This window comes from Nicotiana sylvestris, chromosome 1 (assembly GCF_000393655.2).
Source record: "Nicotiana sylvestris chromosome 1, ASM39365v2, whole genome shotgun sequence".
NCBI classification, from domain to species: domain Eukaryota; kingdom Viridiplantae; phylum Streptophyta; class Magnoliopsida; order Solanales; family Solanaceae; genus Nicotiana; species Nicotiana sylvestris.
In genome coordinates, this window is record NC_091057.1 from 184,756,119 (window position 1) to 184,828,207 (window position 72,089).

Sequence of the window (72,089 nt, forward strand, 5' to 3'; positions counted from 1 at the left end):
AAATGTTATGCCAGTTATTCTATAGTTCACGTATTACTAACTCTATTTTTACTAAGAATCAAGTGTTACATATATTTCACTTATTAGCTAATTCAACACAAGAATCTAATGAATTTAGTGATCGACAAATCGATAAGTATTAGTTGAAAGTGAAGCCTTTCACATGATTTCCACTTATGAACTACTTATCGAATACTGAATAATAAAATAAAAAATTTTAAAACTCTGCACTTGGGATGTGAAATCCAATCCCACACAATGGGTGGTAGCCTTATATTTGCCCGAAGGAGATCAAACTACACATGAGCTCGTGCTTCTGGTGTCACAATGCGGAGGTTAAAACTTAAAAATGACACCAAACAGAAAGCCGTCGTTATCTATGCCTAACCACAAATTGACGGGCGGATTCTCCGTGATAATTCATTAACTTTTTTTTCCTCATGGATATTTTTTCCATGGTTCGGATAATACCAAACTTACTCAATTATTGCCACGTGTTCGTGTCTCTATGGTTGCAACCTAGCAAAGAAAAGACCTCTTATCTATCCTTTCTCTGGTTCGTTTAGCAACTCATACGCAGCCAACTTTCATTAGCAATTTATAGGTGAATTCAAAATAACTAGAATTGAAACCAGCTTAAATATCACTAGTTTTACCATCCAATTAGCCATTGAACAATGTCAAAGGTGTTAACAAGGCACATTATTGACGATACAGCACGAGTAAACTAATTGTGTGTTCATCTCCAAGACTCTAACAGAAGAACCAGATGCTTTGACAATTTTTCACTCCGCTGGATAAAAACTTGCATAAAATGATAAAAGAAGTATATGTTTTTCCACGTCAGCAAAAGCTGCCGGCAATAGTGAAAGATCCCATACAATCCAATGGCAGTTCAGATAAACTCAATGATGAATCCTTCCCATACAATCTGTCGTACTGATCATGACGGAAAACATATTTTATAGTTCTATCGTGCATTGTAACCTTGAAGTATGCGGTTAACTGAAAATTCCAGAGAACTTGGCAAGTCTTCACGAGAGGTCTTAATTCAAAGACATACCTCAGTCAAATAAACCTGCTTATTTCACCAAAATTCAGAATTTAATCACATTCACGCTCGGAAAGGATACAAGATCTTAGAGGTGTAAAGATTAGGTATGCGAGGCGATGAATGATGGTGAGTTTTCTGGCATTATGTAACACTAGTACTTTCATGGACAGGATATCTACATTTCCCTTGCATTCAATATTATTTTCCAGAAACAACAGCTCTAGCCTCCATGGTATGACCCCCTTAGAACTGTTAGGGAAATACAATGAGAAATATCCAAATTCAGAACCCATTGCACCAGCAACAGCTTCCTGACTCGGTATTGTAAACCTTTTGATAACACAGATGGACCAGACGAAAAAAGAAGCAATAAAAATGGTAATAACCTGGTTCCTACTCTGTCCCAAATGTCAATCATCTGTCTTTGTTCCCCTAACTACACTATTTGAAGAAATGGCCTGTACGCTATGGGATGACGAACATCTACTTGACGAACTTCCATCTGTGAGGCTGTTATCATTCTTTGACATCTTTTTGGATTTCCTTTGTCCAGATGAATGGTCCTGCAAAATTTGCAAGTGTGTCATGATGGTATATTTAATTTGCCAAAGTGCCTTTAGGTCATAGAAGATTCCCTTTTTCCTATTTTATTGAATTCTATTTCACCAGCAATAGATTAAGAAAAGAAAGCTTGAAGGATGACAGTTATCATCATAGTGGAGAAAGTAAAATCTATGCTTAATGGGCTAGTTGAAGTATATAAAAGTGAAGTAGTTTTGTAGAAATGAAATTGAGGCAACTCAAGAGTAAAATAAGAGTAGTTGAATAGCTTGATAGATTTCCTTAGTTCATTGTATGCGCAAGAAAGGAACTGAGTTCTTGCATTTTGTAATTTACATATCACAGCAGCTACTTGGTGCCAGTTACCACAAGTAATAAAATATTTGGCCATCTAAGAAACAGGTCAAATAAATTGGGATTCCTTAAAGGGAAAGTAGGCCAAGTAAATCAGCAGTCCTAACTAACCTGATCAGATGCAGATCCAGGTGTCTTGAGCTCTAAATCTGTTGCCACTTCATTGGAATCTTCACTTTTCTCAATCCTGCTCTCTCCTTGATCTGATGACTTGTTTCTAGAGTCTTGTCTGGTCATACTACTAGGTTGGATTATTGGAGACATATACTGAGCCGATTGCTGTTCAATTAACGTATTGGGAGTCATATATTGAACAAAAGACGAACAGGGGTTTGGAACAACTGCAGGATTTTGATTGCTGAAGAAAGGATAGGGCTGCAGAGATGGATGCATTGGAACTGGTCCAGCTGGAACTGGAACAGGCATCGGATACGAATATGAAGGTGGATGCATGACCATGGAATGATCCATCCCAGCCCATGGATACATAGTCCTTACTCTTTGTTGATATTGGGCATTAAGGCTCTCAATATCAGATTTAAGAGATGCCTTCTCTTCTCTAAGATCATTCTTCTCCTGGGTCAACTGCTTGAGGAAAAAGAAAAAATAAGAACTTCTATGGCTATGAAATGAGAGAGAAGAACATTACTTTCAGAAAGTGTCAAGAGATCACCTCACGGCTTTCATCAGTAAGTGCAGCGTACTCAGATTTTAGTCTGCTGACCTGAGCAGTCAAATCCTTCAGCATTTGAACAGTATCATTAAGGATGGATGCTTTGTCATTTTTAGGCCTATCAGGATCTGTGTATCAAATCTTCGAATGAATAAGACATGGTTAAACCTATATTTCCGTAAAGCCTATCTGTTTTATCCTAAAAAAATGTATATATAGATTGTGCACAAAAACTAACTCTAAGGGATCGTTTGATTACTGAGATAAGAATATTAATCCCGGTACAAAATTTGGGGCTTATAGTATCCCAAATTTGGTTGTGGGTATTAGCTAATACTCATATAGATTTTATACCAAAATGGTGGTATTCACTATCCCGTATAAGAGGTGGAATAGATAATCTCATGAGATATCCCAAAATTGTAATCCCATGGGATATCCCGCAACTGAACCAAACGACACCTAAGGGGTCATTTCTTTTTCTTTCTTCCATCAGACTCTTAAGTGGTCATTTGGTACTCAATTTAAAGATTGTGTTGGGCATTGTATTAGATATTCCGGTGTTTGATACGCCCTTCGGCACTCTGTATTAACAATTGGCGTACTAAACAACAGCATACTCTGTATTATCCAATACCAATGAACAGGTGGTGCTGTAAATATGCAGTATAAGGACTTCAAATGACTTTAACCCCCTTACAACGTGAAAGATAGAAATTTAAGGCTAAATTTGAGACAAGAATAAGGTAATCAAATTGCAAAAACATAGTATTGGAACCACATTTTTGCATAATCAACCAAAAACTTGACTATAACCCTAGTGTTTCTCATTTCATGATTCATGTATTATTAATCCTTGTATTACAATTTAGCACCATATTATCTTATCAGCATACAAAATGAAGCCTACAGTACATTTAATAAAAACATTGCCTCTTCAAATTTCAGGATATGATTAACCTATTCGCAGAATCAAATACCATGGACTCCCAAAATCAAATGCTATCCCTACTCAAAAGAGACAAGCGCCTATACTGAGTTGATCTTGCAAGATGTGTAATTTATGGTAATTCAATTGCACTATCCAATTGTAAACGTAATTATATATTTAAAACTAAAACATTACAAAATACAAAAACAAGAAGAACATTAAAGGTCAATGTGTAGCTGCAACAAGAAAGTATAACATGCCTCAATGAGGTAAAATAACATGCAGCAGTCAAATTAGCCGATGAGCTCAGAGAAAACAAAATGTAGCAAGAACTTAGTAGTTTAACCAAAGATTTGCTAATTTACCAAGAGTCTTTCCTAATTCCATGAACTGCTCATTTAAGCGGTCCCTCCTTAATTTTTCTCGATCTGCCTTCTGCACTTTTCTTGCAGCCAGAGAATCTTTGAGTTCTGCTTCTGGCTGTTGTTTAGTGCTGCACATAAAGAAGAATTAGTAAAACAAGTTAGTTCACGAGAATTACAATGAAGTCATATTCAAAAGACATATTTATTTCTCTGTAATATGACCAAGGTATAAGAAAATCTCCAGTTCCACATATAGCCAAAGATGCTTGTCAAATTTCAATTAGCTTTTTTTTAGTTAAATTAGCCAACTAGATGCTACTATGCTAGTCTGATTACAGCATCCTTTTGTGCACATCTGTTCTGTCAATACTCGTATGCTAAGAATGGCCCAACATAGTTGCACGTGAATACCTGATACCTCCCACCAACACAAGTACCGAGTAACTCCGCCCACCAATATTAAGGCGGATGCGAAGAAATTACCTAATGATTTTGTCTCTGCTGAGATTTGAACCTGAGACCTTATGGTTATTCTTCCACTTCATTGACCACTAGGCCACACCCGAGTCATAACTCTTGTTTAAGTACACACTTCCTAGGATTTATTTTTTTTCCTTAGAGGAAGAATTACGGACTCTTATACTGCCTTAGCACCTGGTGCTAAGGTGCTAAGTTGTTGCATTTTCAATACATAATCTACTTACCTTCTAAAAAAACCTTTCTAGGCCACATACACACACGTTTTGTTTGATTTTTCTATGTTCTTAAATAACCCCCAAAACAAACTCAAAAGCAAGTATTTTAACTCAAAGTCCTACCATAATTTGCACTGGAGAATACCACTACCCACTGAACGAAGCACAACCACACCTTTTGATACTATGCAAGCTTAAGGATTTCGCCCTTCACCCGTTTAAGCGTGGCATAACTATCGTATCAGCTTTCTCTACCAAAAAAAATGTGAAAATAATTTAAAATGAGATACAGATCCCAGTCGATTAGAATCGTGATTAATTATATTTGGCTCTCTATTCAAATTTCTCGAATTTTGTCAATTTATAAGATTTTGAACTTCTAACAGATGATAATTGAAGCGGCATAGTTAAATGCAATCGCATAACTATGTTTTTACTGTTTAATCTCCAATACAGCATTAGACAAACTATAACACGAAAAGTGAGCTGGAATTACGAAGAATTTTTTTTGTAAACCTGGATTCAGAATGGAAGCCATTAGAAGGCATGGCAATATCAGAAGGCAGCTGATTTAACTCTGCTAAACAATGATTTGAAAGGTGATTCGATTGATACATCGCGCCGTTGTTTAATTGATCCATTTTCTGAGTTCACCACCGCGAATTGAATGATGAATCTAGGGTTTTGAAGTCGATGAACAACAATTTATGCACTGAATTATTTTCGCAGTGCTTTCCGATGCGAGATTCCACCTTCACTTTATCCGTTATCTTTTCCTTCAACTTCCTCTTTTTTTTAATATTTTCTTTTCCCTTTCGTTTTCAACTTCTTTCTTGAAAATATAAAATCCGCCACTCAACTTTCTCCAAGTTGCATCCTTGTGTACAAAACTCTTTGGAATATTCGCATTTGACTTGGTTTTCTTTGTTTTTTTAACCTTCTTGATTCTCTCTTTACGTTTGATGTCCAAATTGAGGTCTAGACAAATCTTAAAAAAGATTTAAATTGTAGACTTATTTAGTACTTGTACGAGAGAATATGGGGCTATAAGTAATTTTCTTTGTATTCAACTATACAATTGTGACAAAAGTTTGCAAAACATGTAGAAAATAATATTCATATAATAATAATTTTTTGGCATAACAAGATAAAAATGAACATTTACCTCCAACCTTATAAAGTATTGTATTCAAAATGTCGAAACAATTCTAAATTTTTAACATTATATTTGACAAGAAGGGATAGAAATCTAAGTTGAAAGTCGAGACGATTGACGAGAACTTTAACTTTGTAGAGAGGTGAATCATTTAAATCTAATAAGAATAATTTCTTTTATTTTTTTTAGTAATAAAAATTTAAAATATATTTTGGGATTAAAAGGAAAACATAGTTTTGTGTGTCCATATCTATATCTATATCTATCTATACTATATTAAAAGCACGAAGGCCCTTAGCGAAATGTCGTTCGCCTTTTTTACCCTTTTTAAAATAAAGTTCACACTAGACAAAATAGTCATTTGATTATTTTCCTAATATTAAAAAGTCATTTAATTAATTCCCTACAATTTAGGAATAATTATTTAATTACTATTCCTATAATACTTATAATTGACACACATACTAGGAAACATTTTCGTTCTCTACACAATAGGAAGTTTTCGTCCAACTCTATATTTAGGAGTGTGAGCACGTGATTTTTGCCTTACGAAAAACTACTCCAAAATAAATCAAAAGATAAAATAAATTTCTTTTACTGTGTAATTTTTTTTGAATTTGCGTGGTGTTAAATACTTGTGTTATGTCCGTAAGTGTTTACATTGTCATAATAAAATGAAAAATAAAATAAAATACATATTGCATGCATATAGGATTTAATTATGCATTTAAAAGATAATTTAAATAAAATCACAAAAAATATGCAATCGTTCTATTTTAAATATTCCACTGTGTGATTGATGTTTTGTTTATGTGTTAAATAATTGTTATAGAGTAATTAATATATTTTTTGTGAAGTTAAAATTATTTTATAGTTAATATTAAAATTTAAATTAGAAAAAAATGAAAAAATAATACATATACACAAAATCGGACCTGGATTAAAATCCAGGCCCAAACCATTTTAACCCACCCCCACAGCCCAATCCAAAACAGCCCAGGTACCGGTCCAATTCAGCTACGCCAAACGACGTCGTTTGGTGATCATTCATCAAGGGCCGTTAGATTAGATCAATTCAACGGCTGAGATACACTACCCTTTACCCGTAACCCGTAACCCGATCCAGTGGCCCGACTCAGCCGACCCTGACTTCTTCAATTCTTATCCTCATTATCCAGGTGGACGCCTGACTTCTTCAATTCTCATCCTCATTCTCCAGGTGGACGCCTAACTTCTTTAATTCTTCATCCTCATTCTCCAGGTGGACGCCTGACTTCTTTAATTCTCATCCTCATTCTTCAGGTGGATGCCTGACTTCTTCAATTCTCATCCTCATTCTCCAGGTGGACGCCTGACTTCTTTAATTCTCATCCTCATTCTCCAGGTGGACGCCTGACTTCTTCAACTTTTCCATCCTCATGTGCGGGATATAAGCCTGGCTTGTGCGGGATATATCCCCAGGTGGCGAATCTTCTACCATTTTTCGAAGTATCTTCTTTTTGTTTTTCAGTCTGTTTTGTTCTAAGTCTCAGAATCAGAAATATCATTCTTTTCATTAAATCTGTCCGGATTTGTTCAATATCGTTGTTCAGTTAAAAATCTGAAACTTCCTAAAAGTTCTGTCACTGTGCATTTGGGTTCTTCGGGTCTTATTATTGCTCAAACCTGTGGAAAGACTGCTATTCCATTGATTTTGTTATTGTTGCTACTGCTGAAACTTACTTCTTCTACCTCCATTTCCAGGTACATATCCTTTTAAATTCTATGTTGGAAAGAGATTCAGTATGACAGATAAATGAAGCTTGAATTGTAATAATATCTTTATTCATTTAAGCTCTTTAATTAAAAATTCAGTTTTGTTTCTGGATCAAATAAGTAGTATATGTTGATAGGATGACTGTAAGTTAAATATCCTTTATTGAAGACTGTATAAGTGTTGTAACAAGGTTAATTTTCTAAATTTTCATTAAAGTATAATTGTGATTAAGATTGTCAAGGTAGGAAACATGGCATAAAGTGGGCCATTATTTAAATTTTATGGTGTTGTTAGATAAGTAAAGAGTAATGTAGAAATATCAAGAAAACTACATTACTAACTCTTGTTGTTAAATAAGGTTAAGATGGTATTGATGGTATATTTTTATAAAGATAATAGATGTGTGTATAAACGTTGGTGAAAGGTGATATGATATAGCTTATTACGATGTTGAAACGTTATGAATGTTTACGACATACAGTTAGGTTGCATGTAAGGTAATTTTATTGAATTAACTTGTGTAATAACTCCTTTCCTATAAACTCGATGCCTATCTACCTTCATAAAACAAATTGACCAAATAATTAGGCCTATTAGATTAAAAGCGAGTATATAAGAATGAAACGAGATGTATAAGCACCAATTGCAACACTTTATATCAATAGTAATTAGAAATAGAATTTGTTAGTTTCATATACAATTCATTCTTTGGCATACATATATATGTTGTATTTGCTAAAAAATCAAAATTTTATCCTTTCACTGTGAATTTGAATAGTCTTGGGATGAACATAATTAATACTCGGAAATTATAGTCAACGGGTAATATTTAAAAATTGTGAATTTCTTTTAAAAGAATTTAAAGACTTCCCTTGAATATGAATTTCTCAGTATTTTCATATAAAATGTGTAGATACAACAAACAATTTGTGGAAAAATCCCTAATATCATTACAAATATTTTGCGCAATTAGGGATACGTTCGCGTACCCTGATTATATTTTTAAAAGCAAAAATTCGGATTATGCGTACGCGCAATTTCGAGCGAATATTTAATAAAAGGATTTTTTCAAAGGCGTTAAATTAATTTCATAAAAACCCGCGATGTGCGGTTCAATATTTAAGAAAAACAAATATTCTTGATTCAACACAATTTCGAAAAAATGATTGCTTAATAAATATATTATCAAAAGTTATTGTGTACACGTACGCGTGACACAATTCCGCATTTTTAAATTTATAACACGAATATACGTACGCGTAATTCGATTCAAAGAAGGGTCCTTAATCACAATAAGTAAAAGCGGTAGAAAAATCACGTAACAAAAAGTATTTAATAAAAATCAAGATAATTAAGCCAATAATAAAAACAGTTAAGCGACCGTGCTAGAACCACGGAATTCGGAAATGCCTAACACCTTCTTCCGGATTAACAGAATTCCTTACTCAGGATTTCTGGTTCGCAGAATAATAAACAGAGTCATATTCTCCTCGATTCAGGGATTAAAATTGGTGACTTGGGACGCCTTAAAATTCCCAGGTGGCGACTCTGAAACAAATAAACAAATCCCGTTTCGACTGTCCTTCAATTGGAGAAAACTCCCCACGCGCCCCGCGGGCGCGGAAAAAGGAGGTGCGACAGCTCTGGCGACTCTGCTGGGGACAATAGTGGTTTCTATCTTCCACTGTAACCCAGAACCACTGGTTCAGGGTTTAAAGAATTCGAGCTTAAAGTAACTGCATTAATTGGCTTTGTTTACAATATGATTTTCAATTGTTTATATGCTTAACATGCTAAATTTTTTTTTACTGCTTTAATATTATTTGAATTGTGAATATATACAACTGCTACGAAACCCCTTTCTTTCTGAGTCTTCTGAATTTATGGTGTACACGTGCGCGTGACCCACCTTTCTGTTAAAGTCATACCAAATAAGACGGAGTTGGGACAAGTAACTAGGCCGGGCAGACTTTCGTGCTCCCGGTACGTTGCCCCCGCTTCGGCTCAAACTGTCCGTTTGGGTAAGCCAGGTTTAGAACAATCAACCTAAGGTTTTACACTTAGAATAACTCAGCCATGTACCGGATCCCTAGTAGGAACGAATATTTGCATCATATGCATTTGGCCTTGGAGACTCAACACAGGGGTTGGGTCTGTCTAGGACAGGTGAACCCAAAATAAAAAGACCATCATGATGCATCCTACTTGTTACTTGTGCATTCATTTGCCTCGAACATGCTTGTTGACCAGCTTAAATAAAATCATAGTAAGAAGAAAGGAATAAAATGGGTTGTTTTAAAAAAAAATTTCGAAAAAAAAATAGTTTTAAATTTTGAAATAAAGGTATTTAATAAATAAAAAAAATTTCGAAAATGATTTTTTTTTCTAGTATAAAGTTTCAAAATGAATTTTGACTTTATCAAAATTAAATTTCAGATACAAAATGAGCACCACACAAAGCCCCTCATCCACAAGTACGGAAGAATTTCTATGTCAACTTCAAATGTGGTGGTATGATTTAGGCGAAGACGGTCAAAAATGGGTCGTCAAGCATTTGGAAAATCTCACGGACATTATGAAAGTTAAACCCCGTGATGATCTGATTGCGGCGTTAGTAACTTTCTGGGATCCTGTTAGTAAGTTTCAGCAGTAGCAACAATAACAAAATCAATGGAATAGCAGTCTTTCCACAGGTTTGAGCAATAATAAGACCCGAAGAACCCAGATGCACAGTGACAGAACTTTTAGGAAGTTTCAGATTTTTAACTGAACAACGATATTGAACAAATCCGGACAGATTTAATGAAAAGAATGATATTTCTGATTCTGAGACTTAGAACAAAACAGACTGAAAAAATTTCAATTTTTAAACACAGAATCAACTTCAATCCTGACTTTCGAGACAGAATTCTATTTTTGTGCTTCAGTTTTTTCTTTCTTTCTATGAAAACTGATAAGATCTCCCTCTCAAAATCTGATTTCAATCTTTCTTCCAAATCTGTATTCAAAATCTGCCCCTTTCCTTTTCAAATCAGATTTTCTCTCTTCTTCCTTTCTAATTTTTCTGTCTGAAAACTCTTTCTTTTAAGCTGCCCTAAATCAGTCCCAATTCTCTCTCTCAAAAACTCTCAGTCTCCTTTCTTTTTCTTTCTTAAAATCTTCTGTTTTTTCAGATTTTTTCTTTTTTTTTTCCTAATATCTCTCAAACTCTCTTCAAGTTTTTCATTAAGCTGTCCAGCTCCTGTCTTTATACAGGGCTGGTCCTATGCTTTTTAAGTGCTTCTTGGACCCCTTTCTTCTTTTAAAACAGAAAGTTCCATTACAAACTACTTTTTAATACATTAAATGATCCTATCCTGATTTTAAGCAGCCCATTACCCTTTGTTCCCCATTATTACTCATTAACTAATAGCCATTATCACTCCACTATCAGCTCACTTTTATATCATATTACCCTCACTATTCTGTCCAAAAATGTCCCAGATTTTCTACTGTAATTAATGTTATTACTGTCTTAAATTCAGAATTTCACAATACAGATTTTAAAATCTGTTTAAGCAGCTATAACCAATCCTAGAGTTTGGACTGAATTCTGATTAAAAATGTAATTCCTAATACAATTACATCCAATCAAACATTGGTAGAATCATACTGAATTCAGAACCAATCATCATAGCAACATATTACACTGAGTTCAGTAACTGAGCTTTAACTTTGAACAATAAATCAAACAAACACAGGAGCCTTGTCAATATACTGACAATGCCCTGTTCAGAAAACGATATATACACATCATACATTTGAAATTACTGATTTGCAAACAAACATGATTTAATTGACAAGTATTAATCAGTAGACTATTTACAACATTTGTCCATAATCAGTCTAAAATAATAGAAGCAGACTGTTTTTTTATTAGCATTATCATAAATGAGAATTCATAATATAACTAATCGACGAACTTAATCGAGTCGATTACTTACATTATGAACAATCACAACCAACAGAAACAGTTTCATATTTTGATCATATAGACGGGCATGAGACAAAATGACAGAATTAATCAAAACAAAAAATATATATAAAAAAATTAACAAGTTATTAAAACAAACAAAAATACATACAGAATATGCAAACAGAAATAGAAAAGTACCTCTGAATTTTAATCAGACTCGAACTCAACTCGGCTTCGGATTTTGTTTGAAATCAAACAGACCTTAGTCGAAGTATTTTCCACTGAAAATACTTCGACTAAGGTCGATTAAACCTCAATCTTTATTCAATCTGAACGGAATCCAAAAGTTTGGTATTTTTAGGGTTCTTGAAAGTTCGATTTGGGATTTAACCATTTCTGGTCAGATTCGAGGAGAACCAAACATGTTCTAGGCACGAGGGAGGTCAGGGGGTTAACTGGTGTGAGTTTGAAGTAGGTTGAAATAAGGTCAGGGTTGTACTCGAATCTTCAAATGAAGATTCGAGTAGTTCCAGTATGATTCGAACCATGCAACTAACAGATCCTTGGTGCGGGGATTTAGGAGAAACTGTGGTGTTATTTTGGAGGTCATCGGAGAAGATAAGGTTTTCAGGCCAACCTTCGATTTAAGATTCGAAGAGTTGCCTGATTCGAAGGAAGACAATGTTAGATCTGTGTAGAGGATGTTCAGGGGATTCTAGGGTGTTATTTTGGTGACCGACGGCGTTGATGCCGCCGGGTTTTAGGCGGTGGGATCCTAGGGCGGCTAGGGTTAGGGGGGTCTGAGGAAGATGATGAACAGTGAGAGGAGGGGGGGTGTTCAGTTAGGGGCCGGGGTAGGGGCTTGGGACTTATATAGGGGTGTGGTGGATTTATATTGTCCGTCCGATCAAGTAAGATGAAGGGCCAGGATCAATTCATTAAACCAAACGATGTCGTTTGGTTTAATGCCAGGGTCGGCTGAGTCGGGTCACTGGATCGGGTTACGGGTTACGGGTAAAGGGTAGTGTATCTCAGCCGTTGAATTGATCTAATCTAACGGCCCTTGATGAATGATCACCAAACGACGTCGTTTGGCGTAGCTGAATTGGACCGGTACCTGGGCTGTTTTGGATTGGGCTGTGGGGGTGGGTTAAAATGGTTTGGGCCTGGATTTTAATCCAGGTCCGATTTTGTGTATATGTATTATTTTTTCATTTTTTTCTAATTTAAATTTTAATATTAACTATAAAATAATTTTAACTTCACAAAAAATATATTAATTACTCTATAACAATTATTTAACACATAAACAAAACATCAATCACACAGTGAAATATTTAAAATAGAACGATTGCATATTTTTTGTGATTTTATTTAAATTATCTTTTAAATGCATAATTAAATCCTATATGCATGCAATATGTATTTTATTTTATTTTTCATTTTATTATGACAATGTAAACACTTACGGACATAACACAAGTATTTAACACCATGCAAATTCAAAAAAAAATACACAGTAAAAGAAATTTATTTTATCTTTTGATTTATTTTGGAGTAGTTTTTCGTAAGGCAAAAATCACGTGCTCACAGCTGCCCCTCTTTGTGCGGAAACTCGAAGAGTTTTCGTGCAAAGATAAAGTGAGCGGATACGAGCGATTTTTGCCCGTTCGAATACTCCGTGGGAAGCATTTTTAGAAAGATTTGACCGAACCTCTGCTTCAAAGGTTTCCTACATATCCTTGGCTATAAAGGAATCAGGTCAATGTAGTTCGGGAATTTTTTGGTAGCTGGGACTACCGTGGGACTGTGATGTTACTGCTGCTTCGTGCTGTTTTTACTGCTTGCTGACCTCCTTATTACACCTTACTTTAAAGGAAATACAAAAAGCTAAACTAGACTATGGTACATGAATTATAAAAATCTTATCTAGATCATGCCCTTGCGTTTCTTGTTGTCTTGATATCTTGGTGACTCTTGGGCATTTGGCTTATTCCGTATTCCTTTTGGAACTCTTGTTGTTTCTTGCTGGGGATTCTGTTGGACTTCTCTGCTTTATTGATTCTAAGTGTGCTCCTTTATCATATGAGCGGGCTTTTGATTTCAACACTTCAATTGTATTCCCTCGTTCTTCAGGTGGGTGTCTTGACTGCTTTAATTCTTTGTCCTCATTCTCCAGGTGGACGCCTGACTTCTTCTTTTCTTCATCCTCATTCTCCAGGTGGACGCCTGACTTCTTTAATTCTCATCCTCATTCTCCAGGTGGACGCCTGACTTCTTTAATTCTCATCCTCATTCTCCAGGTGGACGCCTGACTTCTTCTTTTTCTCATCCTCATTCTCCAGGTGGACGCCTGACTTCTTCTTTTCTCATCCTCATTATCCAGGTGGACGCCTGACTTCTTCAATTCTCATCCTCATTCTCCAGGTGGACGCCTGACTTCTTTAATTCTTCATCCTCATTCTCCAGGTGGACGCCTGACTTCTTTAATTCTCATCCTCATTCTTCAGGTGGATGCCTAACTTCTTCAATTCTCATCCTCATTCTCCAGGTGGACGCCTGACTTCTTTAATTCTCATCCTCATTCTCCAGGTGGACGCCTGACTTCTTCAACTTTTCCATCCTCATGTGCGGGATATAAGCCTGGCTTGTGCGGGATATATCCCCAGGTGGCGAATCTTCTACCATTTTCCAAAGTATCTTCTTTATGTTTTTCAGTCTGTTTTGTTCTAAGTCTCAGAATCAGAAATATCATTCTTTTCATTAAATCTGTCCGGATTTGTTCAATATCGTTGTTCAGTTAAAAATCTGAAACTTCCTAAAAGTTCTGTCACTGTGCATCTGGGTTCTTCGAGTCTTATTATTGCTCAAACCTGTGGAAAGACTGCTATTCCATTGATTTTGTTATTGCTGCTACTGCTGAAACTTACTTCTTCTACCTCCACTTCCAGGTGCATATCCTTTTAAATTATATGTTGGAAAGAGATTCAGTATGACAGATAAATGAAGCTTGAATTGTAATAATATCTTTATTCATTTAAGCTCTTTAATTAAAAATTCAGTTTTGTTTCTGGATCAAATAAGTAGTATATGTTGATAGGATGACTGTAAGTTAAATATCCTTTATTGAAGACTGTATAAGTGTTGTAACAAGGTTAATTTTCTAAATTTTCATTAAAGTATAGTTGTGATTAAGATTGTCAAGGTAGGAAACATGGCATAAAGTGGGCCATTATTTAAATTTTATGGTGTTGTTAGCTAAGTAAAGAGTAATGTAGAAATATCAAGAAAACTACATTACTAACTCTTGTTGTTAAATAAGGTTAAGATGGTATTGATGGTATATTTTTATAAAGATAATAGATGTGTGTATAAACGTTGGTGAAAGGTGATATGATATAGCTTGTTACGATGTTAAAACGTTATGAATGTTTACGACATACAGTTAGGTTGCATGTAAAGTAATTTTATTGAATTAACTTGTGTAATAACTCCTTTTCTATAAACTCGATGCCTATCTACCTTCATAAAACAAATTGACCAAATAATTAGGCCTATTAGATTAAAAGCGAGTATATGAGAATGAAACGAGATGTATAAGTACCAACTGCAACACTTTATATCAATGGTAATTAGAAATAGAATTTGTTAGTTTCATATACAATTCATCCTTTGGCATACATATATATGTTGTATTTGCTAAAAAATCAAATTTTTATCCTTTCACTGTGAATTTGAATAGTCTTGGGATGAACATAATTAATACTCGAAAATTGTAGTCAACGGGCAATATTTAAAAATTGTGAATTTCTTTTAAAAGAATTTAAAGACATCCCTTGAATATGAATTTCTCAGTATTTTCATATAAAATGTGTAGATACAACAAACAATTTGTGGAAAAATCCCTAATATCATTACAAATATTTTGCGCAATTAGGGATACGTTCGCGTACCCTGATTATATTTTTAAAAGCAAAATTCGGATTATGCGTACGCGCAATTTCGAGCGAATATTTAATAAAAGGATTTTTTCAAAGGCGTTAAATTAATTTCATAAAAACCCGCGATGTGCGGTTCAATATTTAAGAAAAACAAATATTCTTGATTCAACACAATTTCGAAAAAATGATTGCTTAATAAATATATTATCAAAAGTTATTGTGTACACGTACGCGTGACACAATTCCGCATTTTTAAATTTATAACACGAATATACGTACGCGTAATTCGATTCAAAGAAGGGTCCTTAATCACAATAAGTAAAAGCGGTAGAAAAATCACGTAACAAAAAGTATTTAATAAAAATCAAGATAATTAAGCCAATAATAAAAACAGTTAAGCGACCGTGCTAGAACCACGGAATTCGGAAATGCCTAACACCTTCTTCCGGATTAACAGAATTCCTTACTCAGAATTTCTGGGTCATATTCTCCTCGATTCAGTGATTAAAATTGGTGACTTGGGACGCCTTAAAATTCCCAGGTGGCGACTCTGAAACAAATAAACAAATCCTGTTTCGACTGTCCTTCAATTGGAGAAAACTCTCCACGCGCCCCGCGGGCGCGAAAAAAGGAGGTGCGACAAGGAGTATTATTAAATTTTTCTTTCTAATTTAGGAGGATCTTTTTTAGTTAATAAAAATTTGTCCAATGCAAGTACTCGAAAATGATAAATGCTAATCATGTGATTAATCTTACAGCAATTATTACTTCGATTCATTCCAATACTTAAGCTTAACTGTAAAAAAAGTGTTAATTGAAATAGTATTTGATTGAAAGATAAAAGAAGTCGTCCTAATTTTATACGACAATTGTTTGTTTGTAACATTTGTGTACTCCGATGAAAACTGAACAGCAGAAAACTCGCTCTATGCCTCAGGAATACTTGTACCTGCACACATGGTGCAGGGAGTAATGTGAGTACTCCGACCCAGTGAGTAATAAATATAAATAATGACTGAAGGTAAGAAAACACGTTAAGGCACACAATATTTTATACAGAAGTAGTGAAATCATTTAAAATAATAATTCAGTGAAACATCATGTGAAATTTCTTTTAAACCAGTAAAACAGGTAATTTGGCAGTAAAATGATGAGTAGAAATCTGCCCCTCGGGCTCAATATCAAAACAACAAGTAGAAATCTGCCCCTCGAGCTCAGTATCAAAATAATAAGTAGAAATCTGCCCCTCAGGCTCAGTATCAAAATAATAAAGCAACCAGTCAATGAAATAAGAGCACATAATTATTATGGCAGATAATGCAGATAAAGAATAAATGCATGAGTGTATGCAATGCATATGACGGTACCCTCTGGTACCCACTGCGGCGTGCAGCCCGAGCCATCCATATTTATTTATCGTCGACGGCGCTCACTGGGGGTGTGTACAGACTCCGGAGGGGCTCCTACAGCCCAAGCGCAATATCAAGCCATCTCGTGGCATCAAATCTAGGCCCTCGGTCTCATATCAATCTCAGTATAATCACCCAGGCTCTCAGCCTCAATATCAATGTAATCAACCAGGCTCTCGACCTCAATATCAATGTAATAAACCAAGCTCTCGGTCTCAATATCAATATAACACTGCTGCGGCGCGCAGCCCGATCCATGCTCAGTCCAGAAATCATCATAAGCCCCTTGGGCATTTGTAAAACAGTAGTTCTCAGCCCGAAATATCATTTAGAAATATCATTTAAGTTTTCAAATCTTAGAAAGATGGCTGAGTTTGCAAAACAGTATTTAAAACCTTGGACTGAGGTCAAATGATATGCAAAATATGCGAAAGCAGTGATATCAATCCCTAAAAGATTCAAATAATTGGCAAGAAGCCTACAATTGGAAACATGACTGAGGATATAAATTCTTTAACAAAATAAGCGAGGAAAACCAGTCAAAAATCCCCTAAGGATTCTACAGGTCGGCACAAGGCCCCAAGCATGACAACAAACCCAATTCACAATAATAAAGTATACGTCTCAACCAAAATTGTAGTAAAATATCTCTCGGGACGGACCAAGTCACAATCCCCAACGGTGCTCTACCCCACGCCCGTTATCCGGCGTGCAAGTCACCTCAATATAGCGTTACGATGTGAAATTTCGGGGTTTCAAACCCTCAGGACATCATTTACATCTATTACTCACCTCTAGCCGGCCAAATACTACTTCGCGATGCCCTTTCCTTTCGTATCGACCTCTTCGCGCATCGAATCTGGCCAAAACCACAACGAATACATCACAATAGGCTAAGGGAATATAACCCAATCGAAAAGACTCGAAAAATATCAAAAATCACGAAATTTGCAAAACCCGAGCCCCGGGCCCACGTCTTGAAATCCAGAAATTTTTACATCAAAATGTTCCTTATCTTGCCACGAGTCTATACATACCAAATTCACAAGAATCAGAGTCCATTTGACCCCTCAAATCCCAAATTTAGAATTTCAATCTCAAACCCTAATTTCTTATAATTTGGCTATGTTTTCATGGATTTCTAGGATGATTCTTCAATAAAATCATGTATTTAACTCATAAAACTTACCTCCAATCGATCTTAGTTGAAACTCCCTTCAATCCCCATCCAAAAGCTCTCAAAATGACTAAAAATGGTGGAGAAATGGGGTGTTTTTCGCGAATGAAATGTAACATTCTGCCCAGAATTTTTCAGAATTACTGTTTACCCAGTGTACTGTTCACCCGTGTTACTGTTCACGGGGTACTGTTCACGGATACTGTTACGGGTATTGTTCACGACACTATTCACGGATACTGTTACGGGGTATTATTTACGAATACTGTTACGGGGTACTGTTCACGACACTATTCACGAATACTGTTACGGGGGCACTGTTCATGGGTACTGCTCACAGTGCTGTAAAAAAATGCAGCAGCTTTATTTTTTTCGTGCCTAAATCGATCCGTTAACCTTCCAAAATACACCCAAGGCCCCCGAGACCTCAACTAAAAGCACCAACATGTCTTAAAACATTATCCAAACTTGCTCCAATCGTCAAAGCACCTCAACTAACGCCAAAATCATCAAATTATATCGAATTCAAGCCTAAGTTCTTTTAAAACTTCTAAAACACACATTCGATAAAAAACCCGACCAAACGATGTCTGAATGACCTGAAATTTTGCACACATATCCCAAATGACACAATGAAGCTACAACAACTCTCGGAATTTCATTCTGACACCCGGATCAAAATCTCACCTATTAATCGGAATTCACCAAAATACTAACTTCGCCAATTCAAGCCTAATTCAACACTGGACCTCCAAAATTACTTCCGGTCCTGCTCCTAAGTCACAAATCACACTCCCAGAACTAACTGAACCGTCGAAATTCACATCCGAGCCCTCTAACTCATAAGTTAACGTCCGATTGACTTTTCCAACTTAAACCTTCTTAAAAGAGACTAAATGTCTCATTTCTTATCAAAATCGCTCCAAATAAATTTTAATGCACCCAATACCGATAATGAAACATGAGGAAGCAGAAAATGGAACGAACGAGACAGTAACTCACGAGACGACGGGTCGGGTCGTCACATCCCAATAATTGAATTTGACCGAAATCTTTTGGTTTGGATGTGTATATTCACGATCCTTGAGTGTGCTGATTCCCCATTCATCAGAAGGTATAACTTTCTTAATTATAACCTTCGAAAAACTATAAGTCAATAACATTGTACCCGTAACACTCTCTACCTACCCACGAAAATATTGAAGGTTTCGGTTTTTCTTTAGTTAATAAAATTTTAACTAATTCACATACTAGGAAACTTTTGATACTTTCAACTATATTTAAATTTAGGAGTATTAAAATTTCACATTTGAAAAGTTCTTAAATTTTGACTAATTCATGCACACACTAGGAAAGTTTTGATATAAATTTTTGACACTAAATTTTTTATAATTATATTAGATGAAGACAAGCTTTTTGAAAACTTATAAGAGTCTTTTTTAAAAATAAAATTTTCACCCAATTTTATATACGCCTGTAATTCTATAAAAAGAAGTTACAATTTCACCTTTTCATCATCATAATTTTGCCTTGTTGGAGCAACAACTACAAACTTAAGGGTTTTAGATTTTCTTTCTTTGAGCAATTTTTTAATAAGCAGTTGAATTTTGCATTCATGTATTTGTATTAGTAGTTGAATTTTGCATGCACGTATTTAACCAATACATCTTATTTTGCTAATCTGGATTGTAAAGCTTGGTTGAATAGAATCCTTTTTGTATTAGACTGTATGCTTTAATCTTTAGTCAAGTTATTTCTTTTACTATTTTTTCGTGCTCTTATTGGACCTTTTTCTCCGTTTTTAGTTGCTTTTAATAGTTCTTATATTGGACAAAACTGTATTAAATTATTTTTCTTAAAATTTTAAGATTTTGCAATTAACTAAAATTTTAGTTATAATTTTTTTATTTGAACTACGTAGGAAGTCCTAATATTTAATACTCTAAAATCAATTAAGATTTTACCTTATGAAATTTTTTAAAAAAATTATTAATTGGAACTAAAAAGCACGAAGGCCCTAAACAAAATGTCGTTTGTCTTTTTTACCTTCTAAATATAAAGTTCACACTAGATAAAACAGTCATTTAATTATTTCTCTAATAATTAAAAATATTTTGTTTAATAGATTTCCTAATATTTAGGAATACTCATTTAATTATTCTCCTACTATTTAAGACTTTAATTTTTCTATTCCTTTTATATCTATAAGTCGTGCCTTTACAAATCCATGTAGATTTAGTAGTATTAAATTTTATGAACTTTCAATTACCACTAGGAAAATTTCTAAAACTTTATACCACTTATATGTTTAAGATGATCTTTTAATAAAATTATCGTCACTTTCAAATTCCATTTAATTTTAGACTTATGATGATTTTTCACTTTCTATCTCCACTTAAATTTAGCAGTATTAAATTTTAAACACAATTTATCCTAGGAAAGTAACCACTTTGTAACTCCTTTTAGTTTTAGGAGGCCTTTTAAATAAAATTTTGACTCAATTAAATTTCAAGCACTTTCGTTTTATACTAGGAAAGTTTCGATCACTTTGTACTCATTTTAGATTAATTTTTTGTAAGTTATTTGGTAAAAAATAAGCACTTTGAACTTCTTTTTGTTTTAGGAGTCTTTTTTTTTTTTAAATCTTTATTTATTTTAACTATATATAATTTTACCTTACATAATTTTTTTCCTGTTTCAGTTATATATGTAATGCTTCTATAAAAGAAGCTTTACTATTCTACTGTTTTTATCATCGAAATTTACACAATTTTACTTTAGAAAGTGTCAAAAAATTTGCACTGATCAGAATAATTATTTAATTATTTTTTTAATATTTAGGACTTTAATTGTTTCTTAAATATTTAGGACGTCAAAATTAATTAAATTTATGTATTAAATTTTTTTCTATTCTGATTATGTACTATACCTTATTTGTAAAAAAAAAAGCGTTTTTAAATTTAGAAGCTTAAAATCCATATATTACAAATTCAAATTAGGACTTCCAAGTTCCAAGGCACGTAGGCCATATGCCTTGAAATCATACTTTTGGCTTCGAACATCAATTTTAGGTTCAAGGGTCTTAATTATTATAGTTTTAAAACTTTCAAAGCGGGTAGACACAAAATATAGTTTCACCTTTTAATCAAATATTATTCCTCTGATATTTTTATATAATAAATCAAGTATTAGAACAAACTAAAGGAAAAACTACTAGAATAGATCAAATTCCTAAACATGATTAACACAATTATCATTTAAAACTTATAATTTTTTTGTTAATTCTTATATTATAACGTGAACACATCTTTTGAATAATATTTATGTTATTTTTAAAAAATCATTCTCATTAATACGAGGTAACACCTAGCGAACGTACAATAAGATGCAACACGTACTTTCCATCTATTGATACTATATCAAAAGTAAGAAGCTCCTTAGCAAAATTTTATTTGCATTTTTTATCCTTTAAAATAGCTTTCATATTAGTCAAAGCTATAATTTAATTAATTCTATTATCTAAAATTTTAAAATCAAATAAAATTTTAATTATTAATTTTTTTTCTTCTTATTTTAACTATATAGAAACTCCTAATATTTAGAACTACATCGTTAAATTTTCTTTCACATATTTGACATAAAACTTTACTCTCCAAAATATTGTTACTACAGTTTTTTTATCTAACATTAAATGTACGTACAATATTTTACTCCTATGATTAATATTTTTTTAGTAATTTACATGTATTTTTTCCCACAATAATATACATGCATATTTACTTTTAATATTCTTTGCTAAAATATTTGGCATTTTAGTAAATGCATCATAACAAACTTAATCAAATCATTTATTGTTGTAGGTCCAATTATTGTAACTCTAACTATCGCATTAACTTAATAAACAAATGTTTGCATCTACTTTAATGTCCATTACAATTTTACATAACTTATTCTTTTATATAAATTTTAATTGATTGACGCGATAAACACCTGCAACGCACGTACCCTAAAGCTAGTATATATATATACACACACACTAAAATTTAGTATTTGTAAAATATTGAAGTTTAAATTATTAGTTTGGCGATCAGCATTTTGCAAATATTAAATTTCTGATAAAATATAAAAAAAAATTATTTTAAGGAGCAATTCAATCGAAATTAATTTTCAGTAACCAACCTTCAAATTTTGAGTAAAATTCATATCTAAATACAATTGAAACTTCCCAAATACTCATCTTTAACTTCAACATCGTATTTTTAAACTTTATCCAAACAATGTCCAAACGCCTACCAAAAACTCGAGAATTTGCTATCGCTCAACATCAACTCTTGCGATGCCTGTTACGATTTGAGAATTTAAGAAGAAACTAAAGCTAAGAATTAAGCTAAGGTGTACCCAAATTTTTAGCCTCAAACGTGAGTAAAGACCTAAGGACTAAAAAGGAATCAGAGAAACTTACAAGGAGTAATAAAATAATAAAGTAAATTAGCTAAAGGAGTAATAAAATAATAAAGTAAATTAGCTAAATGGACTCAAATGCAAATAGTAAGACTTGTTTGTTACTCCGGCAACTCCTCTCACTAACTTCATAACACAACCTTGCAAGCCCATTGTACAAGCTCCACCAATAACTCCAACCCCTTCCATTTTAAATCGTATAAGTTCTCCCCAATTAAGAACTTTCGCGTCCTCAAGGAAGGAGAGATGGAAAAATGTACTCTGGAAGCATTTGTATCTTTCCAGATCAATGATTGTCAACCCCGTGCAAGCATTATACATTATTGAAGTCCTCAAATCAGTTAGTTTGATCTTTTTCTTCCGCACCTTAAGAAACATCCAACAATCTTTGTAATTGAGAAGGACTAGCTTGATTATCTTGTTTTCCTCTTGGCTTTGCAGTAGTTTCAACAATGAAAAGAATAGCTTGTTTAAGTCTCGAATATAGCCCCCATACTCTATCAGTTTCTTTGGATCAATGTTCATAAGCTTTACTGCTCCAACAGTGCAAATGCTATCATTAGGAAGTCGAATCCATGATTCAAAATTATCACCATCAATGATCACACTTTTGCAAGTGAACTTGTTGAAAGAGGGAAGAATTCCTTGCAAAACAACGCCTTTGCTCCTTCACTAAAACAAAGAACATGTTGGATTTGTCCCGAGAATGAGACTCTGACTGCAAGACTCCAAGTACATCCTGAAATCCCCTGTGTGAAGTAATAGTATCATATTCAGCACTTCCACTTAATTTTCCTTTGGGCAACATTGGGAGTGTAAGTACAACAGAACAAATACACATCTGATATGCAATTCAATTTCTTCCGAGGTAGGATAATCTTGTTAAGCAAATGGGAAGGATCACACATAACTTTCTTGCAAATTTCTATTTCGCCTTGTGAAGTAACACTAATAGAGACCCTTCCTCTGTCATACTCAAAACTGCTATCAACCACTTTAAAATATAAATATTCCATAACATTACTATGAATTAGCACCAGCACACTTCCCTTCAAAACTGCAACAGTAAATAGGGTACAAGGTTTCCCATAATATCGGCATGCCAGCTTCGACAACAAAGGAAATTACTTCAACATTTTACTACCAGCATCTTCCCGTATAACTTCAGCATCCATGTCACAGAACAATTTACTAAAAATGCCTAAAACTTCAGCTTTAATGAAAGCAAGTGAAAGCTGGTTCTTATGATAGTGATCAAGTCCAAAAGAAAAGGAATTCATATTCTGCCACTTCCAAGCTAGATCTCTTGCAATTTGCAATGCATGAACTACATTTGTCTTAGCATTATCAACCATATTTGTGGTTTCAGCTTCAGTCCGTGCACTAGCTGCAACAACAACTAAAGGTTAAATATGTCCACCTCTCATCCTTGCTAAAGCTATCAAACTGGTAATGTCCTTGTAATAGTTTCTAAGTGTGACACTGATGTGCAGTGTCTTCCTAAATTTGGAGAAGATCCCTTTTAATAACCAGGTGTGCAAAAGCTTACAATGTCTAAATAGCAGATCAATCTCGTTATAATTCTCAGAGTGTACTACAACAAAAGTCATACGAGACAGACTTTTATGAAGAAGATCCTCACAGTCTAGACCCAACCATGAGTGACAATCACCAGCTTCTCCACCCAAAAGTTGCCACATCCCATTTTTCAATGGAACATCTATTTCACAATTTTCTCCAGCAGTGCACACCAACACAAAAATATCAAGAGATGTTAATTTTCTCTGGTGAAGTTGCTCAAATTGGTTATAAACTTCCTGGATGATATGAGGTTTCTTTCCAACACTAGCATGAGCAAAAAGTACAAGTGTCAGTGCTAAGACCATGTCATGCTCGAGTGACCTCGGAAACCTCTTTTTCAGCAATTCAACCTCCTTCACCAATAGACCACCTAGAAGGAAATGGCTATCAAGGAAAAATAGCTTAGCTCCAGGGCATTAAGCAAGTTCCTTTGCCAATAACTCTTTATGTATCTCAGGTCCTGCAAGAGTAAGGTTCTTTCTGATCTCTATGGAAACAAAGACTTCAAGACACTGAGTGTTCAAAGTGCCTCCCCACAATTCTCCATTGTGCCACACAATACTACAACCAACAGTTTCCTCTCTGTTGTAGCTATCTACTTGGTAGCATCCAATAACACCTCTGTTTTGGAGCTGTTCACAGGCCCTTTTTGAGGTCATATAATCAAGCTTAATATGTCTTTTATCAAATTCATCAAGCTGCTCCATGACAGAAGCTACTGCTTCTAAATTTGTCTCATCTCCACTTCTCTTCCGTTTTTTCTTTACTCGAGAAGTCGAAGTATCAGCTAATAACTCATAGATCAATCTGTAAGCAATATGTTTCTCTTCTTTGCATATGTGAGTTTCTTTTGTCAACATCTTACTAAGTGCAAAAGTTGTCATGGTGCTAGGTAGAAGGAACCAATGTTTCCCTACGAACTCAGCAGAAGAATTTTCCTTGACAGACTTGGAAGTTGCTCCAGTTTTGCTTATTACACCATTCACCATAAGAGAATACGGAGCATCCACATGCCTTCGATCAGGCCCAATTCTAAAGCTCCTAGGAACAACAAATACATGCTCTAGCAGCTGGCTATGATCCGGAACAGGGCTTGCATCTGCAAACTCAACAACCTCTTAAACCAACTTGTCAATCTTCTTATCTATGCCCTTTAAGTCCACTTCGCTTGTCAGATTATTCTCAGACATATACTTCTTCGAGTTTGTCACAGAATCCTTCATGGCATAGTGGTTCTTTTCAGCACTCGCGATAGTGGCAACTAGATGAACCTGAATAATGTGGCTGCTATCATTGTTGTTCACCACAACGGCAAATTCCTCAGGCTTATCATCGATCAAGGGAATGCTACTCTCATCAATGTACTTCTTCCCGACCTCCTGAACAGTGAAATAGGTGTTGCCATCCACATAAAACTTACTTTCAGACATAGACGGATCCAGGATTTAAATTTTCTGGGTTCAATTTTAAAGTTTTTAGCATTGAACCCATTATATTTTCAAAGTTATGGGTTCAAATCTACTATTTTTGCAATTTTAATGAATTTTTACTTACAAATTTTTACTCCGCGTCGAAAGTTATGGGTTCAGCTGAACCCGTTGGTAATACACTACATCTGCCTCTGCTTTCAGACATATTGTGCTAGTATTCGGGGACACTCATTTTACCATACATTGCCGGGATTGATTTGAGCTCATTAGTAATGCACTCATTTTCTGCATCAATTAGCTCATATTGTTCAGTTCCCATCTCAGTATCTTCATTAGAAGTTTCTTCCCCAACACCCAATGCTTTATTTTCCTGTCGATCTTCAGATATAGGTATTGATTTGTCTAAAGGCATCATTACCTTATCTATTGGCATTTCATCAAACATCTGTTGCTCATGAGCGGATGTTGTTCCTCTTTCGCTGGCTCAAATTTTTCCAACATCTCTTTCCTCGGCGTAGCTTCTGGGATAGTAACATCGATTAAATTGCTTAGTCTTTCATCTGCATGAATGGAAGTGCTACTGTTGCAACCCATCAAAATCCCCCCATCCATAAAAAAATCGGATGGAAGAGAGCTCTCGACGATGGCATCAAAACAAAAGTGTTGCTGCTGAAACGGCAAAAGGGTAATGGAATATTCAGATCTGTGGTTGGAATTATCAGCAGCAGATGGAATTGCCTCGTCAGTCAGAAAATTGACTAGAACAGAATCGTTGATGACCCTATTAACAAAAGCCTGCTGTTGCTGCTGCTGAAATAACAAATGTGGAGGATTATACTCCGAGTTGTGATCAGTCCTCACCATTTCCATGCTAGGGAGGAAACCCGTGCTATTATATTGGAAACCCATTGCGGTGCCTCCATTTGGAACCACTCCGGTAATCGAAAAATCGAAAAAGGCCGTGGTGAACTCTGATGGCTGGTAGGCATAAGGGACCGATGAGGAACTCCCAGCTTGCCAAGGTTGATGTGGATTGAAATTAGAGGTGTATAGAGGGTTTGTTGATTTGAATTGCTGTTGATACCCCCATGTATTAAGCTCCATACCCTCTAGTACAATAACCAGAAGAACTAGGACCTTGGTAGGGTGCATAGTTGATATCCTGTGGAAGATTTCCAAGTGTGGAACTTGGTGCACTAGCTGGAGCATTCACTATAGCATTCAGCCATGGATGTCTAGCTCGTGGGTCATTATAACAGCCGTACGGTGGGAGAAATCGATTCACCTCTATTGCCATAGAGGTCAGAGAATCGATGCTCTACCACTTTTACGATTTGAGAATTTAAGAAGAACCTAAAGCTAAGAATTAAGCTAAGCCAAGGAAAAGAAAATAACATATTTCATTCATGCCTGGGAAATGAGCTGAACTAAAAAGGAATGTGAGTAAAGACCTAAGGACTAAAAAGGAATAAGAGAAACTTACCAGGATAATAAAATAATAAAATAAATTAGCTAAATGGATTCAAATATAAATAGTAAGACTTGTTGGTTACTCCGCCAACTCCTTTCACTAACTTCATAACACAACCTTGCAAGCCCATCGTACAAGTTCCACCAATAATTCCAACCCCTTACATTTTAAATCGTATCAATGCCTTATCACCAAATTAAATGGAAAGTTGGTGAATTTATGTAGGGAAAAAAGAAAAAAAGTAAAGGAGTTTGTTTTTACTAAACTTATAAAATGAGAGTGATTTGCGCAACATTTGAAACTATGGGTGAAGTAGCCGTCATTGAGAAGAACCTTCAGGTACATCTTTGTAATTAACCAATACTTAGGTTTTGATACTTCAAGTTTTGGTTGCCGTGGGTTTACCCGGCTGTGAACCGATTCACGCCCCAGCTTCCCGTTCACAACGTATTAATATTTGCATACGCAGAGGTTGCCCAAAAATCATCAATCTATTGTTTCAAGTTCAAAACTTTGTGCCCTAGAAGAAGAATTTAAGGAAACATGTCGGGCATGGGAGATGGGTACGTGGGTACGGCCCAAGACGCCGTTAGAATCCGACGGCTTGAAAAGCAGAGAGAAGCAGAGAGGCGAAAAATTCAGGAGCTAAAGAATAAGACTGCTTCATCTAAAGGCCAACCTGGGCTTCTTCAATTCGGGTCCAGTACATCCGAGGTTTCAATTACACTTGCTTATAAAGCTCGTTCCTTTATTTATTTATTTATTTATTTTAACTGATATACAAACGTACATTGTTCTGTATACAAAATGACGAAATATAGCGGAGAACTAATTTGGTAAGAAATTGCCCCAACAGAGCTAAATGGATACAAATGACTCATATAGTCGTCATCAACTAGTTGATTAATTGCTATTATTGAAATGTAACTTAGAAGATTTATGGGAATTTTGTCACACCTGAGCTTATTTCAGCCTTTGATTGTAGCTATGGGTGTTTAACGGGTGGGCCGGGCCGGGCTAGGTAGGGAATTTTAGTACCCGTACGGGTTATGGTCCGGGCAGGTTACGGGTTGGGGCCTACCGGGTTTAATGAGTTCGGGTTCATCCGGGTAAAAATTGAACCGTAAGGGTCACGGGTTGACGGGGCCGGGCCGGGTTTAGTGTTATTTTTTTTTTTTTGTATTTTGTATAACTATTGTAAGTTATATTAATACAAAGTAAAAATATAAAGAATACGAGGAAGATGGGAAAAAATTGCACTTATAAATTGCAAGTGCTACATTTATTTCAAAATTCAAACTTACAAATTGAAAGGTTTACATTTAACAACAAGTAAATTAACCAAAAAGGAGTAAATTCAAAGGTTTTGCATTGCCTTAGTAAGTTCTTCATAATCAATATGAATTGAGTGACCTTCTTCTGGAGTATTAAATTCGGATGAGTTACCATGTGTTAATATATCTCCAAGTTCCTTGTCTTCTGGGCTATCAACATCTTCACGTCCTTGATTTCTTTGTTCCGATCTAATCCAATCTCTGAAACATACTAAAACTTCCAAAGCATTGCTTCCCAATGAGTGACGGGTGTCTCAAAGTTGTTGTCTTGCTTGGCTAAATGCACTCTCTGATGCAACAGTTGAAATTGGCACATTTAGCACGTCCCGAGCCATAGCGAAAAGAACAGGAAATTGCTTTCCATTCTCATGCCACCATCCCAACGGTGAAAATTCCTTTGTACGAGGTTCTTTTTGCTTCTGTAAGTAGAATTGAAGTTCATCAATGTTCCTGCTACTGGTTTGGGTGTTAGAAAATGTAGAAAAAATATTAAACTATCAAGGCCTTCTTCATCATCCACAGTAGCAGAAGTAGCAGAAGTGGTACAGTGCATAGTGGGATTAACATTGGCTACACTAAGAGCATCATCATCAATTACATTTGCATAATAATTATATAATTGTTGTAAATATTCATTTAGCTTGTTCATACAAGTATATAAATCTGGGGTTTCAGTTGGTCCAGTCTCCATATAAGTATATAAAGCATTCATTAATTGGTGGCAATTAGACATCTTAATAGAAGGATTTAAAACAGCTCCAACACTACTAGGTGTAAGTGGTATCTCATCTTCCATTTCTAATTCATTATCTTCTATACCAAAATCTTCCTGGAATTGTTCATAATCTATATTATATCAGGTAATGTTTCAGGAATATTTGGAGAGGTATTTAAATTACTACCAGATGCTGAAGCTGAAGTACTACCTCTTTTTTTTATTTCCATGATTAGTAACCTTGTTACAAACTCTTTTTGCAGCATTAAACGTATTGTAAAAATTTAACTACTAGCAACAAATAAATATGCAAATAAAATAGTAAATAAGAGAAAGAGTTAGAGGGAGTGCACCGAATTCGGCAATAAATTGAGCACTTGATGATTTCGCAACTCCAATGTTACCACGAAGAAACGTTAATTGTTCCAATTTTGAAGTTCAATTGTTCAAACTTCAAATAATAAATACTACGATAAATTAAATTAAAAAAAAAATAGCCAAATAGTTGATTGTACTTTAATAGGTGAAGAATGAAGATTGAAGAATGAGAGAATATGAGAATTGAGAGATGAGTGAAGAAACGAGGAAGAAGGAGGGGGGGGGGGTTATTTATAGTTTTTTAAAGGGGGTTAATTTTTTTTAAAAAAAAACCAAAATTGGGCTATTTGTGCAATTCAGCCGTTGGGCAACGACCATATTCTGAAATGGACCGTTGCCAACGGTCAGATATCTGGGCCCAGTTTTTTAAAAAAAAAATTTACTTTTTAAAACCGGTATGGGCCGGCCCGGGCCGGTTAACCGGTTGAAGAACACTGTTCATTGACCGGGTTTGACCGGTCCGGGTAACCGGTAGTTCGAAGGTAAACGGTGCAAACCGCACTACACCCTTAACCCAGACCCCTTCTACCGGTCCGGAACCGGGATGACCCGACCCGTTTAACACCCTTAATTGTAGCTAATTACACATGTTCCTTCTGTTGTTGTAAGGAGGAGTTGTAATTATGTTTTTTTACTCAGTTGTTGACTCACAGAATAGATACGTGGATGTGTTTTCAAGACATTGTTGCTTATACCGAAATATGTTTTTTTTTCTTCAGATTCTCGAAACTGCTTTTAAAAAGGAAACTGTGGGTCTTGTTACAAGGGAGCAATATGTTGAGAAGGTGAGTTGATCGCTTTGCGTATAAGATTCTTTCATTTGCAATTTCATCTCTTGATGAAATGAACTGCTCTTGTATTTTGAATCATGTGTAGAGGGTCACTATTAAAACCAAGCTTGAAGAGGAAGAAAAGGAGAAGCTTCAGAAATTGCAACAAGAGTGAGTGTATTTCCTACTTCGTGTCATTCTTGCGAAGCTGAAAGAGTGCAATATGTATGAGTTCAGTTGTGATGTATGTTTAATTTGCGGACTGATTCTTCTGTCACAGGGAGGAAGAGCTTCAGTTACAAAAGCTTAAAAAGAGGAAGATAAAGGCTGACCCACGACTATCTTTTTGCGATGATTTGGATAATGGCAACGAAGATGAAGATGAGGAAAATAGTAAGAAACAAATTTCTTATCTGTTCTTGAAATTTGAAGAATTCATTAGCAACTGACAATATTTCTTTCAATCCTAATTTTGCCTCTCTTCGGAAAGAGTGAGATAAATACAGACATGTTTCAGGTGTTCTCTTTATAAAATTTTAATTCCACAAACTAAACAATAATGTCAAAGAAGGTTCATGGTTGCTATAAACTTAAACATATTTATTGTACAGCTGAAAAAGAAGAAAACAAGCTAGTGCATACTGTTGAAACTGACGAGGTGTTTAGTAATGAAATTTGTCTTATTGAATAGGAATAATAAAAAAGAAATTTGTGTGCTCAGGATAGCCCGGACACCGTCATTAAAAAAGAAAAGAAAAAAAAAGGTAAGAAAAGAAAAGAGAAACTAATTGGAGTAAATTGTTTAAGCTAGGTTTCACGAAGGCCTGCTCCAAACAAGTAGCAATCTCTTAAGATTCCTTAATTTCTGATACTGTATGCATGTCTTAAAAGTAAGTTTATATCCAGGGTCATTTTGTGTTAAAATAGGAGGAGAACTTGACAAGAGATCCTATTGGTTAGCAAAGGCATTTTTCTTTTTCTTTTTGAAGTGAATGGAAACCATGAATATGACATTTAGGTATGAAATCTTCATTCTGATGTGAAGACTGGGTTACTTTCTTGAATCTTGATGCTCCACTTTAATCTAAGTTCTCCAACAAGCAGATCAGTTAGCAGTCTTTGCAGTTTTTACTTTTAATGCATTTTTGCCTTGTGTTTACTACACAATATTCATTGTCACTTTGATTATCCACCTTAGAATGAGGTGTTTTTTTCCCTCCTTTACTTTTTTTTTTTTTTGGGGGGGGGGGGAGGATTGTTGTTGTATGCTTTGAATTCTTTTTGTTTTCGTCGAGACGAGCGACTTGGTGGATATTTCTGTTGGTTAGATGGTGCATGGCATCTGTTACATCTTCTTTTTGGAACTCTGACATGCACATTACATGAATTCTTCATTGTATTGAGAAAACTCTCAGTTTGGTCAGTTCAATCACATAAGCCTGCAGTTTGGCACACTTTAAGATTAAGAGGGAAACGGTCTTTAGGATGCATGCGTTTCTGGAAATAGATATCTTACTTGGTGATATAGTCGAGATGTGCGCAAGCTGGCTCGTACACCACATTCATAGAAAGAAAAGATATCCTACAGGCCATGTCCTGTTTAATGAAAATCATGCGGCATTTATCATCTCTTCCTGGGTCTAACTTTCCGTTCTTCCCCATCAAGTTATTGCCTCCTACGTTTGTCAGGTGCCACTATGGCACTATCAAGTGTCATCAGATATGCATGAGTATGTTTACACGCATATGTGCAGAGAGTTATCCAGAACATGGGCATGTCTAATCAATTGTATTGGCCAATCTTTATGACATAGTTGAGTATATAAATTGCGTCAGATTGTGATGTTATGGTACTATACTTATGTTTTTTCTCTTCTCATCTGCAATATAGAGAATGAAGAATCTGACAAGCGTGTGTGGAGAAAATTTGGCAAAGATCCTACAGTAGAGACCAGCTTCTTACCGGACAGGTTGGGCATTACTACAATCTGCCTCCCCCCAAAAGAAGCCTCTTGTACTTACTTTTATTGTGTCCTCTTTTGGCCTTTTTACTCATTAATTTAATTTGGAATTCAAAGTGCATTTTTTCAGTGAGAGGGAGGCAGAGGAACAAGCTGAACGTGAAAGGCTTCGGAAACAGTGGGTGCGCGAGCAGGAGCTAATCAAAAGTAAGTATGTTAAAGTATATTATGCTTACTTAAAACAGTTTTCAGTCTCCCCTTACCCCTTCTTTGGAGGTGGCTCCTAGAATTCCAAAGTGTTTGAAGAAATCTAGCTTCTGACTGTTTCTCTTGCTATATGCCTAGACGAGCCTCTACAAATCACTTACAGCTATTGGGACGGAACAGGCCACAGACGAGTGATTCAGGTCCCTAAATACTAGAAATGAAGAGCCTATAAAGCTGTCCAATCTTTTGAATTTCGCTTTTGAATTCAATTCTACTACTTCCATTCCAGGTGAGGAAGGGTGATTCCATAGGGGAGTTTCTTCGGGCCGTTCAGCAGCAGCTTGCACCTGAGTTTCGAGAGGTTCGAACTACTTCAGTGGAGAATCTTCTTTATGTGAAAGAAGATCTAATCATTCCTCATGTAAGATCCTTCGTACTTGTGTGATTCATGTCTTATCTTCTAATATGCTGAATACTGGCTAACTCGCTGTTAATTTTGGTGGATGTCAGCAACACAGTTTCTATGAGCTGATTATAAACAAAGCGAGGGGAAAGAGTGGACCGGTAATGTTCAATCCTGACTTATGTTCTTATGAAGTTGATGCATCATGTAGCTTTCTGCTTATGTCTAAGAAGAGAAGAGTACTAGTTAGTGTCTTACATTAACTCTAAAGTACTCGTTCCACATATTACTCCCATTAATCAATCATTCAAAGAAAACAGCATCTCTATACTGTGCTTATTGCACTTCTTCAATAGAACTCTATCTACTTGTTATCCTGAATTAAAATTAAGGATAAAGTACTAAAGAACTTGGAGGTGGTTGTGGACTAGAGCTGCCTCATGCAAATGCTATCCTCTCTGCAGAGCTGAAGAGTGTTGGCCACCACAAAATTAGCTTTTCCATTGCCTGATAATACATTAAATTTCTTGTTTTCTTCCTGTAGGCCACATTTCCTTTTAGTAGTTAAATTCAGTTCAAAATAAATCTCCCTCACTAGAATACTATATGGCGGTTGAGTTCTTTGAATCCAGGGAAAGATCTCTGTAGTTTGTTCAGTATGTAGTCTGTGCTCGTTGGTTATCCTTCCTTTTTTCCCCAGAGTCTTTGGTTAACTAATTAGTGAAATTTTGAAGATAGTTCCCACAGTTTCCATTTTACATCGATCACATGTGACTCTTCCCCATAACTCTTTATGAAGTCAGTCGTAACAGACGTTATATTTAATGTTACTGTACTCAAATTTGGTTTTGATTTTTTTTCTTAATCAAACTTGAATTTGGCATTTTTTGCGTTAGTTTCTGCATAGAAAAAATCTGGTCTAAAATTAAACTTATTTTATAAGGAAAGTAGCACGAACAGGTCCTTTAACATGTGTGATTACAAAAGGATGAACAATGATGGTGATTGCAAAAGGATATATGACTTATTTTGCACTATGCCTTGCTTCATTTTGTATGATGTGAAATACCTGATTTTGAGTTTCTTTCCATGCCTTGTTAAATCTGTGGCAGTCACTCAGTGAGAATTATCTTTACTATTCTTGACAGCTTTTTCACTTTGATGTCCATGAAGATGTGAGGACCATTGCTGATGCTACTATAGAGAAGGATGAGGTATGAATTCCTATTTGCACATTCTCTTTCGCCATTTTAAGTGATTTTTAACTGTACTGGTTTCAAATTCTCATCTCTTTGATATATCGTATTGAATGCTTCTTGTGACCAATCCAAAAAAAAAGTGGGGTTGCTAGTGTGGCATCTTGACATATGCTTCTTTTTAGTTTTTTCTTCCTTTTCCTGTTAGTAGTTCTGTTCTCTGAATTAACCTTAAAATATCAAATTTCTTGTATAATGTCCTGGAAAATGATGTTAACCCCAGATAACATAGAAGCTCTCTGTGTTTGTGTGTGTTTGTGTGTGTAAGAGAGAGTATCTTGATCCCGTAAGTGTTACTATCTTGTTTCTGCAGGTGGGTGCTCTTGATCTTTCACATCAATTTTTCTCTCTCTAATGTGAATAAGATGATTATAAGTTAATTGATACTTGATAGATTCGTCCAAGTCACTTGCCCATTCCAACTGAGTATTGATTTTTCTTCATTTTACTTGTGTTACAATTGCTATGCAGTCACATGCTGGGAAAGTTGTAGAGAGACATTGGTATGAAAAGAACAAGCATATATTTCCAGCTTCTCGGTGGGAGGTAGCATCTCTTATTATATTTTCTTCATCTTTGTGATTATATCCCTCACTGGCTGGCGATGGACTTGATTGACAATTATTTAAGTCACGTCTTCTAAGTTCTCACTCGACACAATTATCTTGAGTTACTGCAACTAATACTGCAGTTGCACTCAGAACACCCTTCCACCCTACCATTGAAACATTCTATTGTAGTATAGCTATTTTCTTCTACATAATATGGCTTTGGCTGTCTTTTTGTTGCAGATATATGACCCGACAAAGAAGTGGGAACGATATACAATCCACGGGGATTAAGTGTAACTGCAAAAATCATTTCATCTTCGCCAACAAGAGCGTGTCATTTACACCATTGAACCTGTTAGAGGCGGAAGCACTGAATTTATAGTTTCTTTTACTTGTATGATGCTTGTGTAAGAACAAGGGGCTGCTGTTCTCCCAATATATATTGTCCTTTTTGCACTGAGAACTGTCCAAAATCATTAATGTATCGACATTTGTATTTCTTCTTCTATACTTTGTTTTCCAGTTTCCAAAGAATATGCCTCTTGAACTCCTAGTCTAGATGGCATCCTGCGCACTACAAGTCCACTTTCAGTTGTCTTTTTGCAGCATCTTTATTTATTGAGGACACTTGCTAGGCGTAGTAAACGCAAAAATGCAAGGGGCGGAGCTACTATTCGACCTAGGGGTTCGGCAGAATTTAGTAGTTTTTGTTTAAATCTTGTATTTATGTTTAAAAGTCTTGCTTATTATTCAGAATCTAGTAAGTTGTTTTTTGTAGACATTAAAACTCATAACTCAAAAACCTGTCGTCATCTCATATTCATGCAATTAATATAATATCAATAAGTGCATCCCCTCTAGAGTTCCACAACTCAACAATCTTCAAGAAACCTCAAACTTTGACTCTTGTCCACTTCGGACTTTGCACGACCCTTAAAAAATAATAAATAAAGGGCATAATTTACCATGATACTCATATTAATTGGTGTATAGTTTTAATGAATTTGGAAATGATTTGGAATAAGTAATTAATTCTAAGGGCAAAACAGGAAAAATAAATTATTTTTCTCTTAATATGCGAAAGGTGACAAGCAAAAATGAAAATTTATTTTTAGAATAGTTGACAATTAAAAGTGAACGGAGGCAGTCATATGCGAAGCAGTTGATATCTAAATATAGACAGGTATCATTGTTTTTTACAGACTAATAAGGTAAGTAAATCACGTAGTACTTTTTCCCGGGAAATGCAATCCAAATTTTTTATTACTTGTATAATCATTTCATTTCTCATCGTATAACTATTTCACTTATGATAAATTCCTCTTAATCTTTTTCCTTCACAAATTTTCAGCCAAAGCTAAGTAAGCTTATTTGATTGTGTTGTATATTATCACTAGTTTGAGCAAGTCTAGATTTTCGAATGGAATTTTTATATTTCTATGTCATATAGGAAACTATATTACCCTCAATGTTTAAGGTTTGATATAATTACATTTAGTATACCTAATTACCATTTACATACCATTGGTGGTTTTTAAGGGTATTAATTACAACAATAACAACAACGACCTAATATAATCCCACAAGTGGGGTCTGGGGAGGGTAATATGTACGCAGACCTTACCCCTACCCCGAAGGGTAGAGAGGCTGTTTCCAGGAGACCCTCGGCTCAAAAAGCAACAGGAGCCGATATATTAGTACCATAAAAATGCATAATAAAATAACAGTAATATAAGAGATATGAAATACAGAATACGAAATACGAAATACGAAATAGATGACTGGTATAGTAAAACTAGCAGGTAAAACCCTGCATCAATAGACGATCAATGACATTCTTAGTCTAACTCCTAACTGGCTAGTCTCACTCTATTGTGCTGTAGAAATATTCACAACTCTCCCCTAACCTACAACCTTAATGCTCGACCTCTATAATTCCCTGTCAAGGGCCATGTCCTCAGTAATCCTAAGTCGCGCCATGTCCTGTCTGATCACCTCTCCCCAATACTTCTTAGGTCGCCCTCTACCTCTCCGCGTGCCCACTACAGCCAGTCGCTCACACCTCCTCACCGGTGCATCAGTGCTCCTCCTCTGAATGTGCCCGAACCATCTGAGTCTTACTTCCCGCATCTTGTCCTCCATGGGGGCCACGCCCACCTTCTCTCGAATATCTTCATTCCTAATCTTATCCATCCTTGTATGCCCGCACATCCACCTCAACATCCTCATCTCTGCTACTTTCATCTTCTGGATGTGTGAGTTCTTTACCGGCCAACATTCAGTTCCATATAACATGGCAGGCCTAACCACTGCTCTATAAAACTTACCTTTTAGTAACGGTGGCACTTTCTTGTCACACAAGACTCCCGACGCTAACCTCCACTTCATCCACCCCACCCCTATACGGTGTGTGACATCCTCGTCAATCTCCCCGATCCCCTGAATAACCGATCCAAGGTACTTGAAACTACCCCTCTTGGGAATGACTTGAGAGTCAAGCCTCACTTCAACTCCCGCTTCCGTCGGCTCAACTCCAAATTTGCACTCGAGGTATTCCGTCTTCGTCCTGCTCAACTTGAAACCTTTAGACTCAAGAGCATGTCTCCAAATCTCTAGCCTCTCGTTGACGCCGCCTCGTGTCTCGTCAATTAGAATAATGTCATCAGCAAATAGCATGCACCATGACACCTCCCCTTGAATATGATGAGTCAGTGCATCCATCACCAGGGCAAATAGGAATGGGCTGAGCGCAGACCCTTGGTGCAACCCCGTAATAACTGGAAAATGTTCAGAGTCGCCTCCTACTGTATTAATTTAAGGGTATTAATTATATTCTTAATTTAATGGTACCGTATATTCCTTCTAATACCACTCCCCCACATTTCTCTCTCCAATTCCCACACCTTCACCCACATTTCCCTCCCACACCCATGATTTATGTATCAAAATCACATTATCTCTTCCATAGCCAAGGCACTGTCAGCACCTCTGCAATCTTCTCCCAATGTTTTTGTGCCCGGGGAAGATGAGCACAAGCCTGGTCGATTTGATGGTTATGATTTCGGGTTCCTTCAGTAACATAAGAGGAAAGGAAAAGAGAGCAGCAATTCCACCATTGACAACCATTAAAAAACTTTGAAGCTTTGAATTCAAATTTGGGTTTTCAAGAATCATTATTTGTTTGGAATGAGTGTTGTTGTAAATAATTGGGAATATGGTTTGGAGTTTATATCTCAATTTTGAGGGTTTTGGTGAAGATTAGACTTGGTTTTGGCTGAATTTCAGATTGAAACTCGTCGAAGAAGAAGAAGAATAAGAAGAAGAAGAAGAAGAAGAAGAAGAAGAAGAAGAAGAAGAAGAAGAAGAAGAAGAAGAAGAAGAAGAAGACATGACATACATTATATTGCAGCAATAAATTGTAGAAAAATTGTAGACTGTTGTTTATTTATTTTTGAGCTTTTATGTTTTTGTATTAAAAGTTTTGATGGGAGCTTGTTATTCCACTTCGTCTGTTTTGGAGCTAACTTGTGCAGAGGAGAAGATGTTTTTTAAGTTATATATATTGCTATACCTTTAAATTCAATAAAGTATGGTTGTATTGTATTTAAAGAGGCGTGAATTTGTAGAATAGGTTGAATGTGAGTAATGAGTCAAATAAGACTCACAATGGCTTATTTTCTACATTTAATCTACAACAAAATTACATATCATTTGAAAAATTAATATGAAAATACAGAATTTTAATGTTTCTACAAATTATCTACAAAGTTTCGACAAATTGTTCATAACAAAATTTATCTTTATTTTCATGCATGTTCGTTTGTAACACTAAAGTTACTTGATATGCCAACATCTCCCGTTATAGAGGAATACAACTTATCTAGAATTTTCTACAACTTTCACACATTATTTCCACCCAGTTAAATATAACTACAATAACATAAAATTTGAGCTTTGTGTTTTTGTGTTAAAAGTTTTGATGAGAACTTGTTATTCTACTTCGTCTGTTTTGGAGCTAACTTTTGCAGAGGGGAAGATGTTTTTTTAAGCTATATATATTGCTATACCTTTAAATTCAAGAAAGTATGGTTGTATTGTATTTAAAGAGGCGTAAATTTATAGAATAGGTTGAATGTGAGGAATGAGTCAAATAAGACTCACAATGGCTTGTTTTCTACAATAAAACTGCATATCATTTGAAAAATTAATATGAAAATACAGAATTTCAATGTTTCTACAAATTATCTACAAACTGTTCATAACAGAATTTATCTTTATTTTTATGTATGTTCGTCTGCAACACTAAAGTTACTTGATATGCCAACATCTTCCGTTATAGAGGAATACAATTTATCTACAATTTTCTATAACTTTCACACATTATTTTCACCCAGTGAAATACAACTACAATAACATAAAACTTACATACAAATTTTATACAAAATTTATACAATATGTCTTTTGTATATTTTGTATCTGATTTATACATAGTAAAAATAATTTTCATACAACTAATTATATATTATACAACTTATCTACAATTTTCGTACATTATTTCTACTAAGTTATATACAACTACAATATAATACCACTTAAATATAATTTTTATACAATGTTGTTCAACTTTCATACAATAGTTAAATGAATAAAAGAAAAATAAATAAACAACAGTCTACAATTTTTCTACAATTTCTGCAATATAATGTATGCCATGTCTTCTTCTTCTTCTTCTTCTTCTTCTTCTTCTTCTTCTTCTTCTTCTTCTTCTTCTTCTTCTTCTTCTTCTTCTTCTTCGAGTTTCAATCCGAAATTCAGCCAAAACCAAGTCTAATCTTCACCAAAACCCCTCAAAATTGAGATATAAACTCCAAACCATATTCCCAATTATTTGCAACAACACCCAATCCAAACAAATAATAATTTTTGAAAACCCAAATTTGAATTCAAAGTTTCAAAGCTTTTTAATGGCTGTCAATGGTGGAATTGCTGCTCTCTTTTCCTTTGCTTTGTATTACTGAAATTTGGACATAAGTGCGTTTGATGTAGAAGAATTGTAGAAGATTTAGTCGTTTCTGATTTGTGAAATCAGAAAAAAGTTTGAAACACAGTGTATCGAAAAAGCAGAGACGCTAAATTTGAAACGAAACTGACGAAGAAGATTAATGTGCGTAATTTGCATTGTGGAAGATCTGGAAGAATATGTAATCCCCAATTTTAGCGCGCCTAAATAAGGAAGCCTACAACTACAATGATTTCTTATTTAATGCATTATCTATATTATGTAGAAATACTAGTAGCATGAAAGATAATATGCAAACTATATATTTAGTAATATCGTTTACTATATGGTATATGAACGAAAATTTCGAATTACGGGAAGTCATTAATAAACAAATCTTGTGAGTTCTGCAGCAAAGCCCAAAGTGATTATTTCTCAGTTTGGGCCCCCGATTCCTATTGAGTTGACATAACATATCTGTTTTCACATGAATAAATCTGTTAAAATAGAAAAACAAAAACAAAAAGAAAATTCTGGGCTGGGTTTGTTTTCTGTGACCTCAGAGCTTGATTTTCTGTTTCACTCTCGTCTTTGGTCTTCGTTCGTGTGCTCCGCCTTCCTCTCAAAATGACAATTAGGGTTTTCTTCGTCCTGGCTCTTCTCCTCTTCTCTTCATCATTTCTTCAAGGTTTGCTTCTTAGATCACAGATCTTAATTCCTGAAAACTTTCAGTCAAATCCCTCATCTTTGCATGTTAATTTTTGTAGTTCATCGCATTCGCATGCTCATGCACGATCGCATGAACAATTTTACGTATTAAGCTTTATCTAATACTCTACTATGTTTCTTTGATATTCGTAATTTTGATTCTCTTCGATTTAATCGAGGTTTGACTATTTAATGTGGACTATTCCAATTTTGTTATTGCCCGATTGATATCGGATTGGATTATGATTTTGATTGCCATAGTAAATCTGGAATGTTAAATATTATGCTTTGATACGTTCTCCATTTGGAAACGATAAGCATTAGAATTGAATGTAGACTTTGATTGTGGAAAGTTTTTGCTAGTTTTGGTTAGTCAAAGTCATTGTCGTTGACTTGATAATAGCTTCTTGTGTTTTGTTTCGTATAATGACTTGGAAAAGAAATGATAATGCATGCATTGCCTGCTCCCTGATAGAATTCTCTACTCTTTTGATTTAGTTAGATCTTCATATTTTTTTATAACGGTGGTGTCCGGGTCAACTTGCATGCACCTCGATTATTCCACCGGGTACTTGCTAACTCCCACCAGCTCAGTTACTATGTAACTCTGCCCACCAAGGATTAGACATATGGGAAGCAATTGCCTAGTGTTGTTTGCCTCCTCTAAGATTCGAACCTAGACCTCATGCTTCGGATTTAGTTAGATCCTCAATGTTATGCTACTTTTTACGCCTCGTAACTTTTTTATGATGTTGATTAGGTTGATTATGAGAATTTCCTTTCAGGCTTTAACTTGTTCGGTCATTTTGAGCAAAATGTATCTTGCCGATAACTGGTTTTGGATTGAGGCTTAGTAGTTGTTGTTCATTGTTAATTGCTATGGTTGTATTTCGTGAAGTTCATTTTGGTGTTAATATTTTCTTTTAGTTGCTAGAGCTCAATCCGACCCTGAAGCAGAAGTGGTTGAGGGTACCGAGGAAGGAGGGGATCTTGGAATTGTTGGTGAGGATGTCCAAGATTTTAGCAGTGAGAGTTATAGTCCTGCACCTGGGATTGAAACGATTTGTGTTTTCCCTAAAAACCCTTCGAAAGGTGAGTTTAAATTCAGTGTCTACTATGCATCTTTATTATCTTTACCTAATTTTGCTTTGGACAAGGTTGCTGTTAATGGTTTGCCTCTCTTAAATCATGTTTTTCGTTGTCTATGCAGTAGTGGCAGCTGGTGAGGAGAGCGAGCTGTTGGTTGGAATGAAAAATGATGGTAATTCTGTATTTTCCTTTTCTTTGTCCCATTAAGTTTTTGATTTTTAATAGTATTGTTCTGATAGCATCTCTTCCTTTATCTGCTCTGATGGATTTATTTGCCGACTTTGGTTAAAGCAGGGGAATCAAATCTGAATATCATTGCCATCCAAGCCAGTGTTCACCTTCCCTTTGATCATCGCTATTTGGTTCAAAATCTTTCTGTTCAGGTAATTGTTGGTTACATCCTTTCCTATTAATCATGCTTTACGCTGCTTGCTTCTTAAGATTACTGGTGAAATATGTTGACTGAACTGAAAAAAATGGTATTTATACTCTCTAGATTATTTAGCTTCTATTTGGTTCCTTAAGTTTGCATATAGTCTTGTTATATTTATGTTGTCTCAAATTTTTATGATCCGAAAGGCTTTTTCTTTCTCTTGTCTCTTTAGTTGTGAGTTAGTTTAAGTTGGGGCTTAGGTATTGTTAAATTTACCTTGTTTTAAATTTTGGTGATAATAACGTTACCCGAAGATATTCCATGATACATATCATGTTTGCACTTAATAGTTTCTGTTCTTCAGTTAAAGTTTCGTTGTGTTTGCTCCTAACAAGCTATATTTCACAAGAGCTATTTGGAAATGCCCTTATTTTCTCTCCTTTTAGCTGATGACCACGATAGGTTTTCTAAATATTTATATTTTCTCTCTTGCCAAATTTGTTGGTTAGAAAGATCTTAATCAAATATAAGATTGCTTGAATTAATAAGGTCCTCGTTTTCTTTTTTGACATTGACCACGGAGAAGGGAAAGAGAAGATGACTCTTTACAGACGCGAAATTACTTTAGCATACAATTTCAAAGAATTAAAAACATCCCATTTTTGCATGAAACTTCTCTTTATTGACTTTACTTATGATGAACTTAAACTATTTGGGGCATTCAAAAAGCTTCAAAATGAATCCTATTCTGAAGGAGATTTCAAATCAACTAACAAATGAATTATCGTGCCTTAACTTGCTTGTAAGGAATTGAATATACCCTAAACACTTTTAGTACTTGGCTTCCTTGGTGAAATGTAATCCCAACCTCTCGGTTGGAAGAGGACTTTTCCACTAAAACAACCTCATATGTCAGAGCTAAGTTTTATTGTCAGGTTGAGCTCTACTAGCAGCATTTTTAAGTTCACCAACTAAGGTAGAGTTCATGTTGGAGCTAAGAAAAGGCCATACTTATATGGCACCTTGGGTATACCTGTGTTTGTTCAAACATATGTTCAGTGTATTTCATGCTTTGTTTACTAATATTTGGATATCAGAATTGGCTAATTGTGTATCTTCGTTTATTTACTAGGCTTTTAACAACGCAACAGTTCCTCCTTCTGCTCAGGCTACCTTTCCATATATATTTGCTGTCAGCAAATTTATGCAGGTTTGTTGTATAGCATTATTACCATTTTTCCTCATCAACTAACATGGAAAAATTGTCCTGCTTATTTTCATATAATTGCTTTGGACATGGAAAAATTGTCCTGCTTATTTTCATATAATTGCTTTGACTTCATTCTCACAGTTTCTTCTCTGAACTGATAATTCTGTTCATCATGTTGCAGCCTGGAAGTTTTGATCTCGTGGGCACAATTATTTACGAGATAGACCAGAACGCTTATCAAAATGTGTTCTACAATGGAACTATTGAAGTGACTGAACCTGGTGGTCTTCTCAGTGTTGAGTCTGTTTTCCTGTTTTGTCTTGGAGTTGCCCTCCTTGGACTTCTCGGGTTCTGGATACGTGGCCAGCTACAAAATCTCTCAAAGGTGATTATACTTACCTATGTTCCTTGTAAGATGGAAAAAAGGTGCTTCAAAAACTCGGTTATATCTTAAAAAATGCCTGTAGGGTATGTATGAGGGGCCACAAGTAGTTAGTGTGTGGGGTTATTGTTTCTAGATCTTGCACCACTATCCTATTGACATGTATATGTCAACGGTGAGGGCTGAAATCTGCTTCTTGAAGTGACTGAGAGCTGATGTGCTGGTAACAGTGAGGGTTTTTTTAGTCATACAGAGTCGTTAGTGTTACCATATGAGAACAAAGCAATCTGTCAAGCAGCTGGACCTAAGAAAAATACCTCTCGACCGATCAAAAAATAAATAAAAAATACCTCCCTTTTAATGCAGTTAGTGCTATTTCCTGAATAAAATATCTCTTAAAAAAATGTATCAGCAATAAGCACATTAGGGGTTTTTTCATTTAAGCATATGAATTCGTCTGCTCTTGTTTCCTTCTAAATCATTCTCTTTCTTTTCTGGATGTGTGTGTAGAAAACTAAGAGAGCACCAAAGGCAAAGGTTGAAGTTGGAACTGCAACAACTGATGCATCCATGGATGAATGGTTGCAGGTATGTGGTTTATTATATTGTTAAAGAGTACATTTCTGGAAATGTTTAGTAATCTGGATTTCAAAATTTTTATGTGTATATTTACATTTGGATTCGGGTCGGAAGGATTTGCTAACTTTCCTGTTCTTTTTTCAAGGGAACTGCATATACTCAGTCGCAGTCCAACAAGTTGAAGAAGAAGAAGTAAATGGCTTGAACTGCTACTTTTAGCTGTATTTTACCGGATGTCCAAAACGAGAGGGTTTAAATTAGAAATGTTAGACCTGCTTCACTGTTGTAGCACGAGGATAACTTATTAGCCTCCAATTTTACTTTTTACTACCAACGAACTAACTGGGTATCGAGGAAGCAAAGAAACAATTTTGTCAAATTCAACTCTCATTTTTCCCTTTCAACAAATTTACCTTTTCCCTTTGTGTTGACTTGGCGTGCACCAGATTCTTATGTTTTTTGTTGCTTTGAGTTGGATACTTCTGCCATCTTTAATTTGATTAGCCGTCTCTGTCTTCTAAAATCAATTAGAAGGAAACCACACCAGAATCTGCGGTCCATTATTCAGTCTGATGTTGCTTTCATTTCCTTGGCGTAAATTGAAATTGCCTTGCTTCTTCTAAGAGAAAATAAAGACTAAATTGTTTTAACGTCTTTAATGTTGTGTTAAGGAAACAAAGCATAATTTTAGACCTTCAGTAACTTTGCTTTAGACTGATTGATAAAGTAGAATCAATCTTTTCATAGTTCTTCAAATTGTTTCACTCAGTACGCACGGTTTAATAGAGTTGTCGGCTAGGAAGATTTGAACATGTTGAATTTGGAAAAATCTAATATAACAGTAACAGCGTCAAGTTAGACCATGGAAATGTGGACACCTAACATACATGAGATGAAATGGGAAGCAGATCACATCAATATACAGATCACCTTCATTACTATGACATTTAGGAGTGGGGGAAGAAGCAAAAGATTCATCAAAGATTTTTATTTTATTAGGCTTCGCTGGATCTCTATTATCCACTTTTGTGGCTCTGTATACTTAAAGCAATTAAGCATCACATGCTACAGAAATTGCAGTCGCCATATATGAAATGTGGAACCTCACCAACCTAATTGCCAACCGCGAGATATCATTTTCCTTCCCCTTTTGGTTGGAGAGGGAAATAAATTGAAGAAATTTCGTTTTCTTTGATAAAGCAAGGAGAATAGAGCTGTTAACTCAGATATTTTTAAAGTAAATCATGGTTAAAGGGGAAATGTAGAAAGGAGATATTTAGTGTTCTTACCTCGCTCTTGATACCTTTAGTTCAAGTTATCTAAAACACCTTGCCTTTTTTCACACATTCAGATTGAATACTTTCGTACATTACAATTAATATTGACAGCATATGTACAAACCTTCTAACGTGACTATAAATTTTGTGCTTTGCATATTACAAAGCTGCATGTGATGTCGGAAATGGTATTCAAGTAAAGCATGGCGAATTATTTGGAGAATCCTTTTCACCGTTTCAACCTAATTTTCACAATTTCAACCTAAGTTCAAAGAAAAGTTAGCAACTTTTTTTTTTTTTTTTTGGCAATTTCTTCTCACATCTACTAATTAAAAAGGGATGGGAAATAGCCAATTGGACAACAATGGCCATCAAGCTATTGGGATTCGAATTCGTGCAATATGGCTTGAAGTAAGACAAATTTTATTATTGATACAAAAATCGTATAAAGAAGACAAACAGGAGCTGAAAAGTCAAGTTTACGGAAATGAAAGTCATATAATTTGACAATTTTACAACAAATTTTATTATCGGTACAGAAATCATATAAAGAAGACAAACATGAGCTTGAAAAGTCAAGCTTACGGAATTAAACATTTTCTGCAGTGATGGTGTCAGAAATAGAGGTGGAGGTGGGATTTAATTTGTAGGGTCATGGGGAATAAACAAAGAACCGTCAATTTATTTTTTATTTTATTTTTATTCTCAAGTCTTCTTTTTTAAGAAAAACAGGATAAAGAAAATTTTGCTGTTCTTTTGAAATTTAATTTCAATTTTCCAACAGCTTCTTTTGATGAACCTCTGGCATCACACGAATGTTCTTTTACACCTGATGGGTAATCATAGTTATTACTACAAAATAAGAGGATATGCTACAATATCTGCAGATTATTACTACAAAATAAGAGGATATGCTACAATTTGATTCTTTAACTGGAGTTTCATATCAAATTAGGATAAACGGAACGAATGAAGAAGTCTCGAAATTATGCATTTCCATATTATCGAACATTTAGACAGGGTGGAGGTTAAAGATTAGGGTAGAAAGTTCGTAGGTAGTCGAGCGTTTCTCTTTGTATTACTCAATTCGCTAACATTAGTGTTAGTATGATATCTTTTATTCATAAATGGCTATTAGTGCCTAGAGTTTGACTGCATTCTTGGATTCGATATTATTTTATCTTGATGTTATTCCTACTTGTTACAATTACCTTTTCTTTTTTAGTCGTTCTCCAGCCGACGGTCTATCAGAAATAGCCTCTATGTCTGGTAAGGGTAAGGCTGCGTATATCTTACCCCCCTAAACCCCACTTGTAAAAAACTACTGAGTTTGTTATTGTTGTTGTTGTAGCCAGGGCGGATTGAAAATAAGGGGATTATACTGGAACTGAAGTATCATTTTTTTAAACCCCTTTGTCACTATATTGGAAGCTTTCAACAATCAATAGAAATTATTTACCGATGTACAATGTAATTTTCCAAACAAAGGATATTCTCTGACAATCGTCGGACCAATGTGGTTCCCCAACTGCAACTAGGCAATGCAAAGCTGCAATATTGAATGTTAATGATATGTAGGAGGATGCAACTATGGTAGAAGTACTCTATACATGCAATAATACATAAAATTATGCACTTACTTCTTCATGATGAGTGGAGTACAATTATGTGTTCTATAATTTGCGGTAGTAGAAGTTAGTCGACGAATGTCAATTAATTCACGTGAATAATGAGAGAAGAACGTGTTTTTGTTACTCATTATAAATGCCAACATTTAACTACCCTTTCTTTTAAATTTAAAACTAAATAAAAACACAAGATGTACAGTAGTAGAAATACTGGCAATCATACCCTTACAGCACTTTGTTAAAAAAGTAGTTAAAGTTTCAATTCTAAAGAGAAAGGGCCGGACCATAAGTATTTATTATATGCAGCTAGGAGTTGCAAACGGGCGTGGCGGGTCGCAGGGGCGGATTTAGGGGGCGCAACGGGTTCACCCGAACCCCCTTCGCCAAAAAAAATACACTGTATATATAAGGCAAAATCTGTTTTTTACCTCTGTATATTAAGATTTGAACCCCCTTAACACAATCCAAAAGTGTAGTTTAGTGGCAAGGGGTTCAAAATCTACATAAGGTCATGAGTTCAATTCCCACTAAATGTTGGATATGGTTGGGGACGAAAACGGGTAATGAAAAACCGGATAAATTTACGGATAAAAAACGGGTTAACCGGCGGATAATATAAATAACCATATTATCCATGACTTCTTGCATATGATCATTTTTGAGAGAATTCTTAGTCTCCCTAAATTGAGGAACCCTCAATTTGAGGCTTTACAAATGTAAAAGCTAGACTCATTGATTATCCATTTTCTAAATGGATAATATGGTTCTTATCCACATTTGACCCGTTTTTAAATAGTTAATTATCCGTGGATAATATGAGTGGTTAATTGTTTTCTTTTAACCATTTTGTCATCCCTATACGCAGCCTTCTTTAAGAGACTGTTTCTACCGCTCGAATCTGTGACCTCCTGGTCACATTTAAACCTAAGTAACTAATTGAAGATTTTCAGTAAAATAAGTGACATAAATGAGAGCTAACTAAGTAGGTTTACAGGTAGAAAAGAGACGAGGTGTACAGTTGGAGACCTCATTGAATGATGATAATGGCGTTTTATCAAACAGCTAGCTATGCCTGTGACCACCCATTGCTGAAAATCTTTTTTTTTTTATTTCTATATTTTACAAAGAGAAAAAAAAAACCTTTCAGTTTTTTCAATCTTTCTGTCATTCATTAAAAAATCAAGATCCATGGGACCTAAACTCATGTGAGGTCCTTAACTATGTGTCGGTAAGACAGTCATAATTAAAACCAGACTTTTCTTTACATATTGCTAAGTAATTAAGTACTATAAATATACCCTTTAGTCAGTTGTAACAAACACAACAACACCATTCAGAATTTACATTTTTTTGGTACAGAATGGGGCTGCAGTCACTTTGTGGCAGAGTCCTCCTCGGACTGTCTCTGACTTTATTACTCTCTAGTTTCTGCTTTGCTGATGACAACACAATCAAAGTTTTTGGCATTGGAGAATGCGCTGATTGCAAAGAGAATAACATTAACACCATTCATGCTTTCTCAGGTTCTTTCTAATTTACAGTTTAAATGCATGTCAATATGCTATTGTTTCTTTATATAGTTGAGTTGAGTTAAATCCAAGTATATTTTCTAAATATGGTATCAACCAAACTAATCTCCATTGTATTTTCCAATGTTGGGCTCCGTTCCATATGTCCAGTCCTGAGCGTGCTTGATGTTTAAGTGTCACTCTTATATGAATTTGAAAAATTCTCACGCTTTTTGAGCTAGCTTTTGACTAAATTAAGTCCAATACCTATCTTTCCAACGTGTCTAAAAAATTTGTTAGCATCTAACCATGTTACATATCATTGTTCCTTGAGCCGCGAGGGTCTACCGAAAACAAACTCTCTATCTTTGTAAGGTAGGAGTAAGGCCTGCGTACACACTACCCTCCTCAGACCCTACTTATGGGATTATACTGAGTTGTTTGTTGTTGTTGTTATCTAACCATGTAACATTATTTGTTTCAGGGCTTCATGTAAGCATTGACTGCAAGCTTGAGAATGGAGAAATCAAAACAAGGGGTGAAGGAGAGCTTGACAAAGATGGCAAATTTGAAGTGTCACTTCCTAAAGAAATGATAAAAGATGGCAAGCTAAAGGAAGAATGCTATGCACAATTACACAGTGCATCAGCTGCACCATGTCCAGCACACAATGGTATTGAATCATCCAAGATTGTGATCACCAAAACTGATGGAAAACACTCACTAAAACCTGCTGGAAATGTTAAATTCTCAACAGCATTATGCACTTCTGCTTTCTTGTGGCCTCACTTTAAATATCCACCATTGCCAAAGTTGCCACCTTTCCCTAAAGATCATCCTTGGATGAAACATTTCCCTAATTTGCCACCATGGAAACACTTTAACCACCCTTTCCCACTTCCCTCTATTCCTCCAATTTTCAAAAAACCATGTCCTCCTCCAATTCCAAAGCCAAATCCTCCTCCGGTTCCCGTTTACAATCCAACACCAGAACCACCAGTAGTAAAGCCACTTCCTCCTCCAGTTCCCATTTACAAACCCAAGCCTAAACCCGAACCACCAGTAGTAAAGCCTAATCCTCCTCCAGTTCCTGTTTACAAACCAAAACCAAAGCCACCTTCAGTTCCCATTTACAAACCCAAGCCTAAACCTGAACCACCAGTAGTAAAACCTAATCCTCCTTCAGTTCCTATTTACAAACCTAAACCAAAACCTCCAGTTAAAAAGCCATGCCCACCAAAACCAAAACCAAAACCTCCGGTTAAAAAGCCATGCCCCCCAAAACCAAAGCCTCCTGCAGTTCCCACTTACAAACCTAAGCCACCAGTAGTAAAGCCACTTCCTCCTCCAGTTCCAGAATACAAGCCACCAGTAGTAAAGCCACTGCCTCCTCCAGTTCCAGTATACGAGCCACCGGTAGTGAAGCCACTGCCTCCTCCAGTTCCGGTGTACGAGCCACCGGTAGTAAAACCTATGCCACCACCTGTTCCAATTTACAAGCCAATCCCACCATTCTACAAAAAACCATGCCCACCACTTCCACAGCTTCCACCTTTCCCTAAACTTCCTCCATTCCACCATCCATTCTTCCCACCACTTCCTCCTTCTATTCCTCATCACCCATAGACAAACATTACATAGAATTTCCTTTTCGTGAAGCCTTGAAAATTATTTGCAATTTATGAAATAAGTTGATCAAACGCTGGAACATTCAAGAGATATGATGCTTGAGAATGTGAAAGGAAATGAACAGAGAATAGGGAAGTTGATGGGGTTGAGAGTTAGTTTTTACTGTGTTGGTTTGCTTAGTTGAGTGTTCATGCAAATGTTTGTACATCTTCAAGTGAATTATGGTCCGGGGAATAATTACGGGTATATCTTGTATACTAGTGTATACGTTAAAGAACGGATCTTTTTATTTTTCATTGTTATGTTACTGGTTTTTGTCATTCATGGAAACTTGTACTAGTCATCTCTTTTTTAATATACCGTTGGGTTTTAATTACTCTTTCATATAATCTTGTATTGTTCCTCTCTTTATATATATTTGTCTTTGTTATTCATTGCGCAAACAATAGCTGATCAATTGCAGAGATTACTGTTTTCAGAAAATCTGCTTTTTTAGTCTGAAAATTATGTTGATCATTTTCCTCTCTATTAATTTACAAAGTTAACGTATCATTATTAAGAAACTTAAACCATAATAATCCATGCAGATCGATAGAAACAAAACTAATACTGTATGCAGTGATCATTGGCGCGATTGATGGAAATGACAATTTTGTTGTTTGTGTCAATCTTTATCATAATCATTGCTGGCTTAAAATGTCATTTTCCGTTGCTATATAGAGTCAAATTAAATATATAGCAGCTTCCACGGCTACCGACAAATACCATTAAATGTTACCTAGTGTAGCTAAACACTCAAACTAGTAATCGAGATTAAGCAATTTACAGAGAATAATTCATTTGCTTTGGGAAGTATATTCTATTTGTTGAGCTATAATCTTTTAGGAGTACTTTTTAAACCAATGCCGCACTTACTTTTCAGTTTTAATTTTTCATAACCTTTGCTTTTAATAAATTGCCAGAGTTGACAAAAAAGATGAACAAAGAAAAGGGCGAAAAAAGAACAACAGAGAAAAGAAAATACTAGTGCATGGGCTTTTAATACTTGTTTCTTGCTTTGATTTGAGAAATTGTACAACCAGTGTGCCGCATATACATCTACAAGGATTAGACAATTGTTGCTTGACCATGATGACAAGATTAACAAATTTGATAGGTTTATATGATAAAGTGATAAGTAAACAGAAAATAGATTACAAGTCATTTATAATTACTCAAATACTCTTCTTGCACAAATTATTTAATAAGAGAAGAAATTTTTTAGTAGAACCGTAGTGAGGCCTGGGAGGAAAGGTCTAAGAAAAGGTTTGGGTTCGTCAAGCAAAATGGACTTGGGCTTGAGCTTTGGGCTTGTACATCTTTCCTTCTTGGGCTTTATGGTCATATTACAAAGAGAAATTTTCACAAACCACTATTGTTTAGTGGTTATTAGTTAGTTGTAGCTATCATTTACTATATTATTTTCTATAGCTATGTTTTCAGATTTTTTCGAGTGTATTCGATATATTTAAGTTACTGTATTCATGAATACAGTAGCAAAACTCAGCGTGAAATAAGGGATTACAGCTAGACAATTATTGTATTCGACTGTATTCACGATACGTATTTGTGAATACAGTAACGTAAATAGCGCAAATCATGGTCTATTCAGCTGTTTTTAAACAAAAAGTGAATCAATTAACATAATAGACTCATAATATAACTCAAATAACTCAATTACATCATCCGTAATCTGTATTTGATGCGAATATGCTGAATATTTTTCCCAGACGATAAATACAACAAAATAGAGCAATCACCGAGTTTCTAATCCTTCCTTTTTCTGTTGATATCGTTCGTGGGTGTTTCTGTTTTCAACCAATAAAACTCCAGATTTCATACAATTATATAAAGAAATAAGTATAATTCGATTATACATATGACAAGTTTAACCGTGCTACTGCATCATTCTGGCAAGTGGGACAGTGAGAGCAACTATGTCGATTATTCGATTGAGGGGACACTAATAAAGGAGTATGCGTCGTACAAAGATTTGGTTGCTTCAATTTTTAAACAACTCGACCTAGATTTGCGCTCAAAGTCAATCAAAATCGAATACAAAGTAGATGGAAATTACACGCCAATGGAAATACATAACGACATGGGTTACAAGGTGTATATAGAGTTGAAAAATATGAACAAAGAATTCGGGATGTATCCTTTGTGCGTAACAACAATTGACAAAAAAGTTGTAGCTGGAGGTAGTTTAATTCAAAGCGACATTGTGCAAATTGACATTGTAGTTGGGGCTGGCTTTAAGCAGGCTTTGCAAGGCAAAAGACATTGTAGCTGGGGCTCGCTTTAAGCAGGCTTTGCAAGGCAAATGCCATGTTGGGGCTGGCTTTAAACAGGCTTTGCAAGGCAAAAGTCAGGCTTGAGGATTCCAACTGCCTTGTGTTTATAAGCCCATATAACACTAGAATGTCCCCAGGTTGAGCATGATAACATGCTGATACCACTAAGTAACACCCTAATGTCATACATTATGACACAAAAAGGTGTATTTTAAGCACTCGTACAAGGTGTATTTATTTCTGATACAATTTCTACTATTCAAAATACAATCCATACGCTCATTGTATCGTTAGTTGAATTTAATGGTTTTGTTTCTAACCATATACATTTCAGAAGCAGATAGTTACTGTATATCACTGTATTCATCAGTTAAGATGTCATCATCTTTAATATTCTGCCAGCCTACATATAGAATGTATTCCACTGTATTAAATGTATTTCATTGTATACAACTGTATGTCTTTGTATTATATATATATATATATATATATATATATTTGTATTTAATACATATTTGTTTGAATTCAATATATATGATGATTTTGAAAGATAAATAAAAGTATACTGCTGTATATTTAAATTATATTTTAATTGTATATATCGATATTGTAATTAATACGTCTATTCTTTTGGTATATAAATAATATTTTTTTAAAAAATGTTCAAAATTCATAGGTCTATGTTTAAATGTAGGTGGTACCATCGACTGAATAATTGCATACAGTGAACGATGAATTACCATGCCCACACGTTTGGGTTGTCTTGAAGATCAAGTTTCTAATGCCATAAGATTATTGCTCTGACTATTACAAACCAAAGTTTGTTTTAATGACATACGAGGTGCCCATGTATCTTCTGTCGGACCGAAATGAATGGAATATACCAACACATATATCAGAGGAAGTTGTCTTACCACCCAAATGGAAAAGACCTCCTGGAAGGCCAAAGAAGAAGCGCGATAAGCCGTTTAGTGAATGCTTCAGAAGAAAAATCAACATTCATGTAGCATATGTGGGCAGGGAGGACATAATAAGTGAACTTGTAGAAATGCTCCACTGTCACAACCCAAAAACTAACCCGGTCGTGATGACGCCTATCGTGAAACTAGGTAAGCCAACTATTACCCATTTACTCCATATTTCATTTAAGGCTTAAGTAAAACAATAATTTTAACAGAAACCCGATAAAATATATAAAAAGAAAATCCAAACAAGCGGAAAATACAAGCCCGACCTCGGGTGTCAATAGTCATGAGCAACATACTACAACGGTTTAAAATAAAACAAGACTAATACAGTTTGAGAGTAGCCAACAAATACACTAAAAAGGAAGATAAGGAAGGAGAAGGCGGGACTGTGATCGCCAGGCAGCTACCTCGCAATCTCCATGGAAAGTCTCCAACCGGTAAGATCAGCAATCGCTACCGTGGCCCGAAAAATCTGGATTTTCACACAAGGTGCCGGGGGTAACGTGAGTATACCAACTCAATAAGTAACAAGTCCAAACTATGGACTGACAGTAGTGACGAACCAAACCTCAACAGGTAGCAACATTTAATTGTACAGAAAGTAGACATGCTTGCAGTTCAAGAAAATTCTCAGCAGTAACTAAATACAGTATGAACAACACGGAGTATAAAGCTTAGGAACCTCTAAATACCAATGCACAGATAGTATGATCAATGTTACGTATACCTCCACTCACAAGTGCTCAACCACTCGGTACTGTATATGGTCATCCAGCCCAGGGAAGATCCATCCCGAAATATATACACATCACTGAGCGCAGTCATCCAGTACCGAGGAAGGCCATTCCAGCCCTATGGAGAAGATCCATCTTCAGGTATAAATACTTCGGACATGATCCATGTCCAGGGAAGATCCATCCCTCATTATCATCAACTACGCTCATTAGGGTGTAAAACTCCGGAGGGGCTTCTCTTAGCCCAAACGCTATAACAAGCCAACAAAGGCATGATCAATATCTCACTGTGGCGTGCAGCCCGATCCCATACTGTCACTCAATATCAGGCTCTCGGCCTCACTCAGTCATTACTCTCCAGTCTCACATACACAGGCTCAAAAATGTCATGATACTAGCCCGAGCAATGATATGATATATCAAATAGCAATAATCGAAACTGAGGCATGATATAATATGCATGAACAGGACTGAGTACATAATATAAATGAAGCAAATGACATGACAGCAAGAAACAACCTCTCGGGTCTCAACAATGTTGGCGTGAAGCCTTAACATGATAATTAGCATGATTTGCAGCTCATTAACTTAATCACATAATTACAACACCGATATCAGCATGAAAAAGTCACTAAGCAGTGCCATGGAATGACCCAAGCCGCAATTCTTACGGTGCACGTCCACACGCTCGTCTCTTGGCATTTGCTTCACCTCAATGGTAATCATACACATAGTTTGGGGTTTCATACTCTCAGAACCAAGTTTGGAAGCATTACTTACCTCAAGCCAAGCCAAACTCTAGCCCGCGATGCCCTTGCCTCTCGATTTGGCCTCCAAATGCCCCTAATCTAACCAAAATCAGAACCATAACGTCAATATATGCTAAAGGAACAAAGCCCACGCGAAAATAATCACATTACATCAAAAATTCCGAAATTGGTCAAACCCGACCCCCGATCCCACATCTCAGAATCCAATAAGAATCACATCATAAGAATCCTTATTCACCCACGAGTCTATTCATACCAAAAGCATCGAAATCGGACCTCAAATAGTCCCTCAAATTCCCACTCAAAGCTCTCCAACCACAAGCCCTAATCTCCCAACTTTCTTCCCTAATTTTTCACTAATACCATGATTAAATAATGGAAAAATGGTCATAAACACAAATAATAAAGCTTAAGTAGCTTACCCAACTGAAAACCTTCGATCCCCTTGAAAAATCACTACCCTAGCTCTCTTCTCGTCTTCAAAAATGGAGAAACTTAGCAAAATTCGCGAAGGGGACCTTTTATACCTCCTGCCCAGTAATACCGCACCTGCGGGACCGCTTCTATGCTCCATCCAACCGCTTATGCGGTTTTCATTTAAATTTCCCTAACCGCACCTGCGACTCGATATCCGCACCTGCGGTCATGCAGGTGCATTCCTTCCTCCGCACCTGCGACTTCTTCCCTTTTCACTTGTGGCCGCATCTGCGGCTGATTCTCGCTTTTGCGGTGATCGCACCTGCGGTCCCCTAACCGCAGGTGCGGTTATGATAAAACCAGCAGCTTTAGCTGCATCTTCAATTTTCCAAACTTTCCATTAACCATCCCAAATCATCCCGAGGTCCTCGGGACCTCAACCAAAAATATGAACAAGTCATATAACACTATTCAAACTTGTACCAATCCTCAGAACACTCAAAACAATGCTGAAACACCAAATCATCTTCGGATTCAAACCTAAGAATTCCAAAACTTCTGAATTCCGTAAACGACCAAAAAATCTATCAAACCTCCTCCGATTGACCTAAAATTTTGCACACATGTCACAAATAACACAAGGGACCTACTCCAATTTCCGAAAATCCATTCCGACCCCGATATCAAAATTTCCACTACCAACCGAAAAATGCCGAAATTCCAATTTCGCCAATTCAAGTCTAAATCTACCACGGACCTCCAAAAAACATTTTGATTACGCTCCTAAGTCCCAAATCACCTAACGAAGCTATCCGAACCATCATAATTCACATCCGAGACCTTCTACCTATAAGTCAACATCTGGTTGACTTTTCTAACTTAAGCTTACTCAAAAGAGACTAAGTTCTCATTCCTCTACAAAACTACTCTGGACCAGAACCAACCAACCCGATACCACATGATACAATTGAATAACACATAAAGAAGTAGAAATAGGGAAGCGGAGCGGTAACTCATGTAATGACCGGCCAGTTCGTTACATCGTCCCCCTCTTAAATAAACGTTCGTCCTCTAACGAGTCAAGAAACGTACTTGAAGCCTCAAATAGGTGAGGATATCTACTCCGCATCTCCTGCTCGGTCTCCCAGGTAGCCTCCTCTATGGGCCAACCTCTCCACTGCACTTTCACTGAAGCTATATCCTTTGATCTCAACTTTCGAACCTGACGCTCCAAAATAGCCACTAGCTCCACATCATAAGTCAAATCACCATCCAATTGAACCGTGCTGAAATCCAAAACATGAGACGGATTGCCAATATACTTTCGGAGCATAGAAACATGAAATACCGAATGCACACTCAATAAGCTGGGTGGCAAAGCAAGCTCATAAGCCACCTCCCCAATCCTCCGAAGCACCTAAAAATGCCCAATGAACCGAGGACTCAATTTACCCCTCTTCCCAAATCTCATAACACCCTTCATGGGTGAAACCTTCAGTAGAACCTTCTCCCAAATCATGTAAGATACATCACGGACCCTTCCTGTCAGCATAACTCTTTTGTCTGGACTGCGCTGTACAAAGCCGCTCCTGAATCACCTTCACTTTGTCCAAAGCATCCCGCACTAAGTCTGTACCCAAAAGCCTAGCCTCACCCGACTCAAACCAACCAACTGGAGATCTATACCGTCTCCCATACAAAGTCTCATATGGAGTCATCTGAATACTCGACTGATAACTGTTGTTGTAAGCAAACTCTGCAAGCGGTAGAAACTAATCCCACGACCCTCCAAAGTCAATTACATAAGCGCGCAACATGTCCTCCAATATCTGAATAGTGAGCTCGGATTGCCCGTCCATCTGAGGGTGAAAAGTTGTGCTCAACGCAACCTGAGTACCCAACTCTCACTGCACGGCTCTCCAAAACTATGAAGTAAACTGAGTACCTCTATCTGAAATGATGGAAACTGGGACACCATGCAAGCGAACAATCTCTCGGATATAAATCTCTGTTAATCGCTAAGGATGATCTATCCCTCAATAATATCATCCACGTTCACTAGGGGTGTGTATAGATTCCGGAGGGGCTCCTACAGCCCAAGCACTATCATAACATCAGTATAACCGCTTCGGCGTGCAGCTTGATCCCATAACCGTCACTCATAATTAGGCTCTCAGCCTCACTCAGTCATCAATCTCTCCAATCTCACTCACGGACTAAAAATATCATGAAAACTAGCCTAAAACAATAATATGATGAATCAATAAATAATAACTGACACTCAAATATGATATGAATGCATGTACATGATTGAGTATGAAATATCAATAAAATCACTAAAGTGACAGCAAGAAATGACCACTATGGGTCCCAACAATACCAACATAGAGCCTAAACATGATATCTAACATGATTGACAGCTCAATTACTTTATCACATGGTAAAAATATGGATATCAACAAGATAGTACCACTAAACGGTGCCATGGAAACAACCAGGCCACAATTATCACGATGCACGCCCGCACGACCATCACTTGGCATGTGTGTCACCTCAATACCAATCACATAACACATAATTTAGAGTTTTGAGCCCTCAGAACTAAGTTTGAAAGTGTTACTTACCTCAATTCGGACCAAACTCTACTCCAAAATACCTCTGCCTCTCAAATCGGTCTCCAAATGCCCCAAATCTAGCCACAAGATGTACAATACAATTAATATAGGCTAAAGGGATCAATTCCACAAGAAAATTACTAAATTATGGCAAAAATCCGAAATTAGCCCGAACCCAGCCCTCAGGCCCACGTCTCGAAATCTGGAAAAAGTCACAAAAACCCGAAAGCCCATTCACTCACGAGTCTAACCATACCAAATTTACTCAATACCGATAATAAAATCTCATTCAAAACCTCAAAAATCTAACTCAAGAGTTCTTCATCTTTTTCCCCAATTTCCACCCCAGTTCACAAATTAGATGATGAAATTATAGACATAATCATGGAATATGGCCAAACCAAGTAAGAATCACTTACCCCAATCAACAACACGAATATCCCTTCAAGAATCGCCCAAATCCGTGGTCTCTAGCCCAAAATATGAAGAATGGGTTTCAACCCTCGTTTTTTTAAATCAATACTGTCTGCCTAGATTTCTTCTTCGCGAACGCGACCGTCCTCTCGCGTTCACGTAGACCAATTTGACTACCCCTCAGCTTAACTCTTCGCGAACACGACCAACACTTCGTGAACGCATTGCTTTACTAACTCTGACCCTTCACGAACGCGACCCATGCCTCGCGAATGCGTAGGCCAAGGACCTGGGATCCCTAACTGCCTCACTCCTCTTCGCGAACGTGACATCACTCCAGTGTTCACGATGTACACATAGACCACACCTTCGTGTTTGTGTCCTCTTCTTCGCGAACGTGAAGAACAAAGATCTTCCCAGCTTACATTAACCCTTCGCGAACACGAGGCTCTTCTCGCAAATGTGTAAGAGAAAACTAGAAAAATACACCAGCAGATATCAGCCATAAACCAAAGTCCAAAAATGATCTGTTAGCCACCCGAAACTCACTTGAGACCCCCAGGACCTCAACCAAACATACCATCAAGTCCCAAAACACCATACAAGCTTAGTCGAGTCCCCAAATCACCTCAAGAAACATGAAAAACACAAATTACATACGGATTCAAGCCTAATAAACTTAGAAATTTTTAAATTCTACAAACGACGCCGAAACATATCAAATCACGTCCGATTGACCTCAAATTTTGCACACAAGTCATAAATGATACCACGAACCTACTCTAACTTTCAAAAATCCAATCTGACCCCGATATCAAAAGTCCACTCCCGGTCAAACTTTTCAAATTTCTAACTTTTGCCAATTCAAGCCTAATTCTAATGCGGGCCTCCAAATCACAATCCGGACATGCTCCTAAATCCAAAATCACCTAACAGATCTAACAGAACCATAAAAATTCAAATCCGAGGTCGTTTACACATAAGTCGATATTCGGTCAACTTTTCCAACTTAAGCTTTCAATTAAGAGACTGAGTATCTCAATTCACTTCGAATTCAATTCGGACCCGAACCAAATAACTAGGTAAGTCACAATATAGCTGTAGAACACAAAAGAAGAAGGAAATAGGGGAACGGGGCTACGACTCTCGAAATGACTGGCCAGGTCGTTACATCCTCCCCCTCTTAAATAAACGTTCATCCTCGAACGGGTCTAGAAACATACCTGGAGTCTCAAATAGGTGTGGATATATGTTCCGCATCTTCCGCTCGGTCTCCCAAGTAGCCTCCTCTATGGGCTGACCTCTCCACTGCACCTTCACTGAAGCTATATCCATTGACCTCAACTTTCAAACCTGATGCTCCAAAATAGCCATCGGTTCCACATCATAAGTCAAATCACCATCCAACTGAACCGTGCTGAAATCCAAAATATGAGATGGATCGCCGATATACTTCCGAAGCATAGAAATATGAAATACTGGATGCACACTCAACAAGCTAGGTGGAAAGGCAAGCTCGTAGGCCGCCTTCCAATCCTCCGAAGCACCTTAAACGACCCAATAAACTGAGGGCTCAACTTGCCCTTCTTCTCAAATCTCATAACACCCTTTATGGGTGAAACCTTCAGCAGAACCTTCTCCCCAACCATGTAAGACACATCACGGACCTTCATGTCGGTATAACTCTTCTGTCTCAACTGCGTCGTGCGAAGCCGCTCCTGAATCAATTTCACCTTGTCCAATGCATCCTGAACCAAGTATTTACCGAAAAGCCTAGCCTCACCCAGCTCAAACTAACCCACTAGAAATCTACATCGTCTCCCATATAAAGCCTCATACGGAGCCATCTGAATGCTCCACTGATAACTGTTATTGTAAGCAAACTCCGCGAGATGCAGAAACTGGTCCCATGAACCCCCGAAATTAATGACACAAGCGTGTAGTATGTCCTCCAATATCTGAATAGTACACTCGGACTGCCCGTCCGTCTGAGGGTGAAAAGCTGTGCTCAACTCAACCTGAGTACCCAACTTTCGCTGCACGGCTCTCCAAAACTGTGAAGTAAACTGAGTACCTCTATCTAAAATGATGGAAACTGGGACACCATGCAAGCGAACAATCTCTCAAGTATAAATCTCTAGTAATCGCTCTGAAGAATAGGTAGTACACACCAGAATGAAGTGCGCAGACTTGGTCAACCGATCCACAATCACCCAAATAGCATCGAACTTCTTCAAAGTCCTTGGGAGTCCAACTACAAAGTCCATGGTGATCTGCTCCCACTTCCACTCTGGAATATCTATCTACTGAAGCAAGCCACACAGTCTCTGATGCTCGTATTTCACCTGATGACAATTGAGACACCGAGCTACAAATCCCACAATATCCTTCTTCATTCTTCTCCACCAGTAATGCTGTCTCAAATCTTGGTACATCTTCGCGACACCCGGATAGATGGAATACCACGAGCCATAGGCCTCCTCTAGAATCAACTCCAGAAGCCCATCTATATTGGTGCACATATCCGGCCTTGCATCCTCAAAACCCCATCATCACCAATAGTCACATCTCTGGCATCGTCGTGCTGAACCTTGTTCTTAAGGACAAGCAAATGAGGATCATCATACTGACGCTCTCTGATGCGATCAAATAAGGAAGACTGAGAAATCACACAAGCTAATGCCCGACTGGACTCCGAAATATCCAACCTCACAAACCGATTGGACAAGGCCTGAACATCAACTGCAAGAGGTCTCTCCCCAATATGAATATACGCCAAACTCCTCATACTTACCGCCTTCCTACTCAAGGCATCAGCCACCATATTAGCCTTTCCTGGATGGTACAAGATAGTGATATCATAATCCTTTAGCAGCTCCAACCATCTTCGCTGCCTCAAATTGAGATCCTTCTGCTTGAACAAGTGCTGGAGGCTACGATGATCAGTAAACACCTCACAAGACACACCATAGAGATAATATCTCCAAATCTTCAACGCGTGAACAATGGCAGCTGATAAGTAGGGATTATAGTTCATTTTACACTCCTTTTTACTTGAGTTTTGATTAAAAATGTATACAAAATAGTCCCAAAGGCTTACATGTTGTACTTGTTTGCAGAGTTTGGTAAAAAAGGTAAAAATTAGTCAAAACCTGCTCAAAAAGGAGTGAAACATATGCAAGTACCAAGAACAAGTCAAAGTACAGTTGCAACAGACCCATCACGGCCAAAATCCATTTAGTGCGGTCCGGGGTGAGGAGATTCAGAGAAGTGCAATTTTGGAAGCTCAAGCACTGCGGCCGCAAACCATTTTGTGCGGACCGCAATAGTCTCACCGCAGCCGTAATCAAGTTTATGCGGTTCGCGAAGCAGAGATTCAGAGAGCTGGGATTTCAACTGTTGGAAGCCAATGCGGTCCGCGATACTTTTTGTGCGGACCGCAGTTAAAGCCACCACGGTCGCGGTGTATTTTATGCGGCACGCAGTTGCCAGATTTAGAGAATGTAAAATCAAGCCAAGAAGCCTCATCGCGGTCCGCGGTGTATTTTATGCGGACTGCAGTACCTCGTCAGGGGTATTTTTGTCTAGAAAATTCAGACTAGTATAAATACTTTCTTTTCACATTTTAGGGTATCTTTTGTAATCTGTTAGAGACCAGAGCATGTGAACGGCGTTTTATGTCCATTTTGAGTAAATTGTAGCTAGATTAACACTGAATCTTCTTTATCTTAGTTTGTAATTAAATCATATGGGTAATTCTTCATCTATTTCTCTATTTTTTCCCATTATTATGAGTAGCTAGACATATTAGCTAGGGTTATGGCTCAACCCTAGTATGGGTATTTAATGGGTCTTTTGATTTAAGGCTTAGATGTTTATGGGTAGTTGATATTTGGACTGATTTGTGTTTCCATGTTGAATTAGTGGTTGCAAACACTAATTTGTGCCTATTTGACTTGGGCTCTTCTTGAGAAAGGGAGCTTAAGTTTAGGAAAATCAGTCCAACAAGGAATTGGGGTGTAATCAAGAGATTGATATCCCCAATTAAAGGGTTAAACCTAGAGATAGTAATACTCGACTTGAGGTTATATTGCTTGCGCAATTTTGACACCCAATTGATCTTGAGAAAGTCAATTAGGGCAAAGTCACTCAAGCTATCGAGAGGTATAGAGTGAGTAATTCCGTGCATTGGCTATATCACAATCCCCAACACAACGTCTTTGCCTTAGGTTTTAGATCCCATCAAGTATTCACCTAGGAGAAGTCACTTCCCTAGTGCCTCTTTAACTATTTAGAAAACCTTACAAGCAATCATTCTTAGTTTAATTTGGCTTATCATTAGCATAAATATTAGAAGTAACAACCAACCAAAAGATGATTGGAAGTGTAATTAATAGCACTACACATCTCTAGTTTAGATATGAATTTAATTCCAAATTCTAGCTTACTGTGGATTCGATCCCGACCATCTCGGGTAAAAGCTGTTTCGACCGCTCTCACCACCTTGTCGCGGTGTAGGGTTGGCACCAATCACTTTTTGGCGCCGTTGTCGGGGAGCTAACAGTTTTGGCTATCTATCTAGATAGTTTTGTATATTGTTCTTCTTTCCTTCTGCGTTACTATTTTGCGTGTGTCGCAAATTCAGGTACAAAATGGCAGAAAACAACGCACCTCTTGGAGATCTTCTGCCGGGGGAGGAGATAGATGACAATATTGATGATGAGATTCCTATTGTACCTCAAGGACAAAGGAGAGGCTGGCAGGTCAATGATAATGTTCCAATCCCTCCCCCGCCACCTTCGAGAGTGGCTCCTCGAGTGCTTCCCAACTAAGGATATGCTAGTGCAATTGTCCCACCCCGGATTCGGGTAGGCAATTTTCAAATTACAAATGTGATGCTGACATTGTTGGAGCAGCGAGGGTATTTCACGGGTGCTCCCCATCAGAATGCTTACAAACATCTCAAGGGTTTCGTGGATACCTATTTGGGGAGAAAGCAAACTAATGTGTTAGAGGATGCACTTCAGTTGAGATTATTCCCTTTCTCACTTAGAGGGAAGGCATTGGATTGGCTTGAACGACTTCCCAACCATTCCATTACTACTTGAGATGAGTTGGCGGATAAATTCATTGCAAAGTTTTTCTCGCCGGGGCATATGGCAGCTTTGAGGGATGAGATCTTAGCTTTCAAGCAGGAGCCCAATGAACCATTACACGAGATATGGGAGAGATACTGAACCATGGTAAAGGAATGTCCCAACAATGATATGACTGAGGCTATGATACAACAGACATTTTACCGGGGCATTAATACAACAAATCAGTGTATAGTGAACTAACTCACCGGGGGTAACTTCATGAAGTTGTCCTATGATGAGGCTTGTGACATTCTTGATGAGATGGATGACACGTCCTCCGCTTGGCAAAGTAGAGCCAATGTACCACAAGGTGACCCCATAGTCATCCACTTGCACAAAAGAGCTCCATGATCATGGGCAGGCAATAGCAGAGCTGACAACAATGAACCAGCTAGCAAAGGCACTGTTACAACAGGTTCAAAATCCACTCCAAGTGAATGATATGGAGAGTGTCAACATGTTAGTGAACAAAATCAGGGTAATTGGAATGACAACAACAACAACTGGGGTGAAACAACAATCAGGGTGGTTGGAACAATAACAACCAAGGAAATTGGGGGCAAGGCCTTCAAAGACCCCCAATGTATCAACAACCGAACAATCCACCCCCATTTACATCCCAAGGTCCTAGTTCTTCCAACAATGAAATGGGGAGAATTGAAATTATGTTTGAATAGATGATGAAAAAGAATGTGGACTCTAATGCTCAGTTGGCTTCCCACAATACTTCAATCAGAAACTTGGAGGTTCAATTAGGCCAAATCTCACAATCCTTGAATACTCGCCCTAAGGGGGCTCTACCAAGTGATACGGTAGTGAACCCGAAGGGTGGGAACAATTCCGAGCATGTAATGGCGGTAACTATAAGAAGTGGAAGAGGCGGTGATATGAATGCCTCCAAACAAAAAGAAATTTTGAGTGATGAAGTTGAGTTGCAAGAAGATGAGATTCCTTTGGTGGTTGAAAATGTGATTGATGAGAACGTGAATGAGGAAGTGAGGATTGATATCCAAGATGCCGAGGTGGAAACTCAGAATAATGTGAACCCGTCTAAGGAACACGTAATAGACATGCCGAAAACGGTTGTGCCTAAAGCCAAGGCTCCTTTGCCAAGGCCACTTCTACCTTATTCTCAAAGGCTCGCGAAGCAAAAAAATGAGAATTAGTTTAAGAAGTTTATTGACATGATAAAGATCTTATCCATTAATGTGCCCTTGGTGGAGGCTCTAGAGCAAATGCCGGGTTATGCTAAATTCATGAAGGACTTGGTGACAAAGAAAAGATCCATGGATTGTGAAACTATCAAGATGACCCACCAAGTTAGTGCAATAGTACACTCAATGGCCCCGAAGCTAGAAGATCCCGGTGCTTTCACCATTCGTTACACCATTAGAAGTGCGAACTTTGCAAAGGATCTATGTGATTTGGGGGCAAGTATCAACTTGATGCCATACTCAGTTTTTAAGACTTTGAGTATTGGGCAACCAAGACCAACTTCCATGAGATTGCAAATGGCGGATAGAACTATGAAGAGACCATTAGGTATTATTGATGATGTTCTTGTTCGGGTAGACAAATTTATCTTGCTAGCTGATTTTGTGATCTTGGATTGTGAGGTAGATTATGAGGTTCCAATCATATTGGGAAGACCTTTCCTTGCTACCGGGAAGGCCTTAGTTGATATGGAAGCAGGGGAACTCACCTTCCGGGGTGAGTGATGAGAAAGTGGTCTTTCATGTGAGCAAGTCAATGAAGCAACCCAATAATTCTGAAGTGTGCTCTTTTGTAGACCTTGTCACGGTAGTGATAGTTGATGATACTAGTGCAATGATCAATGTGGAAGACCCTCTCGAGGTGGTATTGTTGAATCTTGATATAAATAAGGATGAAGGCCGAGTGGAGTGTGTGAATGCTTTACATGGAATGGGCTCTTACTCTTATGAGCCTCGAAAACTCTCTTTGGATCTAGAGAATAGGAAGACCCCACCAACAAAGCCTTCAATCGAGGAACCTCCGGTGTTAGAGTTGAAGTCATTGCCTCCACACCTCAGGTATGAATTCTTAGACCCTAGTTCAACTTTGCCAGTTATTCTTTCCTCTTGTCTTACTAATATGCAGGTTGATGCCACATTGACGGTGCTCCAAAAGCAGAAGAAGGCAATTGGATGGACCTTAGCGAATATTCGGGGGATAAACCCTGCATTCTGTATGCACAAGATTATTCTGGAAGATGATGCAAAGACCTCCTTGGAACATCAAAGGAGGTTGAGCGAGGCAATGTAAGAAGTTATGAAAAAGGAGGTTATTTAGTGGTTGGATGTCGGGGTTGTGTACCCCATCTCTGATAGCTTTTGGAATTCACCAGTGCAATGTGTGTCGAAGAAGGGTGGTATGACTGTGGCTACCAATTCGCAGAATGAGTTGATTCCAAAAAGGACTGTCATCGGGTGGAGGGTGTGCATGGACTACCGCAAGTTGAATAAAGTGACCCGCAAGGATCACTTTCCTTTGCCTTTTCTTGATCAGATATTAGACAGACTTACTAGGCGTGCCTTCTGCTATTTCTTGGATGGGTATTCTGGGTACAACCAATTTTGATTGCTCCGGAAGATCAAGAGAAGACCACCTTCACTTGTCCATATGACACCTTTGCCTTTTCTAGGATGCCTTTTGGGTTGTGTAATGCACCGGCTACATTTCAGCGGTGTATGATGGCCATTTTCACCGATATGGTGGAAATATTTTGGATGTGTTCATGGACGACTTTAGTGTTATGGGTGACTCGTTTGATGAGTGCTTGAAAAATCTTGATAGAATGTTGTCCCATTGTGAAGAAACCAATCTTGTTCTTAATTGAGAGAAATGTCACTTCATGGTTGAGGAGGGCATAGTTCTTGGGCATAAAATTTCAAAGCATGGTATAGAGGTGGACAAAGAAAAAATTGATGTGATTTCAAGGCTCCCTCCCCCTGTTTCTGTCAAGGGAGTTAGAAGTTTTCTTGGGAATGCGGGGTTCTACCGGAGATTTATCAAAGACTTTTTGAAGGTAGTGAATCCCTTATGCAAGTTATTGGAAAAAGATGTCAAGTTCGTGTTCGATGAGAGATGTATGCAAGCTTTTGAACTTCTCAAGAACAAGTTGACCATCACTCCTATTATTACCGCACCCAATTGGAGCTTGCCTTTTGAGCTTATGTGTGACGCAAGTGATGTTGCGGTTGGAGTGGTCTTGGGTCAAAGAGTGAACAAAATGTTTCATCCGGTGTACTATGCGAGCAAGACAATGAATGATGCTCAAGTGAACTACACGGTGACTGAATAAGAGCTTTTGGCTATTGTGTTCGCAATGGAGAAATTTCGGCCGTATCTCATGGGTTCCAAGGTCATAGTTCATACCAATCATACTGCACTCCGGTACTTGATGACGAAGAAGGATTCCAAAGCTAGGCTGATGCGATGGGTCATGTTACTTCAAGAGTTTGATTTGGAGATTGTGGACCGGAAGGGTAGTGAAAACCAAGTGGCAGACCCCTTGTCCCGCTTGGAGGAGGAGGGGAGGCCTCGTGATGGCCTAGAGATCAATGATTCATTTCCCGATGAGTAACTCCTTTCTGTGTCGGTGAATGGTATGTCATGGTTTGCAGACGTTGCTAATTTTCTTGTGACTGGTATAATCCCGTGTGAGCTCTATTCTAACTAAAGGAAGAAGCTCAAACGGGATAGTTTGGACTTCTATTGGGATGAGCCGTACTTGTTCAAGATCTACACGAATGGTGTGATCTGAAGGTGTGTCCCGGAGGAGGAGCAATTGAGTATCTTAGAGGCTTGTCATTCCTCGCCCTATGGTGGCAATAATGGCGGGGCGAGGATGGCTTAAAAAGTTTTTAGTTGTGTATTTTATTGGCCAACTTTGTACAAAGATGCAAGCAAACTTGTGAAGATATGCGACGAATGTCAAAGAGCAGGTGAAATTTCGAAGAAAGGTGAGATGCCTCTCAATACCATTCTTGAAGTTGATATTTTTTATATATGAGGCATTGATTTCATGGGCCCATTTGTTAGCTCATGTGGGAACACATACATTCTAGTAGCAGTCGACTATGTTTCAAAGTGGGTTGAAGTCGTGGCTTTGCCCAACAATGAGGCTCGGAGTGTTGTTGCATTTCTCAAAAAGAGTATTTTTACTAGGTTTGGCACTCCTCGAGCAATCATAAGTGATGGGAGGTCTCATTTTTGTAATAGAGCTTTTGACACTTTGCTTGCAAAGTGTGGTGTCAATCACAAAGTTTCTACTCCTTATCATTCTCAGGTGAGTGGCCAAGTTGAAGTCTCAAATAGGGAAATCAAGAGTACATTGTCAAAGAGGGTCAATGCAAATAGGACCGATTGGTCAAAGAAATTGGATGATGCTCTATGGGCTTATTGGACTTCTTACAAGACTCTGATTGGTATGTCTCCATATCAGTTGGTGTTTGGGAAAGCTTGCCATCTACCAGTTGAGTTAGAGCACAAGGCCATGTGGGCTTTGAGGAAACTGAATCTTGAATGGATGTGGCAGCAAATCTTCGTGTGGAGCAGCTTAATGAACTTGATGAATTCCGATTCCATGCCTACTCTAGTTCGTCCTTGTATAAGGACAAGATGAAGTACATTCATGATAAGTATGCTCGTGGCAAAGAGTTCAAAGTGGGTGATTTGGTTCTCTTGTTCAATTCTCGGTTACGTCTGTTTTGGGGAAAGCTTAAGTCAAAATGGAGTGGACGTTTTGAAGTGGTGTTTGTGACTCCGTTTGGTGCACTTGACTTGAAAAATAAAAATGGAGAGGTCTTTAGAGTTGATGGGCACAGAGTCAAGCACTACCTTGGGAAGATTGATGACAACCACGTGGTGGGACTGATCCATCTAAAGTGATTTGATGGTAACCTGCATCATGCCGCAACGTTAAATCAGGTGCTTCTTGGGAGGTAACCCATGTGTCTTTCTTTTTAGTGTAGGATTTGCTTTTGGACTAACTGGTTGTGATATGTGTGTAGGATTATTTTGATGCAGTGCAGGACCAAGTTTGAAAAAATGTGCATTCTCTGAAGTTTGCACTAGGGCTGCATTGCATTTCTTACGGCCGCAAATGCCTTAGTGCAGGGGAAACATTTCAATGCGTTCTGCAAAGTTGTTTGGTAAAGAATGGGGTTCTCTGAAGTTTTTCACCGCAGCCGCAATGCAATTTATGCTGTCCGCGGTGGACCACTGCGGCCGCACAACATTTCTTGTGGTCCGCAGTGGACGTCTCCCCAGTGCTTCATGTTTCTGAGTACCGCGGACCGCGGTGCCATTTTATGTGATCTGCAGTGGGTAGGTATAGTGGGTCCCAGGGTCCTTTTCTATAAATAGGACCTGAGGGCTCCATTTATCCTTTTCTCTCTTTGCTCATTCAATAGTAAAAAAATCATTGTTCATCAAATCCTAGCTATGCAAATTCAATCTCTAATCTTCATTCATCTTTACTGCATCTCATCACTGGTACTTTTAATCTTTCCCTAGTTTTTAACTTTGTTATTTTCTTTTAATTAGTTAGTTCTTCTTCTTTTTCTACCCTGTTCTTTAAATTGTAGCGTAGGTTTGCTTAATAATGTTTAGATTAGGGTTTGTTAGTAAAGAATATGGATTAAACACCTAGGGGATCAATAATATGTGCAAATTAGGATAAAAATGTGAAGAAAAAATTGAAACCCTAGGTTGGTTACTGCTTGTGGCTTACCGTGGTCCGCAGTGGATTTATTGCGGTTCGCGGTGCTTCTCCACTATCCACAATGCCATGGACCGCGGTGGTGAAACTTCAGCAAGTTGAAAATTTGAGGACCGCGGCCGCAGTGGATTTTCTACGGTCCGCGATGCCTTACCGCGGTCGCACTACAATTTGTGTGGTCCGCGGTGGATTTTTATCAGAGAGTGGGTAGTATGACCCCCACCTCAATGCGGACCGCGATACTATTTTGTGCGGTCCGCGATGGTCACTTTGTGGCCGCACTGCATTTTGTGCGGACCGCAGTTTGCTATCTGCAGCTTTTTTCTTCTATTTTCTACAATTATCTCATTGACTGATTCTTCTGATATTGTGATACTAACAAGCTTCAACTGAATTCCACTTGCAGAAAATGGTTAAATCACGAGGCGGTGGTGATAAACAAAAAGGCAAAGGAGAATCCTCCTGGGGTAGGGGACGAGGCATGATTAGATTGACCTTACAAGTCCGGTAAGCAATTAAGGAAACCAGAAAGTCTATAAGGGTTGCGGATAGAGCTTCTTCCCATTCGGGAAGTGAGTATTTTCCCTCCCGGGAGGCATCCACTCAAGCTTCAGTGGAAATTTCTTCTGAGTCATCTGAGAGCTCAGCTGAGAGCGGTGATGATGTTTCTTCTACCTCACCTACATCTTCAACACCCGGTGAGGATCCCATAGAAGAAGAAGAAGGAGGAGGTGAGCCCCAAGTAGGAGGGGTGGCTAGAACCAGAAAACCGGAAGCTTGGCAAGATAGGTTTGTTAGTGAATTGGCATACCACAAGTTCAGAGAATGGTGGCCCGAGAGGAAGTTGATACTTGAACGGAGATTCATTGATAAGAATCTTCTGCCTCACAACCCAAATGTGCAGAGGCAATTCAGAGAGAGGCCGGGCTGGGATTATTTCATAGGCAACGTCGAGGATGCAAATGAGAACTTGGTAAAGGAGTTTTACACTAATGTTGCCCACATCAAAAAGGGCACTACAGTGACTAACGTGCGAAATTTGAAAGTAAAATTTGATGGAAAAACAATCAATGACTACCTAGGCTTCCTGGAGGAGGATGAAACTTTATACTTAGAAAAGGTAGCATTGGGGGAGGATACCCGTCCGTGGTTAGCAGAGTACTTGGCAATCCCAGGTACCACCCCAGCGTGGTTGACAATGGGAGTCAAAATTTTGAGGAGAACCCTGAACTTCGAGGCGAAAGGGTGGGAGACATTTGTGTGCAGCAGGCTAGACCCCACCACTCATGAGAACTCTCTTACTATCTCCCGAGCTATATTAGTGGCGTTTATCATGGCGGGGTACCCGATCAACATCGGGAATGTTATGTTCAGGGTGATTACACGGGTGGTGAATGAAGGTGATAGATCCTACCCATTCCCAAATATCCTTACTATGTACTTTGAGGATCAAGATATAGATAAAAGGATATTCGATGTGAAGGTGAAATCAAAGACATTTTTTCCTGGTACAGCCTACAGGGTGATGACAACCCCAAAGGAAAAGCTCCTAAAGGCAAATCCACGGCTTCTACTAGCCAGTCTGAAGAGCCAGTAGTAGTAGTAGCTCCAACTCAGCCTCCTTCAGCTACCCCAGATATGGTCCTAGGACTCTTTACTGCCACTTCCCCAGATATCCCCTTATCTTCAGCCTACCCATTGACTGCCAACCGTTTAAGCCAAACCCTTTCTAGTATCAACAACTGGATGCAGGCAGCCACTTCTAAGCTGTCTGTACTTTCGAGCTCGGTGGAGGCCCAGTTCGTACCACCACAGCCACAGGTCCCAGCCTCAGTGGAAGAGACTCTCAATGAGCTTTTGGACAACCATAAGAAGTTCCGGGAGAACCAGAAATCGATATTGGATGTTGTAGATTCTCTTGGAAAGGCACTGAAGGAGCTTGCAAAGGAGATAAATAAGCTAAGAAAAACTCGAGCATCAAAGGAGTCTGTGAAGGAGTTGAGGGCCGAAGTGGAGAAATTAAAGGCTACTGATCACCTGTCCTTGGAGATGTTATTGCATGACCCGGTTCCAGCAGCCCAGCCTGAGCCGAAGCAGGAGACAGCGAGGCCAACAAAGAGGAAGAGGGTGATCCCCCGAGTTGATGATGCAGTGATAGAGCTGGAGGACCCACATGGAGGTTCCTCTAGCCAGCCTTAAGACCCAGTACAGGCCCAGGTCCCAGTGCAGACACGGGTTATAGGGATCCAGTTACAGGTTCCCGAGAAGTCCGAGGACCCAGGGACCCAAACTCATGATCCTATGCAGACAGAGGGCCAATAGGGAGTTTTCTTTACTCTCTATTTTATTTTGAGCTATTTTTGGTTAGTTAGCATTGAGGACAATGCTAGCTTTCATTTGAGGGGGTAGCCCTATTTGGATGATTTGGGTTGTATATATGACACTACTTTCTTTTATTATACTTTCTTTTCACATTTGGTATGTACATAATTTTACCATTTTAGTTCACTTTTCTTACTTTGCAACTTTGGGTTGTATATAAATTTACTTTCTAATGTATATATTCATCCCTTTTATGTATATTCGTCTAAATCCCCTCTTGTACATATTCATTCCACATAGCTTCCTATACATATTCATTCCACATAATTTTTCTCTCTTTCATAGCTTCTTATTTTGAGTTTTGCGTTCAATAAGCCTTTGGTTTTCTTAATGTCATGGTTCTTTCCAAAGGTGGAATTTGTGTGAACCGGGTGGCTCTTCCCGATGATAGATGGCATGACAACCTTCTTAAGGATTTGAGTCTGTTTTCTTTTGCTTTTTGTGTAAATAGTAGTTAGTGAGTAAGGGTGCCTCAAGCAAAGCTTCACTTGGGCCTAACACATTTGCCTTTGATCCTATGGTCAAAAATAAATTATTGTGTATAGGATAGTGAAAGTTGTGGCCTTAAGACTTATGTGTTGGCCGATAATTATCAAGTGGTTTTTTGGGACCATTGTGTTGCTCAAATCTTAGCTAAGGTTGTTGTGG

At 37.3% G+C, this 72,089-nt stretch overlaps 4 protein-coding genes across 4 annotated transcripts; 3 read left to right on the plus strand and 1 right to left on the minus strand.

Moving 5' to 3' along the window:
* Positions 1-636: 636 nt before the first annotated feature.
* LOC104235962 (transcription factor bHLH121) lies at positions 637-5,483 on the minus strand. Its single transcript, XM_009789801.2, has 5 exons — positions 5,150-5,483; positions 3,939-4,066; positions 2,643-2,770; positions 2,081-2,554; positions 637-1,617 (listed from the first exon to the last, which is right to left on the minus strand). Exons 1-5 carry the CDS (start codon positions 5,272-5,274, stop codon positions 1,465-1,467), a joined length of 1,008 nt encoding a protein of 335 aa, XP_009788103.1. The 5' UTR covers positions 5,275-5,483; the 3' UTR covers positions 637-1,464.
* A 21,685-nt stretch (positions 5,484-27,168) lies between these two features.
* Positions 27,169-35,053, plus strand: LOC104247420 (protein XAP5 CIRCADIAN TIMEKEEPER). The gene is made up of 12 exons (XM_009803433.2): positions 27,169-27,684; positions 30,117-30,182; positions 30,274-30,338; positions 30,448-30,560; positions 32,059-32,137; positions 32,259-32,335; positions 32,474-32,535; positions 32,625-32,756; positions 32,846-32,899; positions 33,887-33,952; positions 34,466-34,540; positions 34,786-35,053. Exons 1-12 carry the CDS (start codon positions 27,514-27,516, stop codon positions 34,834-34,836), a joined length of 1,011 nt encoding a protein of 336 aa, XP_009801735.1. The 5' UTR covers positions 27,169-27,513; the 3' UTR covers positions 34,837-35,053.
* Positions 35,054-40,043: 4,990 nt separating this feature from the next.
* On the plus strand, positions 40,044-44,316 carry LOC104211024 (translocon-associated protein subunit alpha-like). Its single transcript, XM_009760018.2, has 8 exons — positions 40,044-40,232; positions 41,180-41,344; positions 41,463-41,513; positions 41,636-41,724; positions 42,847-42,924; positions 43,106-43,309; positions 43,817-43,894; positions 44,031-44,316. The coding sequence occupies exons 1-8, from the start codon at positions 40,172-40,174 to the stop codon at positions 44,079-44,081; spliced, it is 777 nt and encodes a 258-aa protein (XP_009758320.1). The 5' UTR covers positions 40,044-40,171; the 3' UTR covers positions 44,082-44,316.
* Positions 44,317-48,068: 3,752 nt separating this feature from the next.
* Positions 48,069-50,316, plus strand: LOC104211023 (proline-rich protein 4). Its single transcript, XM_009760017.2, has 2 exons — positions 48,069-48,313; positions 48,783-50,316. Exons 1-2 carry the CDS (start codon positions 48,151-48,153, stop codon positions 49,922-49,924), a joined length of 1,305 nt encoding a protein of 434 aa, XP_009758319.1. The 5' UTR covers positions 48,069-48,150; the 3' UTR covers positions 49,925-50,316.
* Positions 50,317-72,089: the final 21,773 nt, after the last annotated feature.

Bases quoted from the DNA above. Each gene is read 5' to 3' on its own strand.
- LOC104235962 (XM_009789801.2), bottom strand. From the start codon at position 5,274: ATGGATCAATTAAACAACGGCGCGATGTATCAATCGAATCACCTTTCA. The intron at 4,067-5,149 runs GTTTACAAAAAA...CTTTATGTGCAG, and splicing joins GGCTTCCATTCTGAATCCAG to CACTAAACAACAGCCAGAAG. The intron at 2,555-2,642 runs GTGATCTCTTGA...TTCCTCAAGCAG, and splicing joins TTACTGATGAAAGCCGTGAG to TTGACCCAGGAGAAGAATGA.
- LOC104247420 (XM_009803433.2), top strand. From the start codon at position 27,514: ATGTCGGGCATGGGAGATGGGTACGTGGGTACGGCCCAAGACGCCGTT. The intron at 30,183-30,273 runs GTGAGTTGATCG...AATCATGTGTAG, and splicing joins GGGAGCAATATGTTGAGAAG to AGGGTCACTATTAAAACCAA. The intron at 32,757-32,845 runs GTAAGATCCTTC...GGTGGATGTCAG, and splicing joins AAGATCTAATCATTCCTCAT to CAACACAGTTTCTATGAGCT.
- LOC104211024 (XM_009760018.2), top strand. From the start codon at position 40,172: ATGACAATTAGGGTTTTCTTCGTCCTGGCTCTTCTCCTCTTCTCTTCA. The intron at 41,345-41,462 runs GTGAGTTTAAAT...TTGTCTATGCAG, and splicing joins CCCTAAAAACCCTTCGAAAG to TAGTGGCAGCTGGTGAGGAG. The intron at 41,514-41,635 runs GTAATTCTGTAT...TGGTTAAAGCAG, and splicing joins GGTTGGAATGAAAAATGATG to GGGAATCAAATCTGAATATC.
- LOC104211023 (XM_009760017.2), top strand. From the start codon at position 48,151: ATGGGGCTGCAGTCACTTTGTGGCAGAGTCCTCCTCGGACTGTCTCTG. The intron at 48,314-48,782 runs GTTCTTTCTAAT...TATTTGTTTCAG, and splicing joins CACCATTCATGCTTTCTCAG to GGCTTCATGTAAGCATTGAC.